The sequence below is a fragment of the Muntiacus reevesi genome, chromosome 1, assembly GCF_963930625.1.
Source record: "Muntiacus reevesi chromosome 1, mMunRee1.1, whole genome shotgun sequence".
Classification (NCBI taxonomy): Eukaryota; Metazoa; Chordata; class Mammalia; order Artiodactyla; family Cervidae; genus Muntiacus; species Muntiacus reevesi.
This window is the reverse complement of record NC_089249.1, coordinates 86,084,248-86,155,509: the sequence shown is the minus strand read 5'-3', so window position 1 is coordinate 86,155,509 and position 71,262 is coordinate 86,084,248. Positions and strand designations below refer to the sequence as shown.

At 46.2% G+C, this 71,262-nt stretch overlaps 2 protein-coding genes across 4 annotated transcripts; one reads left to right on the top strand and one right to left on the bottom strand.

The window, feature by feature from the left end:
* Nucleotides 1-11,075: 11,075 nt before the first annotated feature.
* LOC136146916 (3 beta-hydroxysteroid dehydrogenase/Delta 5-->4-isomerase) lies at nucleotides 11,076-23,128 on the top strand. The gene is made up of 4 exons (XM_065906019.1): nucleotides 11,076-11,176; nucleotides 11,313-11,534; nucleotides 17,428-17,592; nucleotides 21,094-23,128. Exons 2-4 carry the CDS (start codon nucleotides 11,390-11,392, stop codon nucleotides 21,903-21,905), a joined length of 1,122 nt encoding a protein of 373 aa, XP_065762091.1. The 5' UTR covers nucleotides 11,076-11,176; nucleotides 11,313-11,389; the 3' UTR covers nucleotides 21,906-23,128.
* A 10,059-nt stretch (nucleotides 23,129-33,187) lies between these two features.
* On the bottom strand, nucleotides 33,188-67,004 carry ZNF697 (zinc finger protein 697). Of its 3 annotated transcripts, none has more exons than XM_065905995.1 (3): nucleotides 66,859-67,004; nucleotides 40,102-40,382; nucleotides 33,188-38,255 (listed from the first exon to the last, which is right to left on the bottom strand). In XM_065905995.1, the coding sequence occupies exons 2-3, from the start codon at nucleotides 40,343-40,345 to the stop codon at nucleotides 36,847-36,849; spliced, it is 1,653 nt and encodes a 550-aa protein (XP_065762067.1). In that variant the 5' UTR covers nucleotides 40,346-40,382; nucleotides 66,859-67,004; the 3' UTR covers nucleotides 33,188-36,846. The 3 variants fall into 3 exon arrangements, with proteins under 3 accessions (XP_065762067.1, XP_065762077.1, XP_065762058.1); XM_065906005.1 differs by lacking the exon at nucleotides 66,859-67,004 and adding an exon at nucleotides 46,489-46,567; XM_065905986.1 differs by lacking the exon at nucleotides 66,859-67,004 and adding an exon at nucleotides 42,255-42,579.
* Nucleotides 67,005-71,262: the final 4,258 nt, after the last annotated feature.

Sequence of the window (71,262 nt, the reverse complement as noted above, 5' to 3'; positions counted from 1 at the left end):
TCACTCCAGGGTAGGCTCTCTGGATTCAGATTCTGACTCCACTGTCTTCAAGATGCTTAGCAAGACCCAAAACATCTTTTGCTTCTTCTACTAAATAATAATACCAATCTCTTTGGATTCTCACTGTGAAAATTAAACACTGCAGGGGACTTCTGATTCCCAATATAGGATATAGGGTGCTTGGAAGTTGCCAGTCCATCCCCAAAACAAGCAAAATGTTGAACAAACTGAAAATCAACAGCTCCTCTAGTTCCTTCAGAAAAGTGAGGTCATAGGGCACACCACTGCCCCTCAGATTGGAAGAACTAGCAGAAACAGAGAACTATAATTTGTCTGAGCAGAAATCCATGAGCAGAAGCATCCATGAAAACCAGCCCTGACATTAGAAAACCTGAACTGTAACTGATGAATAGCTGGAGGCTCAGTGTGGACAAATCTGAGAATTAAAAATTCCAGGAGGAAACAGTCAGGGGAGCCCCTGCCCCATACTTTTATTTTACCAACAGGAGCTCTACTAGGCTCTGACAGTGAATATCAGAGAAAAATCCCACAGAGCTTCCACTGGGAGGGGAAAGTAACCATTTTGAAGCATTCCAGTGAATTCTGTTCTTTTTTTTTTTAATATTTATTATTTATTTATTTGACTGCAGTGGGTTGTAGTTGCAGCATGCAGGATCTAGTTCCCTGACCAGGGATCAAACCTGGGCCCCTTTCTTTGGGAGCCTGGAGTCTTAACCACTGGACCACCAGGGAAGTCCCAATAGTAGGTTCTGTTCTTAACCAGGCCTGCCCTCAAGAGGGACTTCCCAGATGACTCAGTGGTAAAGAGCCTGCCAGTGCAGGAGCCCAGGAGATGCGGGTTGGATCCCTAGGTCAGGAAGATATCCTAGAGGAGGAAATGGCAAGACACTCCAGTATTCTTGCTGATTTAATCCCATGGACAGAGGAGCCTGGCAGACTACAGTCCATGGGGGTTGCAAAGAGTCAGACATGACTGAGTGATTGAACAGGACCATGCCCTCAAGAGAGACCACTTAACCAGACCCTCACATACTAAGATTTTATCACAACCTAACCAACTTGTCGTTGCTCAGTCTCTCAGTCATGTCTTACTCTTTGTGACCTCATGGACTGCAGCACACCAGACTTCCCTGTCCATCACCATCTCTCAGAGCTTGCTCAAACTCATGTCCATTGAGTCAGTGATGCCAAACCATCTCATCCTCTGTCATCCCCGTCTCCTCCTGCCTTCAACCTTTCCCAGCATCAGGGTCTCTTCTAATGAGTCAGCTCTTCGTATCAGGTGGCCAAATCATTGGAGCTTCAGCTTCAGCTTCAGTCCTTCCAATGAATATTCGGGATGATTTCCTTTAGGATTAACTGGTTTGACCTCCTTGCAGTCCAAGGGACTCTCAAGAGTCTTCTCCAACACCACAGCTGAAAAGCATCAATTCTTTGGTGCCCAGTCTTCTTTATAGTCCAACTCTCACACCCATACAGGATTACTGGAAAAACCATAGCTTTGACTAGGTGGACTTTTATTAGCAAAGTAATGTCTCTGCTTTTTAACATGTTATCTAGGTTTGCCATAGCTTTTCTTCCAAGGAGCAAGTGTCTTTTAATTTTGTGGCTGTGGTCACCATCTGCAGTGATTTTGGAGCCCAAGAAAATAAAGTGTGTCACTGTTTCCATTGTTTCCTCATATATTTGCCATGAAATGATGGGACCAGATGCATGATCTTAGTTTTTCGAAACCAACTTGGGAGATGGGAAATACCCAACTCCAGCCCCCTCTAGCCATCCAGTCCCACTTAAGGGGGCAAGGAGGGACCAAGAAGCACTGGTAAAGTTCACAGTCCATGATTACAGGCTCATCAAAAGACCAAGACTAACCATAGGACTAGAAAAAACACTTTTCCTAACACAGACCTTACCACCACATTACTACAGGCCTATTGACCGGAGTTCCTCTTACCCAGTACATCATGTCTGGCTTTACCCTTCAATAACAATGAACAGTTTCATTTCCATTTGTCACTAATGCCAAAAAGAATTTCTATTCAAAGGTTTCTGTAAACATTAGTAATTACATGTATGCATGGACACCAAGAACTTGCAGGGCTTCCCTGGTGGTCCAATGGATAAAGAATTTTCCTTGCAGGCAAAGGGATGCCAGTTTGATGCCTGGTTTGGGAAGGTTCCACATGCCTCGGAGCAAATAAGCCCATACACCAGAACTACCAAGCCTGTGCTCTAGAGCCTGAGAGCCGAAACTACTGAGCCCACGTGCTTACAACTACAGAAGCCCAGGTGCCCTAGAGCCTGTGTTCCACAACAAGAGAAGCCACTGCAATGAGAAGCCCGCACGGCAACGAAGACCCAGCACAGCCAAAAATAAATAAACCAATAAGAAAAAAGAAGCCTACTACTCTCTTAAACAGGTTCTGTTTAGAGACAGACCACTTTTCTCTCTAAAAGGCCAGACGGTAAAATTTTAGGCACTGCAGACCACACAGTTTGTTGCATCTACTTAAGTCTGATGTCATAGCATGAAAGCTACGAGTATCAGATATTAAGTAGAGCAGACAAACTGTTTGTTCTCTTACTCCTTCTCCTTTTGCCTATCTGGTACCCCTCCTTGTTATCATATACTTGGGGTATATTTACACTGGGTTCTGTGTTGAGCTATTGGTACTGAATTTAAAAGGGTTAATGTATTCTTTCAAGAACGTGGTACATTTGATGGGACTGTTTAAAGGAAAGTTTTCAGTAATTGAATATGTTAAATGATTGTTAACAGTCCTTCTGTCAAGTGAGTAGAAAGAGTGGCTCGGCTAGACTAGATAAGGCTACAGGTTTGGCAAATGATTAACCTTTTAAATCAATGGGCCCACAGGGAGTGAGTGAGCCTTTCCCCTGCACTCTTGACCTGCTTTCACCCCTTACACTGCCTATCATCTGCCGGCTCCAGGAGGCAAAACACATACCTTGTGACATTATTACAAACTGTCTATCTCCTGCCTCTTACAAAATCAACTGACACATCATAGAACATGGGGTATGAATCTGAACTAGCACATTCAACTTAAAGCTAGTCATCGTGGATTTCCAGGGAGTATCACACACCAGCCAGTGGCTATACTCAGACAGACTCTACCATGTGTACCTGGCATGTGGTTTAGAAGGAGTGCAATGTTTCCTTCTATTTCTAACAAGCCTGTCACCTTTTCTCTGTCTCCATATCACTACTTGAGAGGGAGTTACCGTCCTTTGTCTTACACTTCCAAACTCCTTTCCCAGTGGATTTCTCTGAGTCTTCTTAGCTCACACTAATCTGTTCTACACACAGTAGCCAAAGTGATCTTTTAAAAATGTAATTCTCATCATGCCACTGCATGACTCAAATTTCTTTTTTGACTTCACGTTGCTCTTGGGAGAAAGCCAAAATCATTATCACGACTTCCTTTCAAGATTATGCATGTCAAGGCCCAGCTCACCTTGACAACCTCATTTAATCCCACCCTCTCCCAGATGCTTGTGTTTCAGATACACACTTGTATTGTTCAGTTCCTTGAACTAACTCTCCAAATATACCACAATTTCTTTTTCTATTTACTCACTGATGGGCATTTAAATTATTTGCATATCTTGTTTATTGTATATATATAATGCTGCAATGAACATGGGGGATACATAAACCTTTTCAAGTTAGTATTTTCGTTTTCTTTGGATAAACATCCAAAAGTGGAACTGATGGATCATATGGTAGTTCTATTTTTATTTTTTCAAGGAGCCTCCATAATATTTTCTGTAGTGGGTGCAATTTACATTCCCACAAATAATACACAATGGAGGGTTCCCTGTTCTCCATATCCTTACCAACACTTGTTATTTCTTATGATATGATAGATATTAACCCAGCTATATAAATACTTCCCTTAAGCATCAATGGTCTAAATACACCAAATAAGATTTGAAAAAAGAGACTGTAAGAGTAGATCAAAAAACAAGACCCATTTTTTTTTTGTAGTCACTCTATTTACTTTTCATCTGTTCCTCAACACATTCCAATTAGAATTTCTAAATCCTTTGAAATTGCTCTTACCAAGTTACTTATGAACTCCATGTTATCAAAACCAATGGTCAATTGTTTTCTTCATTGCACTTGATGCTTCAGCAACATCCAACACAGTTGACCACATTTTCCTTCTTTACGTACTTCCCTCATGTGATTTTCCTAACGCCGTACTCTCCTAATTTTCCTCCTGCCTTACACCACTCCGGCTCAGTCACCTTAGCTGGCTCTTCCTCCTCTCTTCAACCTCTATATGTTGTTAAGTTTTTCCTGGGTTTCAGTTTTGAGGCTTTTCCTTTTATCTACAAGCTTTCTTTCCATATAGTATCTCACCTAATCCTGTGGCTTAAAAAATTATCATATGCTTTCTCTTCCCAAATTTGCCTCTCTAGAACTGTGGCACAAGGAACTTAAGTGGCCCAGGACTTTAACAACTTATCCAAGTAAAGGAATTCCCTCTTGCCAGCTATACTATGAGTAGATCCCATGGAAACAGTGGTTTCTTTCCAAAGAGACAGAAACACTTCCTATAAGCCCCACGGACTCAGGTGCTGGGCAGTTAACTTTCCCATACAACTCTTTTCCAAAATTTATTATTTTTAATTATTAGTTTTTTATTGTTAAAAAATTTATTTATTTTATTTGTCTACACCATATCTTAGCTGCGGCATGTGGGATCTTCTGTCTTCCTTGTGGCATGCAGGATCTTTAGCTGCAGCATGTGGGATCTCGTTTCCTGATCAGGGACCGAACCCAGGCCCCCTGTACTGGGAGCACAGAGTCTTAGCCACTGGACCATCAGGGAGGTCCCCTCATATAACTTATAAATAACTGGCACTCCAAATCCAGACTGCTTGGCACCAACAGGATGTATGTTCCTCTATTGATTAGCCTGCTTTCTTGTGCTAACAGGATACCAAAATAAAATAAAATAACATAGAATAAAGAAAGCTTGTGTCCCTGCACTAGAATGCAGACACATACTGTAGGCCCAGTTTCCTGAACATTTACGCATCAGTCAGTGTAGGATAGAAGGATGGGGGAATCATGCCCTCTGTTCCTTTGCTGACCTTTGCCTTTTGTGAGTGTCCCTGATGCAGCATATTTTTCAGCCCATGCTGTGTCATACTGAGGAGTTCTTCCCAAACTCCAATGCCAACTGGGGGTAACCCAGATGGGCCCAGCCTTACTTAGCATGCTCCAACCTTCCCTGAACAGGTACAAATCTCAGTCTTGAAGGAGATGGAGGACAATCCAGTTGTTCCAGCGTCATTTGTTTAAAGGCTATCGTTTTCCCCCACTGAAGTTACTTTACATCTTTTCAATTGACCATCTGAACTAGACCGTTAACTCACACCACATGCAAAAATCCCCTCAAAATCGATCATGACATAAATGTAAAGGCTAAAACCATACACTTCTTAGAAGAAAAAATAAATTAAAAATCTTCCTGACATCCTGACATTGAGTGAGACAAAAACACGAGTGGTAAAAGAAAAAAAATTGGAAAATGAGACTTAACCAAAATTAAAAATACTTATTCTTCAAAAGACATTATCAATATCATTTTTCTAGATTCCATACATATGCACTAATATACTATATTAGCTTTTCTCTTTCTGACTTACTTCACTCTGTATTACAGGCTCTACATTCACCTACCTCACTAGAACTGACTCAAATTCATTCTCTTTATGGCTGAGTAATATTCCATTGCATATATGTACCACATCTTCCTTATCCATTCCTCAGTCAATGGGCGTCTAGGTTGCTTCTGAGTCCTGGCTATTGTAAACAGTGCTGCTATGAACACTGGGGCACACGTGTCTCTTGGGATTATGGTTTTCTCAGAGTATATGCCCAGTAGTGGATTTGCTGGGTCATACGGTAGATCTATTCCTAGTTTTTTAAGGAATCTCCATACATTTCTCCATAATGGCTGTATCAGTCTACACTCCCACCAACAATGTGGAAGGGTCCCTTTTTCCCCATATTCTCTCCAGCATTTGCAGGGAAGGAAAGGAGACACAGATGTAGAGAAGAGACTTGTGGACACAGTGGGGGAGGGAGAGAGCGAGAAGAGTGGAGAAAGTAGCATCAGCATATATACACTCCCGGGTGTAAGATGGATAACTGGTGAGAAGTTTCTGTGTGGCACAGGGAGCCCAGTCTGACACTCTTTGATGACCTGGGGAAGGAGAGGGAGGCTAGCGGGGGAAGGGGTGTATGTGTCATTACGGATGATTTGCACTGTTGTATGGCAGAAAACAACACAACATTGTAAAAACAATGTTTTAAATATTAAAACAAAAGACATTATCAATAAAATGGTAAGATAAGTTAAAGACTTGGAAAGATATTTTCAAATCATGTGTCTATGAAAGAACTTGATATAGAATATAAAATACTTTACAAATCAAAACAAAAAGATAAATAACCCAATTTTAAAATGGTCAAAGAATCACATAGATTTTTCACCGAAAAGCTATAGGAATGCTCAATAAGCATATGAAAACATGCTTAGCATCATTCATTATAAGTGAAATACAAATCAAAACCAAGGTGAGATACCACTTCTTACCCACAAGCAAGGCTATGATTTTAAAAATAGATAACGTCGGACTTCCTTGGTGGTACAGTGGATAAAAGCCCGTCTGCCAATGCAGGGAACCTGGGTTCAATCCCTGGTCTAGGAAGATTCCACATCTGCTTAGCTGCAGAGCAACTAAGCGCATGTCTGCAACTAGCAAGCCCATGCTCTAGAACCCATGAGGCGCAACTTTGGAGCCCACATGCTGCAACTACTGAAGCCTGTGCGCCTAGAGCTCATGCTCTCCAACAAGAGAAGTCGCCGCAATGAGAAGCCCGTGCACCACGACGAGGAGTAGCCCCTACTCACCACCACTAGAGAAAGCCCGTGCAAAACAGTGAAGACCCGGCGCAACCAGAAGTAAGTAATTTTTTTAAAAAAATAGAGAATGTCAATTGAAGAATATGAAGAAACGATAATGTGGAAAAACCAAAATATTCACTCAGTACAGGTAGAGAGCACAGCCACTTTGGAAAACAGTTAGGCAATTTCTTAAGTTAGAGATAAATTTACCATATGACCCAACAACTTCACTCCTAGCTCTCCGCCCAAAAGAAATGAAAACATACATCCACACAAACACATGTATGTGAATGTTCCTAACAGCTTTATCCATAATAGTACAAAAAGTGGAAACATCCCAACTATCAAGTGGTGAAAGAATAAACAGAATATGGGATATCAATACAATGAAATAGTATTCGACACCTAAAAGGAATGAAATACTGATACATGCTACAATATAGATGAACCTCAAAAGTGTGTTATGGTAAGTAAAAGAAGCCAGACACAAAAGACCACGCACTGTATGACTCTATCTATAGAGTGTTCAGAAAAGGCAAATCTATAGAGTTAGAAAGTTAATTAAAAGTTGTCTATAGCTGGGGTAAAGAATTCACCTGCAATGTGAGAGACCTGGGTTCAATCCCTGGGTTGGGAGACCCCCTGGAGAAGGGAAAGGCTACCTACTCCAGTATTCTGGCCTGGAGAATTCCACGGACCATATAGTCCATGGGGTCACAAAGAGCTGGACATGACTGAGTGACTTTCACATAGCTGGGGAGTGTGAATGAGGAGTTGCTGCTAATGGGTACAGGAGATCTTTTAGTGGGGATAGAAATGTTCCAGGGCTTCCCAGGTGACACTAGAGGCAAAGAACCCACCTGCCAATGCAGGAGACTCAAGTTCCATCCCTGGGTCAGGAAGGTCCCCTGGAAGAGGGCATGACAACCCACTCCAGTGTTCTGGCCTGGGAAACCCCATGGACAGAGGAGCCTGGCAGGTTATGGTTCACAGGGTTGCTAAAAGTTGGACACAACTGAAGCAACTTAGCACACACACACACGCACATACACAAACGCAGAAATGTTCCAAAACAGGACTATGGTGATGGTTACACAGTTCATAATTTTACTTAAAATAGTTGAATTGTATATTTAAAGTTAGTTAATTTTATGACATGTAAATTTGTTTTACAGCAAAGATGTTTGAAAATAAAACAAAGGTAATGTTCTGACCCCCATCTGCCTTCCCCTTTATCTCTTGCTGTCTACATGGTTTCTTCAGTCCCACTCATCGACTCTGAACTCTTGTTCTACTGGTTCTTTGGCTGAAGGCAATTCTCAGAGAGATACTAGACAAAATCTACCAGACTCCAACATTTCCAAGAGCTGGGGGAATTAGCTCTTCAGCCCCAACCTTGGAGGGGATAGGAGGCATAAATGCCCACTTACAGCATCACTACAGCAGGCAAAGCTGTACGATGCACTTTGATGACCTCAGATAGGCTCCTTGGGTCTCAGTAAGACCAAGGACCTTTAGCTAGTGCTCATAGAACAAGATGCTGTAACCCAGCGCCTTTCCTAAGCAAGGGTGTTTGAGGCATTGGGAGTCAAGTCCCAAGTGACAAGGGGAGAATGTCTACAACACAGGAAGAGGGAGAGACCTGAAGGAGGGTGTCAAACCCACTCTTATAAAGCTTCACTCTCAACAACTGTTGGCAATTTAAAAAATTCTTTTCAAGCGCTTGTGGCATTTCACTAAGACAGATCATTTGCACTGAGCCACCACACAACTTTCAATAAATATCTGAAAATCAAAATCATATGGACTATATACTCTGACTGCTATAGTATAAAGTTAGAAATTGATAACATTATCTAGAAAATCTCTGGTTTTAGACATTTAACAACATGCTTATGAATAACTCATGCATTAAGGAAGAAATCACAGGTAAGTCAGAAAATATTTTTACCTGAATGGTAACAAAACTGTTAAGTGACTTCCCTGGTGGTCCAGTGGTTAAGACCCTGTGCTTCCACTGTAGCATGCAGGTTCAGGCTCTGGTCAGGGAACTAAGATCCCACATGCCTTCAATGTGGCCAAAAAAAAAAAAAAAACACACACTGTTGGTTGCAGGTAATATGGTGCTTAGACAGAAATTTGTAGCTTTAAATGCAAATGCCCATTGTCAAAAAGAAGAAATCAAGTATCTAATCTTTGACCGTAAGAAACTTGAAAAAATATAAATTAAACACAAAAGCAAGCAAATAATTAAAACAAGAGAAATTGATGAGAGAAAATGGATAGACAATAGAGGAATACAATAGTAACATTTTCTGTATGCAGTGTACAAAACTTGATTTTAGATGAATTCTATATTTAAATATACATCCAGAATGATAAAGACTTTAGAAGAAAAGTTAGGAGAGTATCTATCCACTAAATATCAGAGTGTAGCTGTTTCTGGGGTAGGTTGGAAGGGTGGGAATTGACTGAAAATGGACAAGAAAGAATTTTCTGCAGGGAAATAAACATTCTAGATCTTGTTTTGGGTGGTTTCTTACATAGCTGTACATAATTGCAATGGTTCATTGAACTAACATTTAAAATCTGGACTTTTAAATGCACGTAAATTACACCTCAATCTTTTGACAATATCTTGAGATGCTGATGGCAGTGGTATTTGGACATCTCTGGGGTATAGGCTTCTGAAGCATATAAGCATCATCTGTTCAAGAATCTACTGAGAGTGTTTTTGCAAACAGAATGTGGGTTGAGCGCAAACATTCATAATAAAAGCTACTATGGCCCATCGCTACAGACCCCTACTGTGGGTGGCATGCCCATCAAACTGAGAAGGCATCTTGGGAAGGAAAAATGAAGCAGGCAGCTCCACGTAATCATTGGATCAGTTTATCAGAATGTAACTTACAGAGTAGGGTTTGGTGGACAATGACCCAGAAGCATTCACACATGTACTCAGCACTGCTGAGGGGCCATGGGGACAACTCTATCCCTAACCCAGGGCATATGGGCAGGTGCTGGGAACACCTGCATACAAGACACACATTCCTAAGTTAGTATTTATGAAGGGGTAACTAGTTTCATGGGTGCCAAGAATACAAATAGTTTCACTGTTGTTTCGGACTAGCAGAGCATAGAACCCATTTGACCCTAACAGTTATTATCCAATATCTATTGCACTTCCCAGGTGACTCAGTGGTGAAGAATCTTCCTGCCAAAGCAGGAGACACAGGAAACCCAGGTTCTATCCCTGGGTCAGGAAGATCCCCTGGAGAAGGAAATGGCAACCCAGTCCAGCATCCTTGCTTGGAGAATCTCATTGACTGAGGAGCCTGTTGGGCTACAGTCCATGGGTTCACAAAGAGGCGGACACCATTTAGCGACCAAACAGCAACAACAATTAATATCTTTTAAAAAAAAAAAGAAACCCTTGATGACAGAGAAGTGATTCACTGTACAGTCCTGGGTAAGTTTAGTGAAAGGACAGGAGAAACTATAAGGGACCAAGGTGGCGATAGTTATGCTAACAGCCATACACCTACTCAAGTTGTGCAGGTCATCGAACTAGACAGTTATCACCAGAGAGCTTCCCTTCAATGGTGTTCTTCCTCCAGAAACCCAGAGCTCTGCAGGGGGAAAGAAACTAAGGTTCCAGATATATTGAGTGGGAAAAAAAATTGCCTTCCACAGAATTTAGTGATTGGAGCTTCCATCGCTGCAAATTTCTCAACTCTAAACTCTGCAAAACAGCAACATTTCAAAGAACACTCTGACAGAGGAGACAGTGGGCTGCAGTGGGTCCACCTCACCCCCACGCCCTCCAGATGTATTTGCTGCACAAGGCAACAGTGGATATTGCTGGATTTCTCCCCGTCCAGTTTAAGTTCACAGACTGTGGATCCCAGGCAGCAGACACTGACTGCCAGGAGTCCCGCTGAGGGTAGAACCAAGCATCTTTATCGTGCTGTGGCCTCGAAGCTTGCTCTCTCTTCCTATGCCTTGGAGGAATGAGAGATACAAGGCAAAGGTCACTACTTCTTGGAGAGGAAGTGAGGAGAGGTAAGCAATGATTACACCATAAGAGTTCAAGGCTGAGTGGGCTGAGTCAGAGGCAGCAGCATATAAAGCTCTCTCCAGTTCCGTCTTTGGGCGATCTGGAGATCAGAACCCCGGGTGCTTTCATCTGGCTTGCCACAATCTGACCGGTTAGAGCTTTTTCACTTTCTTTCTGCTGCTCCTGGGAGGGGGGCACAAGGGATTTTTACAAAAATGGAAAAGAAGGAACACCATGTGTCTTTATGAGCATGGAATCACTTGAACTCTCTTTTGGGCTCTCTCCAGCATCGTCCTCTCGCCCAATCTGCCCCCCCAGTGCTTTCTGGTTCCTGGTGAGCGTTTCTCAGTGCCCAGGTTTGGCCATGGAAGGATGGAGCTGCCTCGTGACCGGAGGAGGAGGATTTCTGGGCCAGAGGATCATCCGCTTATTGGTGGAGGAGAAGGATCTGCAGGAAATCCGGGTGCTAGACAAAGTCTTCAGACCAGAAGTTCGGGAGGAATTTTCTAGTAAGTAAGCTCAAGTCATGGGAGTGTAGCTCCCTTTGAAGACCTACGTGGGTGTGGGGGAGGGGGTTCTTTCTAGCAGTTTAAGGAAAGTTGTAGCCAAATCAAGGCTAATCCTGTTATCAGAAAGGAAGATCACAGATGGGGTAATACCATGGTATAATCACAGGTAGTGTCAGAAGATGGGGTAGGGTAATACATGGTGCAGTCCCAGATGGGTCAGAGGTCCCAGCCCAGGGTGAGAGGGTGGGCTGTGGACCAGACACTTAGAGTCTGTTCTTCTCATCTAGAAAATCATGTTTCTGTTTTCTCCCTTGTCCACGAGCCTTGTTACTTGTTGTGCACTGTCTGCAAAGGGCGAGCCAGTGCTGTTAACCTGGAGATGACACCACTGGGATCCAGAGCTTCTTGGTTGCCCTTGTCTTTCTGTGGCTTCACTGAGCATCTCTGTTGAAGGTGAAATAGAAGGAAGAGAGGGTGAAGTGTGCGAGTGTGTGTGTGTGTCTGTGAGTGTGTGTGTGTGTGAATGAGAGAGAGGGGGAATTAGAGAAGGAGCCAGAAAGAGCAGGGAGGAGAGAATGTACAGGCATGCAACAAGGGAGCCAGAAAGAGAACTAGAGGCAGCGTGAATGCAGACACACCTCCCGTGGATACCCTGTGCATCTCTTTGTACTATTTGCCTCTCTCCTCATCATCACAAGGACGTGACTACAGAATTCGCTAAAGCAGCTCATGGCTCTCTTTCCTGACTGCTGCCCATGATGCCAAGGCAAACGCTTGATTTATAATGTATTTTCCAACCTGCTTTGCTCCGAGATCCTCAAAATAACCTTGTGAGGATGGTAGGAGAGGATAACAAGGAATTGAGGTCAACAAAGGTAAAGCGACTTGTCGAGGTCTCTGGGATTGATGGGGAGCAGAGCTCAGATGAGCCCAGTCAATGCCCCGAGGGCCAACTCTTGACAAAGTGAGTCTTTAGTCTCTCCCATCTCCTGCCTGTGTGCCCCCAAACCAACTCCTTGTCTCCCCTCCCCAGTCCCAGTGGATTGGCCATCTATACACAGGCCCTGGCTGCCCAGGACCCCCCTCCCCAGCTCACTCTCCTGGACCCTGCCCATCACTCTGTTCTCCTTTCCCCTCCCTGACCTCTGCAAACATCCTGTTTCCTCTGCCCTCTGCTCCAACAGTGTCTTTGATTTTTTTAAAAAAATTCACAGATGATGAACACCAACCTTTTGTAATCCCTCCATCCCAGCAATATATACAGGCTGATGACATATGTCCAGAGAGAGTGATGCTCAACCTAGCAGAACAGCTCCCAAGGTGAATAAGTCAGGTGCAGGTGTGGGTGGGCAGGGGCCTCTGTCAAGATAATGACAGAGAAAACTTACGGGGTTCCTTTTGTGCCAGGCGCTGTGCCCGGCGTTTTACATGTATCAACTCATTTGCTCCTCATCACAACCCTCTCTCTGGGATGGATAACAGGGTCTTTGGTTTATTTTTCTTTTTTTTTTAATAAGAATACAGGCATATAAGAATCCAGTCGATTCGGGCGGCTATAACAAAATACTGCAGGCTGGGTATCTCATAATCTGAAATGTATTGGTCACAGTTCTGAAGTCTGTGTGTGTGTGCGTGCTTGGTTGCTCAGTCATGTCCAACTCTTTGTGTGACCCCAGGGACTGTAGCCTGCCAGGCTTCTCTGTCCCATGGGATTTTCCAGGCAAGAATACTGGAGTGGGTTGCCATTTCCTCCTCCAGGGGATCTTTCCAACCCGGGGATCGAACCTGCACTCCCTGTGTCTCCTGCATTGCAGGTGAATTATTTATCTGCTGAGTCATCTGAAATCTGGAAGTCCAAAATCAAGGCAGGGTCAAGTTCTGGTCAGAGGTATCTTCCTGGTTCATAGCTGCACCATCTTGCTGTGCCCTCTCTTGGTGGAAGGCATGAGGGATCTCTCTGCGGTCTTTTCTGTAAGAACATTAATCCTATCCATGCTCTACCTTCATGATCTAATAACCTCCCAAATGCCCCTAACTCTTAACACCATCACATTAGGATTTCAATGTGGCTCTGAGGGGACAGAAACGTGCAGACACAGCAGAGGTTAACTAACTTGTTCAAGGTCCCATCTCAGGAGACACCGGTTCAATCCCTGGGTCGGGGAGGTCCCCTGGAGGAGGTCATGGCAACCCAATCCAGTATTCTTGCCTGGAGAATCGCATGGACATTGGGGCCTGGGGGCAACAGTCCATAGGGTCGCAAAGAGTCACGCACAGTCTGGTTGCAGTATCTGGGCTCTCAACCGCCAGTCTGTCCAGTAGCTTCTCTCTGGGCCTCCCTCCAACCCCGCTCACAACAGGTAAGCTTCCATCGCATATTCATTCTATGCAAAACACTGGCCAAGCCCACAGAGGCTTGGAGGAGGAGGGAGCTGGAGGTTCCAGCTGAGGCATCTACAGCGCCCTCTGCTGGTCACTCTGCATCCCTGCAGACTAACGGGTGAGCGAGCAGTCGTTCCTTACTTGGCCTTTGAGCCAGTCTGCTGAAGTCAGCCTTGAAAGAGAGGAAGAGGAAGGGACAGGCAGGGAAGAAGTGGGGACACAATCAGAAAACTCTGCTCTCCAGCTAACTCCTCTGCCTTTCTCCCACTCTGTGGCCTTTTTGGAGTGGAAGGGGCTGGGGCGGAGCTAATCTCAAAGAGGCTTAAAGGAGAGCAGATGGTTTTATGAAGTCGTAACCTAAGAAGGAAATTCAGTCTATGAGGTCTCTACCTTCACGATCTAATAACCTCCCAAAGGCCCCTAACTCCTAACACCATCACATTAGGATTTCAACAATGGATCTGAGGGGACACAAGCATACAGACCGGATGTAGCAGAGGTTAATTAACTTGTTCAAGGTCCCACACCTGGAAAATGGCAAAACTGGATTTGAACCAGGCTGTCTGGCTGGCTCCCCGGGTGGTTCAGTGGTGATGAATCTACCTGCAACGCAGGAGGCTTTTCACTCTGGATTTCTCTCTCACTGTTCTCTGGCCAGCGGAGATGCCGGGGTCCAGCCTCGGCAGGATCCAGCGGGTACCCTCAGGCTGAACGGCGTCGGCGAGAGAGAGAGAGAGAGAGAGAGAGAGAAAGAGACAGAGAGAGAGAGAGAGAATGACCAGAGAGGGGTGTTTGCAGGGTCTGGCAGAGTCTGGCAGAGTCTGGCAGTGCTTTATTTTTTACCGTGGCTTTTATAACCTAGATTAGTACATTTCTAAGGGGAAGATAGTATAACATCACATCAGCTTGTTCGTCACGAAACCAGGGTGTTTTCTGCATACTTCTTTGTTTATGAGGGTCTTGTACATTATCTTCTGGCCTGGGGGCCTATTAACATTTTATGCAGGTCAGGTGAATATAAACCTATTTTCTCTTTCTATGGTGACCTTAACTGAAAGGTAGCAGTCTCACAGGGCAACAGTACAGAGTAGAAGTAGAGTTAACACAAAATAACTAACAGGGCAACAGTACAGAGTAGAAGTATAACTTCTACTCTGTAGAGTTAACACAAAATAACACAAAAATAAACACAAAATAACTCTACTCTGTAGAGTTAACACAAAACACTTCTACTCTGTAGAGTTAACACAAAAATTAATCCTTCTGCAGAAGTTGTCAGTTGCGTTTATCTAAGAAGTTTACCCCACACTGACTCTGCGACTTTGGTGAGGCAGCTTCTGCCTAGCACTCCTGGCTGACAATTAACAACCATTTCATTGTTACCACACTAGGGCTAAGTTCTTATTTCTCTAGATCTTTAACTATATTAACAATGGTTTCTGTAACACAACCTTAGCACATTAAAAGCAAAAACACAGCAAGCAAACGTCAACCCAATAACCACCTTTAGAATAATTTTTCTTGTGTTTTCTAATAGGACTCCTTCACCCCTCAAAAATGCTCTATGTCTGTTAGGGCTTTTATATAATCAGGTTCTTTATGCTATTTTATGATTAGGATATTATAAGCAATCATGCATATTAGTACCAAGGGCATAAATGCATTTGGCTAACAAACTACCAGCAAAGGAGTTTAAATTGAAACACTCTTTTCACCCTGGATAATCTCATAAAATACCACTACCTGGGAAACTTATTGATTAAAGTTCTAAATTGATTCTTATTTGGAAAGAGATTGGGGAAGGCCTTCTGCCTGTGACACAGAAATTAGGGAGTAGTCTATCGAGGCAGGCATCAGAAAGACAGATATCATCGTTAAGGTGAGCGCCGGGGGCAGCTTTTCGAAATCCCTGAAAACCTGATCTGCCTTGCCTGTCAGGTTTTCTCCTCGTGACCTTGTCATGGGTGGGATCTCATGAGCTGGCTTTTTCGAAACCCCTGAAAACCTGATCTACCTTGCCTGTCAGGTTTTCTCCTCATGACCTTGTCATGGGTGGGATCTCGTGTGCTGGCTCCCGGCATGGAGAGACTGGCCATTTCATCTAAATTGACTGATCCTGAATTGCTCTGCAGTCCTGCAAGTGGGTGATGGGACAGCAAGCAAGGCTTGAAGGCAGGTGGGCAGGCTGGAGCCTTCATTAGAAGTGTGACTTAAGACTATGCCTCTGAGCCTGGATGTCCTTGCCTGTAAAGTGGAAATCAGACTCCCTGTCTCATGAGATGGCTGGGAAAGGGAATTAGAAAGCTGAAAGCCATGTGTGAAATAAATAGCACAAAATAAGTGCAGGATACTTATCCAGGCTCTATATTTATTTCATGGGCAAATCTAAGGTGGGGCTTCCCTATAGTTCAGACAGTAAAGAACCTGGCTGCAATGCAGGAGACCCGGGTTCGACCCCTGGGTTGAGAAGATTCCTTGGAGAAAGGAAAGGCTACCCACTCCAGTATTCTTGCCTGAAGAATCCCATGGACAGAGGAGCCTGGCAGGCTACAGTCTGTGGGGTCGCACAGAGGAGGACACAGCCGAGAGGCAACACTAATCTGAGGAGGTGAAGTTGTGCCACCTCCAGTGGGCTTCAGAGGAGCCGGAGACCCTGATGACATCTCTGTGACCCTTGGCCAAAATGGCCAGAATGTTAGTCGCTTGGTGGCTGGCTCATTTTCAGCACTGATGTCTTCTTTTGATGATATCTAATAAGAGCTCTTGCAGTTAAATTCACCATTGGGGCCCATTCTAAATTCCTGTTAAAAAGCACCACCATCCTCTTAATCACTCAAGTGGAAAAAACTCGGGCTGCCTTTGACTCTTCCTCTCAGCCCATCTCCAGTAAGAACCAGGACCTGGAAGGTAAGGTCTGAAAGCCAAACTTTGGGCACTTCTCTTCTCAGCTCCCTCTGCTGGATCCCTGGTTCCTGTCCTCCTCATGTGAACAGTGGTGCCATGGCCCGATTAATCCCTCAATCACCTTGCTTTCTCTTAGCCACCCCTCACATTGATCCACTTTATAATACTGCAGCCGGGGTTTGCTTCCTACACCACAACTCTTGCTTACATGTCTCCTTTAATTTCAAATCCATACCTGATTCCCCATTGCATTTAATTTGAATTAAATGCAAATTCTTTCCTTAATGAATTTTATACATGCCCCATGAGTCTCTTTCACAATTTTGTGTTCCAGGCACTCTTGACTCCTCATAGCTCAAACTCTCTTTTTTATCTTTTTTGGAAGGAGATGGAATGGAAAGAGATGTTTGCTCCTTCTCAAGAAATGCTGTGCCTTCTGATTGCTATGCCCTTGTTGACTTGCTCCTTCCATGGGCTGTTCACCTCTCCTCCCTATCCCTCCTTCCCCTCAGTCTACCTGTCCTTGAAGACCTAAGTAAAATGCCACCTTTATCAGGAAACTTGCAGATTCAGAGAGCCTTCCAGTGACCTGCCTCCTTTCACACAGAGCTCCAGAGCAAGATCAAGCTGACCCTGCTGGAAGGAGACATTCTGGATGAGCAGTGCCTGAAAGGGGCCTGCCAGGGCATCTCGGCGGTCATCCACACTGTCTCTATCATCGATGTCAGGGATGCTGTCCCGCGAGAGACCATCATGAATGTCAATGTGAAAGGTACAGGGTCCTGGAGAGGAGCTGGAGGGAGATGGGCCAGTGAGGATCAGAAGCCAGGATAAGGGAGGGGGAGCCTGGTGAACACCTGCTGGGTGGACACCAAGCGTTTTTGCTCATCACCACTGACAGAGATTCCTGGTGGCTCAGAGAATAAAGAATCTGCCTGCAACTTGGGAGACCCGGGTTCAATCCCTGGGTCGGGAAGATCCCCTGGAGGAGGAAATGGCAACCAACTCCAGTATTCTTGCCTGGAGAATTCTGTGGACAGAGGAGCCTGGTGGGCTACAGTCTGTGGAGTCGCAAACAGTCAGATACGACTGAGTGACTAACATTTTCACACACTTTCTTACAATCAACAGAGATTCACAGCCATCATCCTCAGTTTTTTAGATGAGGAACTTGGGGCTGAGACGGGCTAAATAACTTGTCTAAGGCACTATGGAGAGAAGTGAAAGGTCTAGAATTTAAACCAATGCCTCTGTAAGTCCAAAGGCCACAAAAACCTTTCTGCTGGTCCAATCAAGTGTTGACTCAACTCCAACCTCAAATTCTTGTTCTCCGACAACCTCCTGCCTCCACTGTGTTGGACCAAGTGTTTCCTTGGTCATCACATTAGCCCTTCTGTGTGGCTATAAGGCAGGGGTCACAGTACGGCCAAGAACTAACTAACAGCTTTGTGATACGAGGTGCCCCCAGGTCAGGAGTGATGGGCCACAGCTCTGGGCCGGTTTCCTTCAGGCAAGACTTCCTGCAAAGGAAGAATCATAAGCGTAGTGAGAATGTTGAGAGGACTTCTGCTCACCCCCGAAAAGAATTCCTCACAAGAAAACTACCAAAGCTGGTTCACAGTGGTCCAGCAGTACAGAATTAGCCAGCTCTGGTCTTCCTGTAATATCTTCTTAACAAGACTAGTTTTACACTGTCCATAATGCCATCTCTTCAGCTCACTTGTTGTACAGTTGCTCAGTTGTGTCTGACTCTTTGCAACCCCATGGACTGCAGCAAGCCAGGTCTCCCTGTCCTTCACTATTTCCCAGAGTTTGCTCAAACTCATGTCCACTGAGTCAGTGATGCTATCCAACCATCTCATCCTCTGTCACCCCCTTCTCCTGCCCTCTATCTTTCCAGCATAAATGTCTTTTCCAATGAGTCACCTCTTTATATTAGGTCACCAGAGTATTGGAGCTTCAGTTTCAGCTCACTACCAGGTCTTTTTTTTTTTCCGTTCATTTTTTTGGTGGTACCACATGGTACATGGAATCTTAGTTCCCTGTCCAGGGATCGAACCCATGCCCTCCTGCTTTAGAAGTGGACCACCAGGGAAGTCCCACCAGGTCTATTATTGAAGAGTAGCTCAGGCGTCCAGAGTATAGCATCTTAAGATCCTTATCCCTTAAATGCTTCCTGGCTCTCTCTGAACTGTGGATTTCCAATCTACTTTAAATCTAGACACTTCGCTCAAGGGATTAGCTTAAATCCCTTATTAGCTTGCTGTGTAGTATCCTCCTCTGATCCCTGGAGGCCAGTCTCTCTAGGACCACAGCATCCCAGCCCCCAGCACATCTGCCTTCCACTTGCCCACCAGAATTAGTCTACTCAGAGACTATTTTTCTAAAACAACTCTTTGCTTTTACATCTCTGGCCTAAAATCACAGTCTCAAAAAAGACCCTTTCTAGTTTTGCCTTAGCCATACCCCTGGTTACCCCCACACTGCCAGGAGAGTGCTAACGGGTCTTGAGTTTTCAGCTTCCCTAATCCATAATTGCCTACTCTCCACAGCTCCCAACAAAAAGGGATTTGAAATCCCCGGGAAGAGTTAGAGGCCTCCATTGACTAAAACTAGTATCCCTGTATCACTCTCTGGTTTAGAAAATGCTTCACAATCATGGTCTTTTCTTCTTGTGCAATTTACGTGAGTACATGCTCAGTGGTTCAGTCGTGTCTGATTCTTTGGCCCCATGGACCACAGCCCACCAGGCTCCTCTGTCCATAGGGTTCTCCAGGCAAGAACACGGGAGTGGGTTGCCATTTCCTTCTCCAGGGGATCTTCCCGACTCAGGGATCAAATCTGTGTCTCCTGTACATCCTGCATTGGCAGGAGATTCTTTACCATTAGCTCTGAATTATCTCTGCTTTTAGATTTAAGTTTTTTTAATGAGGCTGTCTTTCCTGAAAATCAAATTGCACAAAGACATTAAAAGGCTTTTTTAAAAAAAAAAAAAAAATACCACTCCAAAATGATGTTTTTTCCAGGAAATCATTTCTTTCCTGTAGGGAAGACTCTGGGTTACCTCTAGGAGCTGAAATTCTCCCCAGGTTAAGGAATTCTACAAGATCCTCCCATAACATATATTACCAGCAGAGGGCGCACTCCTTTCTGGTTCTTCACCAGGCTCAACACATAAGGCCATTGACAGGCTCCAAAAGACTAGTATTGATAAAAGGTTTACCACCCCAACTTTTCATACCTCGGTAAAAGGAGTCATAGCCAAAATTAGGAGTGGCCATTGCAAGAAGCAAAATCAGAAACACAGTCCGGATCTCCAGCTTCTCCCCAGAACCCACCATTCATTTGCTCAGTGACAAAAAGTCCTTGTGACAATTTTTTATTGATCTTCAAAAAAAAAGATAAGAAAATACCAACAATTCAATGTATTATAAGAGTATATATTACTTGCATCTTGCCTGGACAATCCCCTGGACAGGGAGGCTGGTGAGCTACAGTCCACAGGATCACAAAGAGTTGGACACAACTGAAGCAACTTAGCATGCACGCTCGCATTACTTACATACAACTCTGTGTGTGTGTGTGTGTGTGTGTGTGTGTGTGTGTGATGTGAGTCCTTCAGCTGTCCTCCTATGGACCAGAGTTGTCCCTATTCTAGGAATATGCCCCCCTAATCTTTTAAGTTTACAACAGCTGTCTTTAGGACTTCCCTGGTGACTCAGATGGTAAAGAAGCCACCTGCAATGCAGCAAACCCAGGTTCAATCCCTAAGTCGGGACAATCCCCTGGAGAAGGAAATGGCACCCACTCCAGTATTCCTGCCTGGAGAATTCCGTAGACAGAGGAGCCTGGCAGGCTACAATCCATGGGGTTGCAGAGTCGGACATGACTGAGTAACTAACACTTTTACTTTTTCATTTCAGCCCACCTTTAATGAGGTGCTGGAGATGACAAATGATCATTTTTAAATCTCTTTACTCTGCAAAATATAAAGTGACAACTCGTTCTTTTCCAACATTAAGAGTACAAACACGTTCCATGTAAATCCCCAAAGTCCATGAAATCCAAATGCTTGCAGTCCAGAACCCAAGTCTTGTTCTCCTTTCATTTCCGCTTTTGTCCTATGGCTTTAGCATGGTTGGATCTTAGCCAGGGACAATGCACTGCTCAGATGTGATAGCCACTGCTCTTCAGGACGAGGGGCAGACACGGTGCACGGCAGGGCTGGGCCTGGGCTGTGTCCGGACACTGACGCTGTGCTTCCTTTGGGCAGGTACCCAGCTGCTGCTGGAGGCCTGTGTCCAGGCCAGCGTGCCGGTCTTTATCCACACCAGCAGCATAGAGGTGGCTGGGCCCAACTCCTACAGGGAGATCATCCAAGATGGCCACGAAGAAGAGCATCATGAATCAACGTGGTCCTCCCCATACCCATACAGCAAGAAGCTTGCCGAGAAGGCAGTGCTGGGAGCTAATGGGTGGGCTCTGAAAAACGGTGGCGCCTTGTACACTTGTGCCTTGAGGCCCACGTACATCTACGGGGAGGGGAGCCCATTCCTTTCTGCCTACATGCACAGAGCCTTGAAGAACAATGGCATCCTGACCAATCACTGCAGGTTCTCCAGAGTCAACCCAGTCTATGTTGGCAATGTGGCCTGGGCCCACATTCTGGCCTTGAGGGCCCTGCGGGACCCCAAAAAGGTCCCGAACATCCAAGGACAGTTCTACTACATCTCAGATGACACGCCTCACCAAAGCTACGATGACCTCAATTACACTTTGAGCAAAGAATGGGGCTTCTGCCTGGATTCCCGGATGAGCCTTCCTATTTCTCTGCAGTACTGGCTTGCCTTCCTGCTGGAAATAGTGAGCTTCCTGCTCAGTCCAATTTACAAATATAACCCCAGCTTCAACCGCCACCTACTGACTCTTTCAAACAGCGTGTTCACCTTCTCCTACAAGAAAGCTCAGCGAGATCTGGGATATAAGCCCCTCTACACTTGGGAGGAAGCCAAACAGAAAACCAAGGAGTGGATTGGCTTCCTGGTGAAACAGTACAAGGAGACCCTGAAAACAAAGATTCACTGACCTAGGAGTGACAATGATGGGAATGTGGACATGTGGGTATGGTTAGCAGATGTCTATCGAGCGCTCCCCTTGAGGCTTCATACAAAAAGTAACACAGACACAAGCCTGGGTCCTCCTGCCTCCCTTTTAGAAGATGCTCATCGGCCTTCCGCCTCTAGAAACTGTGTCTTTCGCTGGCCCAAGTGGAAGCTTTCTTCCTTACCCTCCTCCAGGGGACAGACAAGGTGATTTGCTGCAACTGCTGATACTAAAATCTCAGTGGCAGATTCTGAGTTATTTGGGCTTCTTTTTACTTCGAGTTTTGCCTCTTAGCTCCACTTTCTTTGTTAAATGTAAAAGCATTTCTTTTAAAAGTTCATATTCCTTCATGCAGCTCAATAAACATGATCAACGTTTTCTTGACTCATCGGGAGGAAGTTGTGGTTTACGTGAATACATTCTCTTTTGTTCGCCCCTCCATTTACAGATATCAGCCTTTTCTATTCAGAGAAGCAGCGTGGGACTGGGCTGGGCAGAGTGTTGGCAGGTGGACGATAGGGTTGACAAGGACTTACTATGTTTCAGGCACCTACTGAATGACTCACATATATCATTTATTTAACCCTCACCAGAAGTCTACGAGGTAGGGATGACTGACTATTCCCTTTTATGAATAAGGAAACATGCTCACAATCACACCGTCTAGTGAGAGACTGGGACATTTAACCCAGATAAACTTGAGAACCCTTATCTGCCACTGAAGTGTGTCTGCTGCTGGCAAATGAGCTGCTAGGGTGCAGCAGGAAAACTGGACATGGGGTACGGATTCTTGGGAGCGCCCAGATCGCTTGGGTCACCTCCTTCTTGCCCGGTTCTGGCAGGAGACACCCTAGGGCCAAGGAGAGCCCCTCACGGGATCTGGGAGGTTTCCCTACCCTTGGCAGCTGGGAGGAGAAAGAGAAACAGGGGTGCAGCCAGCTCCACGGCTAGTGCCAGCGTCCCTGAAGGTCCCTAGAACACACTTGCATGTATGTGTGTCTTGGCCACTCCGGTAACTCAGAAGCCAATAATCCAACGTTCTTTCAAATCACACAATGAAGCCACATGACGGGGTCCCAAGCAAGTAAAGGGAACAGATGTGAATGTCCCTGAAAATGTCTCTCCCACTGGTGCCAAAGTCAAGATTTAGCTCCTCCAGATTTAGCTCCTGCTCCTCCTCCGCCTCCTTCCTCCTCCCCATCTCTCCCTCACCCTGACTCCTCTCTTCCCTCCCCTCTCTCAGCCTCTGTTCCTTTCCTCCATCTCTCCCTAGCCTCTAGCCCTCTCATCCTTCTCAGTTTCCCCGAGGAAGGGAGGCCAATGGAGACATGTTTGGGGACTTAAAGGATGACACGCTCATTAACTGATTGGAGGACAAGCAGTCAAAAGAGACACTGTCAGACCAACAAGGACCGTGTGACCCGCAGGAGAGGAGGTGGCCCGGAGGGTCAGGGGCGGGGAGGTGGGGCTGTCTCGTCTAGACCAGGGTGTCGCCTGTCATTGTGAGCCCCGGCCACAACAAGAGTCACGCCCAGCACCAAGGTGGCCTCTCTCTTACCCAGGGGATTTGCAGATGATGAATTCAGTTGAATTTGATGACCGCAAGATCGTTTAAGTATTCACTCTTAAGGAGAAAAGGGAAAAAGCACTCTGGCTGGGAGAAACGGGTTTCTATCACCTTAAAAACCCCAAAGGGGGAAAAAAATAAATAAATAAACAAAGGACAGAGGATCAGCCCTGGGAGATCAGTAAATGGTCCCGGGGTGAGACAAAGTGAGAGATGGAACACCCGCTTCCTGCCTTCCTCCAGGACGCAAAACACAAGCGGCAGCCTCCGTCCAGCCGGGTAAGATGTGCAAACCCTCATATGTTTATGCCGATGAGGAAGGAAGGAAAGGAGGTGGTGGAGGCTGAGACAAAAGTTCCCTCCGGCCGTTTTCAGTCTCCTGAAATCCCACAAACATAAACCCGCCAGAGCTGCCCTCCCAGGGGAGGGAGGTGGCCTTGTCACCAAAGGGCAAGCGGGGTTGGTGTGAGAGAAGAAAGAGGAGAGCGGATCTGGCCGGCTGTTGGTCTCCACTGAACAAGCTAAAGAGACCTGGGAGTGCTTTGACCAGCGAAGCCGCGTCCTGACAGACTCGGCTCCCTGACACCCGCCCTGGCGGTCCGCGCTCGCGCACAGGAGCGCTCGGTGCACTACGGGCAAGCACCGCACGGGGGCAGCAGAGACCCGAGGGAAGAGGGAAGCCGCCCCGCCGCCCCGCTCCGCCCGCACACCTGGGTGATCGCGTGGGGTACGGCTGAACGAGTGGACGCAAGCCAGCCACGTGCTCAGCCACCAGTTACTGCTCTGGATGCTGGGTCTGCAGAGCGGAGCTGAACAGAAGTTATTGGGAAAAGCCTCAAGGACGAGCTGGGACCGCAGCTAGGTCTCGGAGGAGAGAGCTGGGACTTAGGCAGGAACTGAGTGAGGTGGTCCAGGCAGCGGGAAGCAGCTGAGCAGCGGCCGGGGCAGGCGGGGGCGGCGCTGGGAGAGGGGAGGGGGCGGAGGGAGGGGAGAGAGGACCCAGGTCCGCCGGGCGAAAAGGGTTTGCCCCGGGGAGATTGGGTAGTTTAGACTGCCCCCCCAAGTTTGAGGAGGCAAGCCTCAGAGGGCCGAGGTGGAGCTGGCAGGAGGGTGACTGGCCTGGGGAAGGAGGGGCAGAAAAGCGACAAAGGACCTGAAGCGGCCGGGGGAAGGCAGACCAGACAGCTGTGGTGGAAACTGCAGGACAACTACAATATCCCCAGTTACTTCATTAACAAACAGATGAGGACAACGACAAAACCCACCCTCACAATTTCTCCTCTCTCACAAGAAATCCCAAATACCCCCCAAAGCGTCAAAATCCGAGAGATCTGGGATTGAGACCTATCTTCTCCCTGAAGGCCTCAATGCTTATAGGCAGCCTGGCCCACCCCAGAATGGATGGAGCAATTTAAGTCTGGATCACACTTCACGTGTACTCTAGGTTTTTTAATGCAGAAATTTCAGTGTGTTTAATGACAAGTTGCTAACCTGGATCTTGCTGGAGTGTACTGTAATATATGATACATACTCTTATTACCTTGTTAAAATCCAAAAGAAATCTGAATTCAAAAATATATCTAGCCCTGAGGGTTTGGGGTAAAAGAATGGGAACCTCAACCAGCAAAATTATGAACCAAGTATGGTTCTAACACATTTTAGATGAGTGTGTGTGCGTTCAGTCATTCAGTCCTGACTCTGCAGACCCATGGACTGTAGCCCGCCAGGCTCTGCAGCCCGTCTGTGGGATTTCCCAGGCAACAATACTGGAGTGGGTTGCCACTTCCTCCTCCAGGGGATCTTCCCGACCCAGGGATCAAACTTGCACCTCTTGTGTCTCCTGCATTGGCAGGCAGGTCATGTACCACTAGCACCACCTGGGCCTGCTAAGTCGCTTCAGTCATGTTGAACTCTTTGTGAACCTATGAGCCATAGCACATCCGGCTTCTCTGTCCATAGGATTCTCTAGGCAAAAATACTGAGGTGGGTTGCCATTCCCTCCTCCAGTGACTCTTCCCAACTCAGGGATCGAACCTGCATCTCTTTCATCTCCTGCATTGTCAGGCAGGTTCTTTACCCCAGTGCCACCTGGGAAGTCCCATATATATAATAATACTCAGTCAACATCCAAAAGTAGGTACGCTTATTATCCTAGCCTAATATATGAGGAAATGGAGACAGAGAGGTCAATAACTTGCTCCAGGTCTTTCAGCAAGTTATGGTTCAGTTCCAGTAATAAAAAGCTTTTGACTTCAACGCTCTTACATAAAGATGGCAAACTCACATGCCTGCAGGAGCCAGGTACCATGTGTAAGTGAGGCAGGCAAGAGCTAAGAGGCCTCAGGGAGTGGTGGGGAGTGTGGTGTGCAGGGGAGCACATACTTCATCTCAAGGGGGTAGCAGTCACAGACCCCCCCTCCCATGACTCAAGTGGGAATATACCCCAAATCACCAGATCTTCTGACTCTTCAAGGAAAGCAAAGCTTCCTAATTTTTTATGTGAAATCTTTTGATTTCTAAATACTGTCAACTAATTCTAAATTTTAAAAACAGTGTGAAGACCAGTTCTGGGAATGGGACCAGTGTGGGTTTGTGCTCAAATTTTATGTGTAATAGCTTATTTCTTTAAAAATGGGCAGTGAGGTGTTGAAGGCAATCTGTTCATTTTTGGCGCTAGGTCTCGAGTATACATAACATTATCTTCTGTACTTTTCTGTATGTTTGATATATGTTATAATTTTTAAAACATTAATTTTGATTTTAAAAAAGTTCAAAATAACAAAACACATCTGTGGGCTGGACTGACACCTAAGGCTTCTGGTTTTGCATCTCTGCTTTCAGTCTAGTGGAAGCAATAAAATAGGAGGCATGGTCAGTTCCGTGCACAGTAAAATGTACCAAGTGCCCTTAGAAAGGTAAAATGCTTTTGGAGGGTCCTCTCTGGGTAGGGTACTCCACAGAGCCCTTGCACTGGGCCTTGATGTTGACAGTTGGGTAGGACTTCAACAGGCAGAAATGTGGGGGGATGTATGCCAGCCAGAGGCGATAGAGACGGGAAAGATACAGAGGTGAGAGATGGGAGTCATTTTCAGGCAGTGAAGAGACCCGTGTGGAAAGACCAGATGCGGGAAAGAATGGAGGACACACCTGGAAAAACTTGGTGGGTTCCCTTGGTCACCTGTAGGAGACTGCCTTCCTTCCCCTTCCAGAGACCATCTGACGTTTAACTACATGTCACATGCCTCACCTTCTCTGGCAAATTAGACTCTTTAAGAACAAGGAGCATGTCTCCATACCTGCCCCCTCTCCCCACGCCCCTGAACAACAAATATCAGTAGTCAGACTGTGGAATGTGGAGATTATTCAATATGCAGTGGGAAACCCCTGAAGATTCTTGTTCAGCTGTCCCTGGACGATTACTTTGGCAGCAATGTGTAGGATGGATTGGAAAAGATTAAAAGGCTACTTCAAGAATGTAGGCAAGAAATAAAGGCTTGATTTATGTAGTGTTAACAAAGGGAACACACAGGGCAGCTGAGGCCAGCCTGAGGCAGGACAGACACTACTTTGGGCAAGGCCTGAGTGAGCACCCCATGTACCCACTTTCTGAAGCCAGAGACCTCAGTGGCCTTCCCTTACTCTCCCTCCAGCCTATCATTCAGTCTTATCGGCTTCACCTCCCAGACACCTCCCGAAGCTGTTGCCTGCCTCCCCGGTAACCCAGCCTGGGTCAGGCCTCCCTGCCTCAGAGTCATTATCCGTGAAATTCATTCTCGGTAGTTTTGCCAGAGTTATCCATCCTACATAAAAACTGTCCATGTCACTCTCTTCTGTGAAACCATCCAGTGAAGGAGCCTCAGGACTCCTTGGATAGTCCTGAGTGTCTTAGGACAACATAGAAAGCTTCTCAACAGACTGGTGGTTGCCAAGATGGGAGGAGGAAGGGGAGGATAACTGGTTAGCAGATGTAAGCCTTTATATATAGAAAGGATAAACAACACGGTCCTATTGTAGAGCACAAAGAACTATATTCAATATCCTGTTGCAACCAAACAGGGTTCTTGGCCGGTCCCAATCAATAGCAATTGACTGGAGGCCAGATGAGAAATTCAGGCAAGGCTTTATTGGGGTCCCTGCTGCGGCAAAGGGGAACGAGGACGAACAACACGTTCCCTTGCTTGCTTATCCCCCTGCTGAGGGGGCAAGCTTGTTCCTTCTATGGGGTGAGGGTAGGGGTGTGTCCAGGGGTCGGGTTTAAGAGGTGGCTTAGGTGTTTTGCCCACCCTTTTGGTGGTATTGCGTGCAGGGGGCATGTTGCTCACCCCCAACTTTTCCTCCAGTTTCTTCAAAAAGTGGCAGTTTTTTCATTTCTTTGTATCTTTTGGATCCAGTATTTACCCCAACCAAGTTGGGGTAAACCAAAACCACAGTTATTTTTAGTCCCTAGTCCTGTATAGTTCCTTTGTATTTTATTTCTTGAGGAGAGGTGTGTCCAAGTGCATGTGCAACAAAGTATCCCAGGTCCCAGGCCTGTCTCACTATTATGAACCATAATGGAAGAATTTTTAAAAATGACTGTGTGTGTATAGATATACACATATTAACACAATGTTGTGTTAATTGCTGCTGTATAGAAGTGGTTCAGTTATGCACACACACATATATACATTTTCATGTAGGTGTATATATATATACGCAAATGTACATATGTATGTAGTAGTGGTAAGTCGCTCAATTGTGTTCAGCTGTTTGCAACCTCATGGACCGTAGCCCACCAGGCTCCTCTGTCCATGGGATTTTCTAGGCAAGAATACTGGAGTGGGTTGCCATTTCCTCCTTCATGGATATATGTATGTATGTATATTTATATGTATACATATAAATACATACACAGATAGATATATATATATGTGTGTGTGTGTGTGCATAACTGAATCACTTCTCTATAGCAGTAATTAACACAGCATTCTAAATCAACTACACTTCAATTTTAAAAGAAAAGATCTTAAGAGCTAACTCTTGCCTACCTCTCCAGACTAAATTCCCACCAATCTCTGCCCTGTCTCCAGATTCTCCAACTTTATGCTGCAATAACAGGCCCAAATTGGGAGCTGCTGGCATGTATCATCTTTTACATATTCCTGTACCAATGCATGGTGCTCCTTCTGCTTTGAGCTCGCCCACCTCTCCTGCCACATCCTTCTCAACTCCTTATTTAACATTCAGTGCTTCCCATTTTATCACCTCTGCACCATGTGGGTATCTAATTGCTATTCATATATTCTGCTTCCCTCACTACACGTTTATATTCTTGAGGGTGAGAACTCACCATTTCATCTCTGTGTCCCCTATGCCTGGCCCTCTATCTGTCACAAAATGGTCACACGATGGACAGATGACAGGTGGGTGAATAGACAGACAGACAAACACACACGAACAACTGAATTGCTGAGGTGGGGAGTGAAGGGAGGCAGAAGAAATGACAATTCTAGAATGAATTCAGCAATAATATCAGGGTATTAATGAACCTGAAGAAGTTGGACCTTCATTATGAGAATCAGGAAAAAGAGAAGAAACCACACTTCCTCTTAGGGGGTTAGGGGTAGAAATATGAACAGTGAGTGAGTGATGAGTAAGTGAAGAGAATATGAGAGCAAAGAGGTTTTTGTGAAGGCAAAACTTAGCTGCTAAGATTTTAAGGGTTTTAGAAATTAGATACACAACCTGAAACGACCTCATGCCCAGGAGTTTTGTACTACAGAAATAAGGGGATCCTACTTTTACTGAAAAGCTGAACTCATAAGAAAATCTCCCACTCCCTTAAGTGATTTGGGATGTGTGTGCTCAGTCACATCTCTATTCAACCCCAAGGACGCTGTCTCCTGCCTCCTCTGTCTATAGGATTTCCCAGGCAAGAATACTGCAGTGGGCTGCCATGCCCTCTGCCACGGGATCTTCCTGACCCGGGGATCAAACCTGCGTGTCTCCTGCATTGCAGGTGGATTCTTTACCACAGAGCCACGGGGGAAGCCCAAGTGACTCAGGGTAAGGACAGCTCAATCCCTCAAGCTACAGCAAGTGCTTCTGGAAGCATCAAGGGAGGGGACTTCCCTGGTGGCCCAAGTGGTTAAGAATCCACCTGCCAAGGCAGGAAACATGGGTTCAGTCCCTGGTTTGGAAAGATCCCACATGCCAAGGGACAACTAAACCGGTGCACCATGGCTACTAAAGCCCAGGTCCCTAGAGCCGGTGCTCCACAAGAGAAACCACCACAATGAGAAGCCCTCGAACTCCAACTAGAGAAAGGCCGCATGTAGCAACAAAGACCTAGTGCAGCCATAAATAATTTTAAAAAGCATCGGGGGCATCTGGGAGAAGTTCACGGGGGAGTCCTTTTCCTTTGTCATGGCCCAAGATCCCAGAGATCTTGAGCAGGGAGGGGACCTGGTATTTCAAGGCGTGAAAGAGGTTCATTATGACAGAATGGAGCCTCTGTTGGGATGGAATCCAAGAAAAAGTGGATTGACCACTCTGTTCCCAAGGGCAGGGGGCCCTGATAAGTGATAAGGTAAGTTGCTCAGTCGTGTCTGACTCTGCGATTCCATGAACTATATAGCCTACCAGGCTCCTCTGTCCATGGAATTTTCCAGGCAAGAGTACTGGAGTGGGTTGCCATTTCCTTTTCCAGGGGATCTTCCCAACCCAGGGACCAAACCCAGGTCTCCTGCATTGCAGGCAGACGCTTTACCGTCTGAGCCACAAGGGAAGCCCAGGGGGCCGAGGTCAGTCGCAAACTCTGGTACAGTCACCAGTCTGTCCTAGAGAACTGAAGCTCCTCATATGCAGTCTTTCCATCATAAACTGAAGAAACTGCACCAGAAAGTCAGCCCTTCTTCCAAAATAGATGCTGGAGACAGAGGGTGGGCATGAGGTGGGCTACTGGCCCTCCTGGCACAGACCCTGGCCATTAAGGTAGGGAGAGCGTACTCACGGCTGGGGATCTAGAATCCTCCCCCCACCACCTGAAGTGCAAAGTCCCTGGCAGTTATGAACAGGGCATCTTCACCGGCATGTGGATTGAGAGGTGACCCGTGCTTGACTTCATGCTCTGCCGGGAGGGCCCCCCTTTGATTTGCAGAGCCCTTAAAATTACACAGCCAGCCCTGATTAGGAACATGTCTTTCAGCAGTGGGCAAAACAGCTCTTGCTTAATCATAGGTATACAGGGAACGCTGTCTCCTGCAGGGGAAATCAAAGGAGCACCTTCTGCAGATAAATGTCTGCTCTGAATGCTTCCATTGACTCCCTAGTCTCCAGCAACTTGGGGGGCCTGGAACCTTTCAGTTCTTTCAGTCAGGATGAAACCCCTCCAAATACATGCGTGGGAATGCCAACCTGATCAATGCACACACACTGATAACTTTTTTTCAAACTTCTTAAGCATAGGACAGCTTGGTACTTGGGACCCTTTGCCACCCACCTCTTTGGTTTCCAAAGCTGAGCATCTTGGTCACTGTGATGAGGTGGGTCACCTCATCATAGACGGATACAGAGGGCTGTGAACAGTGTGACTTGGATCCCATCAGGACAGCTGGAAATTGAAAACTAATGGAATGTGTCCGGGGCTAACAGAAGTGACCTTGAAACAAAGGCAGGCGGCAGTGAACTGCAGACACTTGAGCTCTGGCCGGGAAAGACAAGAGCAGGACACTCATCTGCTCAAGCTGGGACCTCCTCCTCTTTCCCTCCGGCAGCAAAATTTAGGAAACAATTTGACTGCCAAGTGCAGCTGAGAAAAAGAGAAATGTGTGGAATTTTGCTTTGTTAAGTGAGCTGAGACAAGGGATGAAGGTCAGAAAGAAGGGAAGGCAGGCTTTCTGCAGTTGGCAAATACAGAGAAGGGCCGGTGGCAGCCAGCGATGCCCCTGGGGCATTATCTGAGGAACAGCAGACAGGCATTTTTCCTGACTCTTACTTATTATCTTTAACTATTTGGGGAAGGCATGTGTGAAACAGAGGCCTACCAAGAGTAGACAGGCAGCAGTGCCTGCTCTGTCTGACAATACCCTTTGCATCTGAACGGTCCCCTCTGTACCCCAAGGCAGACAAAAGGGTTTGCGGCTTAGGAATCTTACCTAACCATAATCCCCAAGGAAGAAAGGAGGTGCTTAATTCATCCTATAGACCTCTCAATCCTGGCTGAGTTTCCATGAAATACCCATTAAAATCACCTGGGAAGTCTTAATAAAATCATGATGTACTTGGACATCACCCCAGACCAGTTAACCAGTGCCTTGAACAGTTTTGTTTGTTTGGGATAGGGTTGTTTTTAAAACTCCAGATCCAACCTGTCAATCCTAAAGGAAATCAACCCTGAATATTCATTGGAAGGACTGATGCTGAAGCTGAAGCTCCAATACTTTGGCCACCTGATGGGAAGAGCCGACTCACTAGCAAAGACTCTGATGCTGGGAAAGATTGAAGGTGGGAGAAGGGGGTGACAGAGGATGAGATGGTTGGGTGGCATCAATGAATGTAAGTTTGAGTAAACTCTAGGAGATACTGAAGGGCAGGGAAGCCTGACATGCTGTAGTCCATGGGGTCACAAGGAGTCAAACATGACTTAGCAACTAACAAGGTAATCCTACTGTGCAGTTAATGTTATATTAAGAAAATCTGTCTGAAATGAATCAAACCTGGAGAATTCCAAGTTGATTAGATATACTTTCTCTAACTGGAACATGGATCGAGGCTGCCCTAACTGAAGTCCAGGTTGAGCATCCCCTCACCATGCATCACCTAAGACCAGGTTTACTGCTGTGTTCCCATAAGGCACTGAACGGGTACTTCAAATGCCTGGTTTAACATAGCTTCCCGGGGACTAGGAATTAAACTGGTGGTTGCTTCGAGCCAGAATAGTCAGGCTCAGGGAGAAATGCTGCGATCACAAACTGACTGCCTCCTTACAGGACTAGAACCCAGCAGTCGCTGGCCCTGCTCAGCAGCGCAAGGGCTGTGGATATTCACTTGAGGAGGTAGTTGCGATCACGAAAAGAAATTAAGCTGCCTTTCATGTTCTTTTCTATTACTTGAGAACCCCTTCTTTTCAAACTACTGTGCCATTGTTTTCAGGGGCAGAGACTAGCTAGAAAATACTTTGAGCAAGTTTAGTCTAGCTGATAAGTTGCATTCCATATTATCTGGACTCATTAAGCTATATTTTTGAAAACTGGGTGAAAGAAAATACTTTGTTGTGTGATTCAAGAATACATTCTTTACAGATCAGAAATGGGACCTGAAACTGCTTCCCTCCTGTCACTGTAGTCCTGCCTACTGCCAAAATTCCTCACAGATTGCTTCTTACAAGGAATGAAGACAGATCTTTGGAAATTGCTACAACAGTATAACATTAACACATTCCCAACAGCCCAAAGCCACATTAGTGCAGAAATGTTGCTCTGAACTATTGGTTAGAACGGGCAGACTACTTAAGACATCAGCCAATTCCAGAATGATCTAGGATCCACCTAGACATTCTAAATCAGGAGTGAGCAAACCTTTTCTGTAAAGGTTGAGGTGGTAAATATCTTGGGATCGTGGGTCACATAGCCTCTGTCACAACTACTCAGCCTTGCCATTTAGTGCACAAGCAGCCATAGACACGATGTAAAGAAGGCTAAGTAGAATTGCATCCCAATAATTTTTTTAAAAAATATTTATTTGTCATTGTTGGGTCTTAGTTTCAGCACTCAGGATCTTTTGCTGCAGTTGTTTGTTTTTGTTTTTTTTTTTTTTCCTACTTGGGCTCTCCAGTTGTGGTGGGATCTTAGTTCCCTGACCGGGGATCACACCGAGTCCTCTGCATTGAAAGGTGGATTCTTAACCACAGGACCACCAGGGAAGTCTCCCAACAAAATTTTATTCACACAAAGGGAAGGGCTGGATTTGGCTTCTTGCTGACCCTTGTTCTACCAGAGCATAACTTCCATAGATTGAACTGAGTTCTATTTAATGGGTGACAAGTGCTATTTAATGGGTAAAGAAGAAAGACTGACATGGTAAAAGACTGATCTGGATTTAATGACAAATATTCCATATTGGTTGCTGAACACCAGAATGCTGTCCAAGGAACCATCATTTAAATAAAACAACCTGAAAATAAGGCAATTCTCACATACACAAGCACACACTCACACAAAACCTGTTACTTTTAGGATCATTAAATTATTCACTATTATAACAAACAGTTGTAAAATAACATTACAGTGAAGGAAAATGTGCACAAACTTCAGAAACACAGTTCCGATTGTCTATGAACACAGGTTCTTAATTTGTACTTTTTCACATATGTATAGCCTCAGGATCTTAAAGAGGCCACATGGCTCAAGGGGTTAACTTATCTTCTCCTTCCAACTCAGAGCTCAATATTTAATCAAGCCATGTAACCTATTTAAACCTGCTCTCTGTTCTCAGAAAAGTGCAGCCTGCACTTGACCCAGCTCCCCAGGAAACAAATGATACATTTGCCTCCACCATCATGAATGAGTTGGTAGGAGTCTTCAGATGAACATTTTTAAGGGTGAACCACAGTTACCAGGGTTTGCTTTAGAAATACTAATTTTCTAGGACTAAATATAAGAAACAACTTCCTGAATGCGTTTAACCTCACTTAATGCAGCTGTGTTCCCTGAAGAATTGTAAGGAAAATGGAATCACATCTTAGATGCACCATGAGTAGGGAGTTGGTAGCTGGACTGTTTTCCTTTGCTAAAGGATGCACTCATAGAAGGGATGCTGAAGTAGTAGCTGGCTTTCTTATCTATGGTAACTGAAAGAACAGAGGTCAGTGACATCCAAAGATTTCTGCTGCCAGCAAATTCTGAACATTAGTTTCAGCCTCCTCTTCCCATTGAACCCATGCTCGAGAGCTGCTGCAGATGAAACGGCAATAGTATGAAAATGTCAGCAAAAGACCAAGTGACCCAGAATGTGGGTCATAAACCCATGAATAACCAAAAGTCGGATGAGATTTCATAGGCACAGACTTGAAAGAACTTAAAAACAGCTGGAAGAGGTAGATGTGCATTTAAAAAAAAAAAAAAAAAGGAATAAGATTACCTACAAATTGGCTCTATTATTTTCATGTGAGTCTTATACACTTAGTATTCAGACTTCAAGAGTCAGAATAATGGACCCTTGCTTTGCTCAGATTACTCTCAACCAAAATAAAAAGGAATTAGTATCTTTCAAAACTATCTATAGTTTAAAAATCTATTTGCATTTGTGAATAACAATAAACCAATTTAGAGAGCAAGATCAACAGGCATTATACAAACCCAGATTTCTCAGGATTTTTTTTTTAAGTGTTATAATGGCAAAAACATGCTTTCCTACAGTCCCCAAAGAATTCTTTGCTAAAATGCAACTGACCAAGTATAACCTACCAGCATCCATAGAAAGTTTGCTAAAAGACAAAAACGATCTTGTGGATTTTTTTTTCCTTGTCAAGTGTGTCCAACAGTTTGTGAAGATGCTTTCATGAAAAGTAGAGGGTAACAATCACTAATAAAGAAAACAAAACCGCTTTCCACAACTCTACCTTCTAAAGGCTAACCTAAGGGAGGGATTTTCAGCATAGGTAACTGAAGTCTATACAAGAGTCATCTATAGCCCCGACTAGAAATGGAACATATCTAGGACACTCTAATTACATGACAAAGACCAGCTTTGTCAACAAGGACATCTTTGGCCCTTCTAGACTAGCCTTAAGTTTTTCCGTCAAGCATAAGAATTTTCAGTGTCCTTATTATATAAATCACAACAGGTGAGTCTTCCTAGCAGCTGAACTAGAGAGCACAATAGGTCAGACCCGCCTATCCACACTGCTGTCTGCCTCTCTTCAGAGCCGCCTGTCGCACTCCTGTCCCCTGGCCTTCCCTAAGACAGGGGTCATAATACTGTCCTACCTCACAAAGATGTGAGAAACAACTAACAATCATTCAAAAGCATGAAGCACTTTACAAATACAAAAGTGCTATTTTGGCATTTACAGAACCACCAGACCACATTCACTGCTTGTGCTATTTGGCAATTTTGCATCCATACCTATCCCTGCTTGTGCCCTCCTTGTGTGAAGTCTTGAGTTTTCTGCTGTGCCTCCCTGTGTAGGAAAGAGAAATTTCTGCTCAGACCAGAGCCCGTAACCATATGGGTGGAGGTGGGAGTTGGGATAGCTCCCCAGTCACTGCAGAGGGGAGAGGTACACAGATACCAATGAGACACAGGAGCCTTGCGCCCCAGCACGGGAACATCTTGCTTTCCTGGATTTCTCCCAGAAGGCCAGCAAAACTCTGAGCAAACTGACTTTTGCAGCAGGTCACTAGGGCCACCGTTGATGGCCCGAGTTTCACTTGAAACAAGCATCAAGCTGACCTGGGAAAGGAAAAGAAACACATGGCTGGGATTGTTTCATTTCCCAGCACTTAAAGACCACAGGAGACCTGAAAGAACACTGGACCTGGATCACACCTGCCACCAGGGGCGGGGGTATTCATCCACATAGCCCGCCCTAACCCAGCATGAAGCTAGATTACTTTAAAGTAGCAAAGAACCAGGGGCAGTACCAAGCGCTCCCTGATCTGAAAACCAGTTACAAATGAATTTCTAAACCTCAGAGATTCTGCCCTGGAAATGAGGGTGTGTAGCTGAAAATTCTGCCCAGTTTCCCCTGGACGTCTCAAAATAGCAGCTAGCTGTGGCTCAGAGAAAGGAAGGGAAGAGTACATAAAATATCCACTCCTGTAGGACTGACAAAGTTCCTCTACTTTTTGTGGGACTGCAGCTGATATGGGGAGAACAGGGCAAACAGTGGCTTAATACCTGGTGAAGCCAGGATAGAATTACTCATACCTGCCTTTGATTTTATCCCTAACTTTCCATCCACACCCACTGCCTGCTTCCCGGAGGCCATCACGGCCCAACCTACTGTGTTGCCTGCCATCCTGTAGCCGCCCCCACCCCATATCTCCTCTGCCTATAAGTCCTCAAAATGCCTGCTCCTCCACACTCTTGACTCCCTACAGCGTGCATTTGATGAAATTACCACGCTCAAGCACATCTCCCAAACATTTCACCGTTAGGGAGGAGACAGGCAAAATACAGCACCTCCCAAAGAACAACTCTTATTCAACCCACCCCTTCGGGACTCCTAACACCTAAAAGGCTCCCTAGTTGTTCTCAGATTGTGCATCCCGCCCCCCTTCCCCGTCTCTCTATAGGGTCTGTCCCCAGGACACCTAGTCCCCACGTGATCGCCCACCCCCGCCCCACCCCGGGCAGCCTCCGTTGGGCCCAGCCCTAACACAGGTGCAGCTTCTGATGCTGCGCCAGGTGCGTCTTGTAGCGGAAGCCCTTGCCACAGCCCGCGCACTTGTGCGGCTTGTTGCCCGTGTGGATGCGGCGGTGGCGGATCAGGTGCGAGCTCTGGATGAAGCTCTTGCCGCACTCGATGCACGTGTAGGGCTTCTCGCCCGTGTGCGTGCGCTGGTGCTGCGTGAGCGTGGAGAAGTCGCTGAAGCGCTTCTCGCACTGGCCGCAGCGGAAGGGCTTCTCGCCCGTGTGCACGCGCAGGTGGTTCACCAGGTGCGAGTTGCGCCCGAAGCCTTTGCCGCACTCGCGGCACACGTAGGGCCGCTCGCCCGAGTGCGTGCGCTTGTGCGTGAAGAGGTGCGAGCTGACGCTGAAGGTCTCCCCGCACTCGGAGCACATGTAGGGCTTCTCGCCAGTGTGCACGCGCTGGTGCTTCACCAGGTCCGAGCGCCAGCTGAAGCGCTTGCCGCACTCGCCGCAGCCGTGGGGCTTCTCGCCCGTGTGGATGCGCTGGTGGTTGGCCAGGTGCGAGCGTCGCACGAAGCCCTTGCCGCACTCCCCGCAGGCGAAGGGCCGCAGCGCCGCCGGCCCCGCGCCGCTGGCCGCCGCGTGCGCGCGCCGGTGGCTCAGCAGGTGCGAGCTGAGGCTGAAGGCCTCGCCGCACTCGGGGCACGGGTAGGGCTTCTCGCCCGTGTGCAGCCGCCGGTGCTTGAGCAGGTCGGCGCGCCAGCTGAAGCTCTTGCCGCAGTCGGCGCACAGGTTGGGCCGCTCGCCGGTGTGTAGCCGCAGGTGGTTGGTCAGGTAGGTGTTGCGGCTGAAGCCTTTGCCGCACTCCCCGCAGCGGAAGGGCTTCTCGCGCGGGGGTCGGGCTAGCGCCGGCCCTGCCGCGAAGCCCCCGCCCACACCCATCATCCCCACCACCGCTTCGCACTCGCCCGCGAAGCCGAAGGGCTCCAGGCTGGCGGCCGCGGCGGCCTCGGCCAGGCGGTGGATGCGCTGGTGCTGCAGGAAGGCGGCGCCGGGGCTGAAGCTCTCCCCGCAGTCGGGGCAGATGGTGGGCGCGTCCATGATGCTGGCCATCAGGCTGTCGAGCTCGCCGAGGTCCATGGACATGGGGTGGTGGAGGCGGCGGAAGCGGCGGTGGGCTGGCTTGTCGCCCCGGTGCCGACTCCCCAGGGAGAGATGCCGCCTCCAGGGAAGCACGGCGGGGGGCGGCTGCTCCTCTTCCTCCTCTAGCCGGTTCTCCCCTGCGCTCTCCTCTTCCTCCTCTTCCTGGGGGCTCCGGGAAATGCTGTCCGACTCAGACAGCCCTGGGAACATGGTCATCTCAGCTACGCCAGATTGGTCATCCTCTTCCTCACGGCCTACAACCCCATCTTCCTCGCTCAGCAGCCCCTCTGCAACAGAAAAGGCGGCCATGGGGGTGACTACGCTTGGCGCTCAAGTGGTAAACCCAGAGGAAGCCTGTCTCAGTAAGAGTGTGGGCCACAGGGTAATCTCCCCCGGGACCTCTTAACATGTCTCTCCAAGGTCCCTGCCCACTCAACCCCCAATTCTAGCCTCCTTCCCACCTGGAGACTCAGGGATGGCCTAAAGTGAGAGCGCTCATCTGACCCTTGCCCCTCCAGTTCTTCAAGCAGCTGTCTCTGGGCCTAGGTCCCACCACTGGACCTGGGGCTCTGCTCAGCGTGGCCCCCTGAAGCCCTGGCAGTGCGCTTGAGATGGTCAGCTCTGGGCCAGGCGGGACTTTCTGTGATCTCAGAAGAGATCTGCTCTACTCTATGAGCCACCAATCCTTTTCAAGGCCCTAGCCTCAAAAGACAAGACCACTTTGGCCAACCACAAGAAGAGACCACCTGGCCTAACTCACTGGTCTGTCTTTTAGTATGGTTGGTCAGTCTGCAACAGCTTAAGGTGGAACAACAAACCAAACACATCTCAACTTAAGGGCTTTACTTGTGTGTGTGTTGGGGGGGGGGGGGAGATGGGTGGGAAGTAGGGAAAAGGGGAGGTGGATGCAGGATCTGGACCTAGCTGGTGAGTCCAGCCTGGGGGCTGACCCAGAACACACATCTATCTGCCTCTGGCTGCTTATCCCCAGGCATGTGAAAGACCATTCTGTGCACTGCAGGGGAGGGCACAGGAGGTCTGGGAGGTGTCCTGGGGAAGAACTGTAACCTCAGGATCCTGATCATAAGGTATTTCAGCTCATTTCAGTTCCCAGGGCATGAGCAGGATCAAGCAACAAAAGCCCAAGGATGGAACCAAGGAAGTGGATGGAGGCCCAGTATTCTCTTTCCAGATGAAGAACAGCAAAGATTTAGGAGAGCCCTTGGGCACTTTGGGTATTAGCCATGTGAGCCCAGGCAAGTCTCTTACCATTGAGTTTATTTATCTGCAAGCAGGGACCATGACTGTAACTGTAAACATCTGGATCTGTGCTGAGCAACTCATATAACTCCAGCAACCCCAGGACGATAGGACCCAGTATTACCTGCGTTCCTTCTCGTGCTGTTAACAAGTATCATTTTATAGCAATATTTTGTATTAAAAAGTGCACGCCAGTGAGTTACCCTCTTCACCCTTGTTTACCAGCTACAGCTCCTCCCCAGATCAGACTAAAGAAGAGATGTTCCTCAAACTTAAGACAGTGTGTGTGCCATCACTCAGTCATGCCCGACTCTTTGTGACCCCATGTAAAAGACTTTAGTCCACCAGGTTCCTCTGTCCATGCGATTTCCCAGGCAAGAGTACTGGAGTGGGTTGCCATTTTCCTACTCCAGGGCCATCTTCCCGACCCAGGGATCTAACCTGTGTCTGTTTGCATTTCCCACACAGGCAGGCAGATTCTTTACCACTGCACTACCTGGAAAGATGCTGTAAGGCCGTACAGAATCTGCTTAATGGTCTCCGATGGAGGAGCCTGGCAGGCTGCAGTCCATGGGGTCACTAAAAGTTGGACACGACAGAGCGACTTGACTTTCACTTTTCACTTTCATGCATTGGAGAAGGAAATGGCAACCCACTCCAATGTTCTTGCCTGGAGAATCCCAGGGACGGGGGAGCCTGGTGGGCTGCCGTCTATGGGGTCGCACAGAGTCGGACACGACTGAAGCGACTTAGCAGCAGCAGCAGCTAGAAAGCTGCCTCCTAAGAATGCTGCCCCTGATTATCACTCTGAAGGAGCTAGAAAACAATGTGAATGGGGCAGCTTCCACGGAAATTCCCCAGCTCTTTGCTCACCTGTGCAGACGTTAGACATCAGTTCCCTCTCCTCTGAGCGTCCTCTCAGAGCTTCATCCTGTGGGTTGGAGCCCATCTCCCGCTCCAGGTCGCCTTCTCTCTTGTCTGCATCCTGTGGGTTAGAGCCCATTCCTCTCTCGTCTGGGTCCCCTTCCCTGTCTTCACAGTTCTCAAAATCAGAGCCCATGCCCTTGTCTTGCGAGTCCTGGGCTTCACACACACCCTGTTTGTCTTCTTGTTCCATCCAGGAAGAACAGGATGAGGGAGGTGACCAGGGATACCTGCTCCAGACAAAACAAACACAGATCAAGATCACGTGGGTCTGGCCTCATCCCCTCACCAGGTCTGGCTTTGATTGCCATGAAACTTGATGGCACAGTCCAATAAAATGTATAGAGTTCCAAGCCCTAGATGGCAGATCCTAGAGGCTCCATTTCATGATTTAAAGTAAATAGAATCAACTGAAAAGGAGGCTGGTCTGGATGGCAGAGCAGCAGTGGTAACTCATGGGGCCACATGCCAAATGTTACCAGATTACAGTCGATCCGCTTCCATCTGTGAAATGGATAGGTTTCCCTGGCGGTTCAGATGGTTAAGAATCTGCCTGCAATTCAGGAGACCCGAATTCAATCTCTGGGTTGGGGAGATACCCTGACCAGAGAAGGGGATGGCTATCCACACGCCAGTATTCTTGCTTAGAGAATTCCATGAACAAAGGAGCCTGGCGGGCTACAGTCCATGGAGTCACAGAGAGTCAGATCGGACTGAGTGACTAACACTTTCATGAAGTGGATTATTCTATTAGCATGGCTCTATAGCTTTAACAGTGGGGTAACAGTGGTATTCCCATTTTACAGATGAGAAAACTTGAAGCTCAAAAAGAGGAACCCACAAGCCTAAGGCCAGCTTGTAAGCAGTGCTATTCTGGGTACCATACCCTGCCATCTTTGTTTTATGAGTTTCTGGTGATACTTATTTGATTTCTTTACTTTACTGATATAAAATTTTTCTTGCTGGCGTTAATAATAGTCACTCAGCGTTCTCCATGGGCTCTTCCTGACCCAGGGATCAAACCCAGGTCTCCTGCACTGCAGGCAGATTCTTTGCCGTCTCAGCCAGATTGGCAGAAACAGGGGATTAAACTAACCATGCTGCGTCAAAGTTCTATGAGTTCTTTACTCTTGTTAAAGCTTGCCCTTCTCTAAACATACACCATTTTTATTTGTCAATTATACCTCAGTAAAACTGGGTGTGTGGCGGGACGGGCATCTTGACCTCCTGAAACCCACAACAGTCTTTGTGAGGATTTTAGCTAACTGGGAGGGGGTCTGGAAGGAACCAGAGGAAAAGTACAGTCAAGACACAAGAATAACAAGCATCAGTATGCTGACTTCTCGTCTAAGACTGCGTCACTACCAGCAGCAGCACCTGGCTCTGCAGTGAAGACCTGCTGCTTCCTGTGAGTAGTCAGCCAAGAAGTTCAAGCTTTAGTAGGTCTCTTGGGGACAGGTGGAGGGGACGCAGGGACCCTCTGTATCAGAAGCCATCTCTAGAACCTGATTACATATTTTGCCTTATTTATGCACCTTAATTGTAGATCGACCTTAATTGTAGATCGACCTTAATAGGAACATCCCTTGGCACAATCAGCAAAACTAAAACAGAAAGGTATGGTACCCAGAATGGTACTGTTTACAAGTTGGCCTTAGGCTTGTGCAGTCCCCTTTTGGAGCTTCAGGTTTCTCATCTGTAAAATAGGAATACCACTGTTACCCCATCATTAAAGCTATAGAGCCATTTTAATAAAATAATCCATTTCATGAAAGTGTTAGTCACTCAGCCGTGTTTGACTCTCTGTGACCCAATGGGACTGTAGACTGCCAGGCTCCTATGTTCGTAGAATTCTCCAGGCAAGAATACTGGAGTGGGTAGCCATTCCCTTCTCCAGGGGATCTTCCTGACCCAGGGATCAAATTCAGGTTCCCTGAATTACAGGCAGATCCTTTACTGTCTGAGCCACCAGGGAAACCCATTTACTTCATGGATGGAAGCGGATCGAACTGTAGTCCAGTGAGAGTCGGCATGTGGCCTCGTGAGTTGACACCGTTCCTCTGCCACCCAGACAAGCCTCCTTTTCAATTAATTCTCTTTACTTTAAAGCATGAGGTGGATCTTCTAGGATCTGCCATCTACAGAGCCCCTCTACATAACAGGCCATCATGTGAGCTGTAGAGAGAAGATGACATCAGATTCCTAAACCTTTTGTAGATGTCAGGTTTATATATCAAATGTATAGGGCGCCCTGCCAAGTCTGAGCACTTGAGCCAAAAATAATTGACCCCTGCCATCTATCACTCTTACAGCTTAGCTCAAGGCAGCAAAACAGTTTATAGGTCAAAGATCTTGGACTGACTTTGAAGTGTCCAGCTCTTTCTCTGCCTCCAAACAGGACTTGCAAGAATATGGCTGAGCAGTGGGACTTCCCTGGTGGCCCAGTGGTTATGACTTTGCGTTCCAATGTGGGGTGGGGGGGGTGGGTTCAATCCCTGGTCAGGGAACTAGGATCCTACCTGCCTCACAGGCAAAAAACCAAAACATAAAGCAGAAGCAATATTGTGACAAATTCAAGAAAAGTGTTTAAAAATGGTCCACATCAAAAAAATGTTTGGAAAAAAATTATGGTTGAATAAGATGCCCCTACTTCAGCTTTTCCTGTCTGCTTTCGCTGAGAGGGCTTCCCAGAGGCAGCCCGGGCTCTGCAACCAGACTCTTGGGCATGGAAAGCAGGAGTTATGGGCAGCTGCCATTCCAGTGGGGCCAGACTTCCCCCAGAGCCCAAGGCAAGTCAGTAAACCTCTTATTGTTTCAGTGTTCTCATCAGTGCAAGGAGGATAATGCTACTTAACCTTTCTCTCAGGGAGAGTGTCAGCAGGAAACATTAAAAAAGCACTTTGGAAAATACTTGAACTTGATATTCTGAGTAGTCCAGATGTGGAATTCTTCTAAGTCCTGATGCCATTTCAACAGACCTCAGAGACACTGCAGCCCCTCCTTAATTTTGATGGGCTCATGGCCCTAAAGAACACATTATATCTATCCTCAGAGTTGATGATGTGTGTGCTATGTGTGTGCCAAGTCGCTTCAGTCTGTCCGACTCTTTGTGACTCTATGAACTGTAGCCCATTAGGTTCCTCTGTCCCTGGGAATCTCCAGGAAAAAATTCTGGAGTGGGTTGCCATGCCCTCCTCCGGGGGATCTTCCTGACCCAGGGATGGAATCCACGTCTCTTATGTCTCCTGCATTGGCAGATGGGTTCTTTACCACCAGCGCCATCTAGAGTTGATGATATACTCCCTCAATTACAGGGAAAAATCAAGCCTTTCTCTTAAATATTGCAGGAAAGTGGCTGGGACTGCGGATGGTCACTCAGCAGTATCCTGAAACACAGCAGAGTCCCTTTAGAATGTGTTAAGTGGTTACAACACCAGGTCCCAAATGCAGGATTAGGCCATAGGAGAAAATCCCTTAAAAACCATAAACCGTTTAAGAGGTCTATCCCTCAAGGGACTCTTGACCCTAAATCACTTCTACCCATCACTCTCTTGTCTCCTGGAGCTCAATCTCTATAATAGACAGCTATACCCCTTGAGTCAACATGTGTAATACACCCTGAAGATGGGGGATGGAGAGGTTAAGAGGAAGGTTTGTGACCTACTGATTTGCTAGTGACTAAAAGCAAAAGCAGCACAGAGGTGGGGGGAACTTAAAGGGAACCTAATCAATGATTTCTGCCAACCTAAGACCAGCGAGAAGAATTTTATATCCATAAAGCAAAGGAATCAAATAAGAATGAGCATCACCAGAAACTCATAAAACTAAAATGGCAGGGTATGGTACCCAGAATGGTACAGAAATGACTGCTGCTCTCCACCATGAAGGGCAGGGTTTAAGGGTCTACCTTGGGAAGCAGGAAATCTTAGTGTTTTTACCTCTAAGCCTTTTAAGAAGGACAGAGCACCTTCTGAGAGAACACACCAGACAGCAAAACTGGAACAGTGGACTTTCTGATTGTGATTTCTTGGGAACCAAGAGACAGTTCATACCAGAGACACTAAATAAATAAACATTCTTTTTTTTTTTTTTTTAGATTTAAGTGGGGAGATAGGAGGAGAGGCAGGGTGTGAGTTCCCCATTTAGGGCCGGTGTATGAAATTCATAATGCTGCCCTATTCAGAGTTAAGGAGGCTCTGAGCTCCCAAAGGGAGGATGTCCAGATCCTTATTCACACCAGGGGAGGGAGGATTAGCTTATGTTCTGAGAAGAGTGGGAAGCTTCTGTCACCTCGAGAGATACATTCATGGTACAACATCTACTCCAATTTGTTTAAAAATGCATTTTGTTAGTGCAAAACCAGAATATGGATTCAGCTCCATCCATCATATCACAGGGTTCTAGGCAGCTATCAAGTAACAGAGAAGGCTATTTAGAGGTAAGGAAAGGCAGTCACAATGTATTATTAGATGAAAACTAGCTGGTTTTAAAATAATCCCGTTTATTAGGATATGCACACTAGCATACATATCGTTATACACGTTTACACAGGTTCTGAGAGGAAAATCAGAAGATTACTTATTAAAATGTTAAACCATCTCTGGTCATTTCTAGGGACTTAACATCATTTAATCTTAACAACAACCTAATGAAGCAGGGTATGCATTTCATCTTGAGAGAGGAGGAAAATGAAAAAAATGAATATGTTAGTCACTCAGTCGTGTCCAACTCTGCGACCCTGTAGACTGTTGCCCACCAGGCTCCTCTGTCCAAGGGGTTCTCCAGGCAAGAATACTGGAGTGGTTGCCATGCCCTCCTCCAGGGGATCTTCCTGAACCAAGGATCAAACCTACGTCTCTTACACCTCCTGCACTGGTAGGCAGGTTCTTTACCACTAGCGTCATCTGGTTCTAATCACTGAACTAGCAGGGTGAGCCTTGGTTTTGGCCACCACAGACACTGTGCTATGTGACTCTAAGTATCTGCCCCTCTTAACTTCTCTTCGATGAGGAGACTGGGTTTGAATGTGCCTGAATCCTCTTCTCGAAGTCATGTGACAAGGAAGGAGTGTGAATCCAGGGAGGCACCACTGTCAGTTTCCTTAGACATTTCCAGCCCCAGCTTGTTTACCTGACTCCCACCGCAAGCTGTTAGCTCCCTCAACACCCGCCAGCGCCACCACAGAAACCTTCTCCAGGGTCCGATCACTTCAGAGTGGGATCAGCCAACTTTGCCAAGACTGCTCAGATCCTCGTTTTCAGAAGTTGCAATATGTTCATCTTCCTTTCTTCTCAACCCACACCCTCCCCACATCTCAAAATAGAGTAATTTTTCTAACTCTGCAAAGTCACTAGGCTCAAGTGCCTGGCCAGACAAACTCAACCCCATCTGAAAGATCAGTCTGAAGATACTGCTACAGAGTGGAAGTAAATGTGATCAAGTATGGTGGAGGGAGGGTGGGAGGGAGAGAATGAAGTGGAAGGAGGGGAAGTGAAGCCAGCTGCTGGGCCAGCATTCGAATTTAACCTGCCCGAGTTTATTGGCACCTTCTCCCAGTAGACCCTGTCTGGGCCTCTAGAAAGGCAAAAGCCATTCCTTTCCAATAGAAGAAGCCTCACCACTTTATGGATTCATCCTCCCTTCCTGCCAAGAGGTGGAAGCCGACCAGCACACATCTCTCCCCCACCTTCTTACTTATGAGCCATTGACTCTCCTTTTCTGGGGCCTTGTGCACGGATCCTTGTGCACGGCCTTGGTGAGTCCCACCACCTGCTGGTGGGGATGGGAGTGGCAGAGGGCGGTGCTCCCAGCTACCCCGTGGCCAGAGGGCTTCCATTGGGACCACCAATGGAGCTGACCGTGCACTTGAGGGCATCCCTCTCATCTGAGTAATTCTGTGGGGTGCGTACCGAGGGTCACCCAGTTTTCCATGTGACAAGAACTTGGGCTCGCTAGCTGAGCTCCAGGTGACAGGGCTCCGAGGTATTGTCAGGCCTCTCCAGTCTCCTTGCCATTGTATTCCTCCTCCCAGGGAAGAGGACAGACGCCCCTCACCCCAGCAGCGGGTCCGCCTGCAGCTCCCCACCCCACCTAACCCCCCCTCCCCAACCCCCAGACAGGGCAGGCGGGACCAAGCTGGGGGAGCCGCCGCCTGAGCACAGACCTCTCCCGGCCCGTTCTCAGGCAGGATGGGGAGTCATGTGCCAAGGCCATTGCAAGGCCACGGCCGGGAGCCAGGCCGGCGGGGCTGTCATGTCAGGGGAAGGAAGCGGCCAAGAGGCCCGCCAGGAGCAGCTCCTTTCCTGTCCCCTCTGCTGTGGTGGGTCCCTTCCTTACCTCGGAGCGGCTCAGTCTCCCGCCTCCCCCACAGCCCGGGTGCCTCCTGCCTTCACTTCCCACGCCCCCTGCGCCCCAAGCTCTCCCCTGGGAGAGTTTCCAGTGCAGAGTCCAGCAGGGACGCCCGGCTGGGTAAAATGCTGGAAAAACAATTTAAGTCTGTGGCTCCCAAGGCTGAACTCATGACTGTAACTGGGGTCTAACCGGGAATTCCAGGGGGTTAATCATTTGTCAGCCTTCAAGCATCAACTGGGTAAACAGTCAACCAGGGGGTTATGGCCATGGGAGTCCTGCCTCCTCCTGAGCGAGCCTGTGGTCAGAAAGGATGCAAAGGGCAAAGAACTCCACCACCCCCCCCACCACCCCCCCACCCGTACAGGGAGGAGATGCCTCCAGTGAACCCCAGGAATGGGTCCACATCCCAAGGGGCAGCTGACTTCCCAGGCACACACCCAGACTGTCCAGTACCACATGCCAACCTCCCAAGTGGCAGACTGCTGCGGTGAGGTGCATGGTAATTCCAGACAGAGCCAAAAGATTACTGCAGCTAAGTACTGACCACTCTCCAGACAGGAGAAGCTAAAATAATATGGTTTCCTCCTTGTGGTTACTGGGTTGTTGTTTTTTTTTAACCTGGAGAGGGAAGCCCAAGTAGAAAAAAAGAAAGGCTCAAAACCAAGGCAACAGAGAAATCCATTTACAACCCTGTTGGCCAGAGCTAGTCTGAGATTCTTTCCAATCTTTATGGTCAAGAATAGCACATATGTCCTTGGGGTCAGGCATTTCCTGTCTGTTGGTTGGGCCAGAGCCCCTCAGTTTGGCCGAAGGGCCTCAGCTTGTCACAGCTGCCAAGCCTGCACCACCATCCCACGCCTTCTGCACAAAATAAAAATTACTGCAATGCAGAGACAGATCCTAAGCGCCTTCAAAGTTAGACCATCCACCCTAAGATGGGAAGGCACAGAAGCTAAAGGGTTTCACGCATGTGTTTACCATCCATATTTTACATTTAACTGAAATAGAATATTCTACCTGATGCGCAGAAAATCCTTCTGTTCAAGATTTTTTTCCTCTGTTCTGCCTGGCATCATCTACCACCACTACCTGTGTTACAGCCTCAGCAGTTTCTTCTTATCTAGCACCGGGCCAGTCCTCAGAAGAATTCAGATAACTCCTCAGGGGGCTTCCCAAGTAGCACCAGTGGTGAAGAATCTGCCTGCCATTGTAAGAGGACCCAGGAGACACAGGTTCGATTCCTGGATCAGGAAGATCCCTTGGAAAGGGAAATGGCTAACTCACTCCAGTATTCTTGCCTGGGAAATCCCATGGACAGAGGAGCCTGATGGGCTGCAGTCCATGAGGTCGCAGAGTCAGACATAACTGAGCGCACACACACACACACACAACTCCTCAGCAGCTGGCTCAAATGTTCAGTGTTCATACTTCATGGAGTCATACACTCGGGAATCCCTCTGCTGAAACTCCTTCCACAGACAGGAAGCAGAGGCTCAGAGAGGGAAAGTGACCAGATCAGAGACTGAAAGACGGTTTGCTAGAAAAGTTACGGCCAGCATCTCACTTTTCTAATGGCTTTTCCAGTGATCTCTCCATCTCTTTAATATAAAACATCACTTCGAGAACAGCCAGATACATTTGGGGCATATACTTGCCTTTTTTCCCCCACACTATTTGTCAGAACCAGTTTGACAGAACCAATAGGATGTGTATAGAGAAAGAGAGTTACTATAAGGAATTGGCTTGTGTGCTTATGGAGACTGGCAAGCCCCAAACTCTGCAGGGTGGGCCAGCAGACGAGACTTGGAAGAACTGATGCTGCAGTTCCAGTCTGACGGCTGTTTACTGGAGAGCCCCTCCTTGCTCAGGGAAATCAGATTTTTCCTCTATTTAACTGACTGGATGAGCCCCACCCACATTATGGTGGTCAGTCTGCGTTCCTCAAAGTTTGTTGCTGCTATAGTTGTTTGGTCACCAAGTCACGTCTGACTCTTTTGTGAGCCCATGGACTATAGCCCACCAGGTTCCTCTATCCACAGGATTATCCCAGGCAAGGATACTGGAGTGGATTGCCATTTTCTTCTCCAGGGGATCGTCTCAACCCAGGGATCAAACCCATGTCTCCTGTATTGCAGGCCAACTTTCTACCACTGAGACACCAGGGAAGCCCAGTTATGTGACTTCTCAAAGTTTACCAACTTAAAGGTTAACCTCATCCAAACACTGCCACAGAAACACCCAGAATAATGTTTGACCAAATATCTGTGTACCTACTGGCCCAGTCAAGTCAATGCATAAAATTAACCATCACACCGTGGCTAAAAATACAGGCTGCAATAATCCCGTCCTATGTGGACATTTACTCATGAAAACATCTTATTTTTCATAAAAACTATTATTATATACAGAGAGTGGAATGGAGTCTCAGGGTATATGCACTGTAGAAGGCAAGGCGGGGGTGGGGGGGGGGAAGAATCAAAATCAATCTTAATTAAAGATCTACAGACACATGTGTGTATATAGGCATCGCTTCCCCATAGCAGAAAGAGAAGTTTAATAATCTGTTTCACTGAAGGACAAAAGAGAACACGACTTAGAATGCACAGCGGTGAGGTTGGGGAATATGGGAGTTGTTAACAAACAGCTTTGTTCTGGGAGAGTTGAGGCTGGAATTCCTTGTTAAGGTTATTTGATGGGGTCAGGTGACCTCAGGAAGTCTTTTCCAACCCAATTTATTCTGTGATCATATTCCACTGGAACGAACAGCCATCAAGAGAATGTTCTTCACAGTGAATAGGGAGAGAAGAATGTTGGGACCAAAAGGTTTGAGGCACACAGTCAACCACCTGAGTTTCCCACGGCAAATTCAACAGGAAAAACAGCCCTTCCAATTATCTGCCTAAAATAACCATTTGGAGTCACTGATGAAGAATGGCTGGCATGTTTCAGCCCAGTTCATTTCAGCAGTGGCTGACACCTCTCCATATAACCTACCAAGGTGTCTTCCAATGAAGAGAAAGCAAGAATAAAAATGGTAGTGATGTCACCTAATCCTTCAGTGTTTCTGCCTAATAAAATTTTAAACTCCGAAGCTAGTTTGTTTTCAGCATAAAATGAAACATTTACATACACCTAACTACACCTTTTAAAAATTCACTTACTTGTGTTACTCTTATTTCCTCAAAAATAGCAATATCGGCAAAACCAAGATCATAGAAAAATTTAAGACACAATCCAGTTTCTTCAAAAGTGGTAACAACAACAAAAAAATGGTGACAAAAATAGCAAAATACAAAAGGAGAAAAACATACAAGTTAAAACACTTGAAATGTATCACCCAACCTCAATGTATAGACCTTATTTGTATCCCAAATAAACAAACTCATACTCTGGTTTCTCTTCAGATCGTATAAATCTTTCGCCTTTTACCAAATAAACAAACTAAAAAACAAAGTATAAAACAATTGTGAACTTGTGAATGAGGGTTAGTTATTTAATATTGAAGAATTACTCTTGTGTTTTTAAGAAATATGTAAGAAAATATTTACAGGTGAAATGCTATGTCTGGAATTTGCTTTATTTGAAGTGATATGTCTGGAATTCCAGGACAGAGGGGAGTATATACAGATGAAATAAGACTGGCATACACTGATCTCTGTTGAAGCTAGGTGGTGGTATTTTATTCTGACTTGATCTGATTTTATTTCTGCATTCACTAGAAAACATACTAATAAAGTTTAAAAACAGAAAGCATAAATCATTTTTTTCTGAAATTTAAGGTCGCTTATATTCATTTAGTGCTTCCCAGGTGACAGTAGTGGTAAAGAACCTGCCTGCCACTGCAGGAGACACAAGAGATGCAGGTTCGATCCCTGAGTCAGGAATATGCCCTGGAGGAAGGCACGGCAACCCACTCCAGTATTCTTGCCTGGAGAATCCCACGGACAGAGGAGCCTGGGGTCAGCCACGACTAAAGGGACAGCACACACGCATCTATCTATTCACATTCTGAGCAGACCATAATAAAATATCAGTAACTTCCACAAAAGGGTTAGTCTGTGTTTTACAAAGTGTGCCAAATCAGGAGTAATTACAATACTTAATACTGAATAGAGCTCATGGGTATTGAGAAGAGAGTTAGCAGGGGAAAAGATAAAAGAAATTTAAGTTTCATGCTTTGCAATCTTTTTTTTTTTTCCCCTCTTTATGAAATAGAGGAACAGCTGTTATATACAAAATAGAATCAGAAAGCTGTTTCTGCTTTCATCTACTTGCATTTTTCCTAAGAACTCAAAAGGAGTTCTGAACACCACAGCCAGTGCTTGTTTATTTCCACCATTAGTTCAGCCACTCTACACTCAAGAGAGAAGAGGAGGGAAATCCCTGGCAGTCCAGTGGTTAGGACTCTGCAGTCTTACTGCCAAGGTCCTGAGTTCTATCCCCAGTCGGGGAACTAAAATCCCACAAACCAAGTAGCGAGGCCAAAAATGGGGGTGCAATGGTGGTGCATGGGAATAGAGAAAATAAACCTGGCTGGGAGCCCTGGCTGTGACAGCTCTGGTAGAGGAATGCTTTATCCCCAGTAAAGTCAAGCCCACAAACCAATGCAAGTGTCCAACAGATGAAGTACATCAATAACGGGTTATCTCCAGAATGCTCTCCTAAGGCAGGTGTTTCCAACTTCTGGGATCTAATACCTGATGATCTGAGGTGGAGTAGATGTAATAATAATAGAAATAAAATGCATAATAAATGTAATACGCTTGAATCACCCTGAAACCATCCTCTCCCCCTCCCCATCCCCCACAAACCCACACTGCCTGGATGCCAAAAAGCTTGGGGACCACTGTTCTAAGGGGATAAAAAAAATGTGTGTGGATGAAAAGGAAGCTAATACACTAGTGATTATGAAAATGTTACCTCCATGAGATGCACCCTGGCAGGAACAGAATTACTTTATTAGCCCAAACTGAGGACGTTTAAGTTCGTGTCCTTCTCAGGGAAACACTAAGGATGCCATCCAAATATACTCGAGATACCACATTACAAAGAGAACACCTAGAAGAGATCATGTTCCCACTTCATGTTGGAAACTAAAGGCTTGCATAGTTTCCACCTTAACCAAGAGTACACGGTAAGTCTGTGGTGCATGGAAGCAATGACAGGACACAACTTTCATCCAAGCAGTGGAAAGGAGGTCAGAGAGTCCAGGGCCCCCCTTATAGCTTGAACATCACAGTTCCCAAGTTAATCATCAGTCTCAGGCTGTTTGGGTTTCTTATGTCCTTTTACCTCCAGCTCCTGGCATTTCCTGGAGAGAGCAGTAGTCCTAAACAAGCTTGTAAACAGAATAAGGGTATTTTTCTTAGGCCTGGGTTCTTAGCCTGAGGGCCCTGAGAGTCCATGAACTCTGGATACCTTACAAGAATGTGTCTGCAGAACCTTTCTTCTGATGAGAAAGCCAATAGTGTTCCCTCAGGCTCTGAAAGGATACCGGACACAAAGGCAAAGCAAAATTCCTGATATAAACCTCTACTAAGAGGATTCATGATGCATTCCTATCATTTCGGAAAACATCCAAAGCAGTTTTGGGTAAGGGGAATACCAGCAGTTTCACTACTATATGCCACAAGATCTTCTGGTGGGGAGGTGGAGGAGAGATGATAGTGACAGTAAATCAGGCATTAGCACCAACAAAAATGTCAGTAAGTTTCAAAAAGGATGGAGCAGAATGAGGGACATGGCAAATGCAACATGCTTGACCCAATTTGCTGGTTTAGTCTGTGTGTGGTTAGTCACTCAGTCGTGTCCGACTCTTTGCGACCCCATGGACTGTAGCCCGCTAGGCTCCACTGTCCGTGGGAATCTCCAGGCAAGAATACTGGAATGGGTTGCCATGCCCTCCTCCAGGGGATCTTCCCAACCCAGAGATCGAACCCAGGTCTCCCACATTGAGGGTGGATTCTTTACCAGCTGAGCTACCAGGGAAACCCTGGTTTAGTCTAGCATCCTATATGACAGATGAGTCAGGCAACAGGGACCCTGAAAGGGTAAGTGAATTACCCATGAATGCACCATTTGAGCACAGACAGGAGCCTAAATCCCTGGCATCTCAACTTGTGTTCTAATCCCCTTTCTACTCAACCTAGCATAGCCTATGGTGCTTGGCTGAAATACTCAGGCTGGCGACTTGGCATCAGTAGTTCATCTGCTTTTCATGTCCTGATTGCTTGTGTTAGGTGGCAGGTGCACTGAGAGGATGTTAAATTGCTCTTCCAGCCTCTAACACACTGCCTCTCTGGGATGTGGCTAATTTATACAAGTTTGACCCTGGGTTTATGGCTCCCATCAGCAGCTTATTTGGGCAGTGAGTCAGAGCACATTAATCAAGCCATAACCTACCCAGGACACAAAACACTTTGTTCGTTAATCCTTCTCTTCTCAAAAGAAAACGAATTAAAATCTGACCAGAGTCACCAACTCATTCCTAACAAATCATCAGAGTGTTCACGAAGTCATCCTGCCTGCAAATACACAGTAATATGGAAATAGCCATGTGAAGAAGGGAGTTCTGGGATAAACTCAAACTCCTCAGTACAAAGAGCCCGGGTCACACAAAAGGGCCATTAAGGAAGGGTACCACCCACCCATATTCATCCAACATGGCCCATGCCTACAAATCCAGTTTCTCAGACTCACCCTCTTTTCTACCATTACCTTTTTGCTTGTTTTAATAGCTCTGCATTCTCTGTGGGGAAGGTGGTGCTGAAAGGGGCCAGGTGGAAGGAGCAAGCCAAACAGAAGCTAAGGGAAGAGATTCCATCCACAGAGGAGAGATCGCACGTCTTTTTGTTGAACATTTCTTTAAAGGATTCACCATTTTACAGATAAGGAAAATGAGGACCAGAGAAGATAAATGCTTTTTCTGAATTCACAAACACAGGGAGTTGGTGGCAGAATTGGGACTACCACTCAGGTTACCCGATTCCTTTTAAGTACCAGTTCCCCTACACCAGACTCTCCCAACCAACTCTGTCATATTCATGGATTTAGTGCTCTGGCTTTGCTGACAGCATTCATTGACACCTCCTTCTTTCTTCCTATTTTTCTTGTTCTCTTCTGGACTCTTGCTTCCCCCGCCCCTCTCAAATTGATTTTAAACAGTTTTCCTCTAAAAAACGTAAGAGATATCCTTCAAACTTTTAAATTCATGTGATCCTCAGAAAAGATCTCCGAATTAACAGATTTTGGATTACCTACCATCTTTCTTAGAGAAAAAAGACATCTTGTTGCCCAGAAAAAAGCAGTTGCTCTGAATTAACATTGACTCAATGGGAGTGTTAAACACTGGGACATGGTAAACACTGAATACTTCTATGTCTTTGGTACAGCATTTGAAAAAGAAGTCATCATAAAAGACAGAGAGACAGCTAGAGAGAAGAGAACACCTATGGAGCATCAACCTGAACAACTGGTACTGACTATGTCATTTTCAAAGAATTTTAGGGAGTTCCCTGGTGGCCTTGTGGCTAGGATCCAGCACTTTCACTGCAGAGGCCAGAGGTCAATTCCTGGTCTGGAAGCCATCCCACGTGCCATATAGTGTGGCCAAAAGGCAAAAAAATTAAAATTTTAAAAGAGAATCTTAATAGAGTATTTCCATCATGCAATTAAAAAATATTTTTAAAAGACTTAAAAATTCAAACTATGAAACACTTTCATGGAAAGGAGAGACTTTTTCTTTTGCAGAGACTTTCCTTCCTTTTCATTTTTTCAATGCCTAAAGCCAGTTATCAAACAATATTACATTTCCTTCTGCAGAGCCAACAGGTCTTACAAGCTACTGGGAAAAGCAGAGCTGGTGTCAGTGAGCCGTCATCAGTTCTAACCTCATCACCACACACATCAGTTTCCTAGTGAACCATGGGCTTCCCAGGTGTGTACCATCTCAGTAGATCATAGTCATTTCTAACAGTGAGTCTGGCTCACGTCAGTATCAGCTATAATTTTCCATCTTCCAATCCAATATTCAGTCTCCTCTATGATCTCACCATCAACACTGGAACGTGCTGGACATACATAATCGAGATGCAATAAATGCCTACAGAAATCTTGTTGAGATGCTGTCCTTGAAATTCTCTCATTCCTTAGCATCCACTGTTCTAGGCTTCACCACTTCCCTCAGCATCCTGCTTCTCTTCTTATCTCCCAACAGTTCGACCTCCTATGGTGCTGTTTACATTTTTTTCTCCCTCTTCTCTCAGTCACATTGCCCCTTCCCCTAGTTTTCAGTAAATACCTCCTCTGTCCAGAGACCCCACGAATACAAAACTCTCCCCCCAACCCCTGACCTGTACTCTGGGTCCATATTTCGAATGGTGCATCAAGCATCACAGATGAGGATCTTCAATGTCCCTTCCGTACTGAAGTGCTGCTCTGTATGTTACATGGGACTCGGGACATGCGGCGGGGAGGGATGGGCAGGAAGGGAAGCACAGGTAATGGCATCAGCAGATCTGGCTGCAAACAGAAGTCTGTCACTTACACACTCTATGCTCCTAGGATGGCTATTCACCAAATTGAGTCTTACCTTTCTCATCTATACAATGAGAGCAACAAGTTACCTTGAAAGATTGTTGAAAACTCAAAGGGAATTTCCATTTGGAAAGGATCTGGCCCTAGTCATATTGAAAAACGTTAGTTCTCCTTCCAAATCTCTGTTACAAATCAGCTGCCCATTTCTGTTAAAAGCCTCTTTGTTCTTACTCAGGTTTAAAACCCTGGAGTCAATTTTGGCCCCTCCCCTCACCCCTTTCAATCCAATCAGCTGCCAAGTCCTTTTCAGTTCTCTCCTCTATTTTCCCTTATTACTGTAGTAGACGCTTCCTGATGCATCTTAAAACATAGTTGCCACTCCATTTACCATTCGCCATTCTCCTGCTCAGAAACCTCTAACTGACTTTGTCATTCTGTCCAGAGAAGCAGAGAAGTGCAAACTCCAAGCCCTCGACAATGTAACAGATAGCTCTAACCTCTCCCTGACTTCTGCCAGCTAACCTCAACCAAAAAGGCATGATTCAAGCCTCCCAAAAGGCACCTTGTGTTTCTCCCCTCTCACTGTGCTTTTCTCTCTGAGAAACAAGTCTCTCGTTTTCTAGTGGGAAGCAATACCAGCAGTGGTTAAAAGCTCAGCTGGTGCTCTGGGATGACCTAGAGTGCTGGGAAGGGGTTATGGGGAGGGAGGTCCAAGGGAGAAGAGATATATGTACACATAGAGCTGATTCACTTCATTGTACAGCAGAAACCAACGCAGCACTGTAAAGCAATTATCCTCCAATAAAGAGATGAAAGCTGAGTCTGGAGCTGAACACCTGTGTGAATCCAGTCTCTAGCTCAATCTCTTTGAGCCTGGGCTTTTTCATCTACAAAATGAGAGAAACAGCTGGGTCTACCTTATCAGATTAGTGTTAAATGCTTGAGGAGAGCATTATTATCTCACTTTGTATATGATTCTTTAGGGTACTCTTCCTTATTTCATTCTGCCTAACTCTTGAGAGTCCCTTGGACAGCAAGGATATCAAACCAGTCAATCCTAAAGGAAATCAGTCCTGAATATTCATTGGAAGGACTGATGCTGAAGCTGATGCGAAGAAATGACTCATCAGAAAAGACTCTGATGCTGGGAAAGATTGAAGGTAGGAGGAGAAGGGGATGACAGAGAATGAGATGGTTGGATGGCATCATGAGTTTATGCAAGTTCCGGGAGTTGGTAATGGACAGGGAAGCCTGGCATGCTGCAGTCCATAGTCGCAAAGAGTTGGACATGACTGAGTGACTGAACTGAAGTGAATGTTAGTTTTAAAAATATAATCATAGTTATAAGTTGTAACTTATCATTTGCCCTCTCTCCCTCCCTCCTAGCTCCCAACTGTAAGTCCTGGTGGGAACATATTGCTTTATGAAATTTCATGATTCCCCACAAAATGAGCCTTCAAATAGTTCTTCAATACAAAAATTTATTGTATTGAGGTATAGTTGATTTACAATATTGTATTAATTCCTGTTGTATAGCATAGTGACTCACTTTATATATATATGTAAGGCTTCCCATATATAGTGGGAATAGTGGTAAAGTAGTAAAGAATAGTGGTAAAGAATCTGCCTGCCAATGCAGGAGAGACATAAGAAATCCAGGTTTGATTCCTGGGTTGGGAAGATTCCTGGAGGAGATTCACTCTAGTATTCTTGCTTAGAGAATCCCATGGACAGAGGAGCCTGGGGGGCTATAGTCCACAGGGTTGCAAAGAATCAGACTTGAATGAAGTGAATTAGCATGCATGCATATATATGCATGCATGCACACACACACACACATATATATACATAAAATACACATGTATATATATGTCTATGTGTATATATATATACACATATATTATTTTTCAAATTCTTTTCCATTATGGTTTACTACAGGATATTGTATATAGTTCTCTGTGCTATACAGTAGGATCTTTTTGTTTGTTCATTCTATATATATTAGAATATATCTATATTCATTCTGTATATGTTATATTACATCTGTCATTCCCAAACTGTCAAATAGTTCTTTAAATGGATAAAGTTAGGGCTAATTGTTTCCTTCCTCAGTCTCAAAATGAAGGACTAATAGGACCAGGAAATCTAGCAATCTGGCCAAGATCATGTCAGGCAGAGAGCCCTGAAAATGAGCTAGCTCTCCTAACTAGATCCAATAACCTGTCAACACCAGGAGTCAAGCATGCTTAATTATCCTGCTACACAGGTAGATATGAAAGTGGTGATTAGCTTCAAAAGTTAGAACCTTCTCAAAAGAGAATCCCGAGTCCCATGGCCAAATGACAGCAGCCCTTGTTGGCATCAAATAGTCTTGTGCGTGTCCTGCCTCCCCTCCATAGCTTTAGCACGCAACTTGGTGGTGCAAAGAAGAGGTGGCCCAGAGCTGTGTCTGGATCCACGGTGGAAATGCTCCTGGGCTCTCCTAGTCGGACGGGACAACAGCTTCTCTCACATCCCTGCAGGAAAGACAGGACTAGAACCAACAGCAATTAAATGAGGATGAACAAAGATCAACATTCAACTTTTACAAAGTAGTCAGGAGACTAAATAAAAAGTTGCTTGGGAGGAGAGGGCAACAGGAAGCACAATCAAATACAGGAGAAATCTGTATTCAATATTTATTATTAGAGTGTCTACTCAGACCAAAGTTTATTCTCCAGCAGTTTTCATGGGCTTTGGGATTCTGTTTTGTTTGCTGGCTCTGACAGGAAGGATCTGCACATCTTGATTTCTCTTCTCACTTAGTCATCAGCCTACAGAAACCCTTTCCTAAGGGTCCATAGTTAAGCTATGAGACAAACATAGGCTCTTAAAGAAGTTTTTTAAATGGCTATGTGCCACTTAGGAAGTAGGTGACCAGAAATATTCACTAAGCCACTAATTCAATTAACAAACACAAGTACCTATGAGGGAATGGGGAAACAGAAATAAAAGAGTTCCTATAGTAACTGCCCCCAAGCTAATTAAAGGCTGTGGCCACGGCCTGGTTAAATTTAATTGGCATTTACCTTATTTTTTTTAAAAAACAGTAGGAGACTTCCCTGGTGGTCCAGTGGTTAAGAATTCACTCCCCAATGCAGGAGACACAGATTGAATCCCTGGTCCGATTTCCCATGCCTCAAGGCAACTAAGCTGATGGGCCACAACGACTGCGCCTGTGGTCTAGAGCCTGGGAGCCACAAGTACCGAAGCCCACGCACCTGAAGCCTGAGCGCCACAAGAGAGAAGCCACCGCAATGAGAAGCCTGGTCACCTCAGCTGGAGAGCAGCCCCTCCTAGCTGCAACTGAGAAAGCCCATATGCAGCAAAGAAGACTTGGCACAGCCAAAAATAAAGAAATAATTTTTTTTAAGTAGGGGAGCATTTCTTCAAGATTATTTCACACTATCTGTCTTCATTTCTGGGGTAAACCTGTTTTATATTAAGATAGATCTGGTACACTTTTCAAAAAGAAAAAGATAAGAGAAGTTCATACATATGAAAATATATCAAGAGAATGAGAACCTAAGCTGGGAGAAAATATTTGCACAACACGTATCTGATAAAGGACTGTTATCCAAAATATACAGAGAATTCTTAAAACAGTAAGAAAATGAGTAACTTAATTTTAAAATAGGCAGGGATTTCCCTGGAGGTCCAGTGGTTAAAACGCCACACTTCCAATGCAAGGTGCACAGGTTCATGTGTCACTATGGAACTGTAAATTAATGATATACCACTACATACCTATTAGAATAACAGTGGTATCTCATTGTTTGCTTTTAAACTGTGGTGCTTTTGGACTGTGCTTTGGAAGTGATGCTTTTGAACTGTGATGTTGGAGAAGATTCTTGAGAGTCCCTTGGATTACAAGATCAAACCAGTCCATCCTAAAGGAAATCAACCCTGAATATCATTGGAAGGACTGATGCTGAAGATGAAGCTCTAATACTTTGGCCACCTGATGCGAAGAAATGACTCATTGGAAAAGAGCTTGATGCTGGGAAAGATTGAAGGCAGGAGAAGAAGGGGGTGACAGAGGACAAGATGGTTGGATGGCATCACTGACTCAATGGACTTGAGTTTGAGCAAGCTCCGGGAGATGGTGAGATACAGGGAGACCTGGCCTGCTGCGGCCCATGAGGTTGTAAAGAGTCAGACATGACTGAGCGACTGAACACCTATTAGAATAGCAAAACAGCCAAAACATTGACAACACTGCATACTGGTGAGGATGTATAAGAACAGGAACTCTTGTTCACTGCTGACAAAAAAGGCAAAATGACACAATCACTCTGAAAGAGAAATTTGTCAGTTTCTTAGAAAACTAAGCATGTTTTTGTTCAGTCACCCAGTCCTGTCTGACTCTTTGTGACCCCATGGACTGCAGAAGGACAGGCCTCTCTGTCCCTCACCATCTCCCAAAGTTTGCTCAAGTTCATGTCCATTGCATCGGTGAAATCCAGCAATTGTATGCCTGGCTATTTATGCAAATAAGTTGAAAACTTACGTCTCCACGAATGGAAGTTTCTGGGAGCTTTATTCATAATTGCCAAAACTTAGAAGCAACCGAGATGTCCATAGTTAGTGAATGGATAAGCTGTGGTACCTTCAAACGATATTATTCAGAGTTAAAAAGAAATGAGCTATCAAATCATGAAAAGACACAGAGAGCATATGGGAACTCTCTGTACTTTCTGCTCAATATAGTTGCGAGGGCTCTCCTGGTGACTCAGTGTTAACGAATCCGGCTGCCGACGCAGGACCGCCTGTTCAATCTCTGGTCCGGGAAGACCCCACATGCCACAGAGCAATTAAGCTGGTGTGCACAATTGAGCCTGAGCTCTAGGACCCAGGAACTGCGACTACGGAGGCCACGCCCCCTAGAGCCCGCGCTCCGCAATACGAGGAGACGCGGCAGTAAGTCCAGGCACCGCAACGAAGAGCAGCCCCCCACTCACAACTAGAGAAGACCCACGCAGCAACGGAGACCCAGCACAGCCAAAAATAAATAAATAAAATTTTAAAAAATTCTGCTGTGCGCCTAAAAGTGCTCTAAAAAATAAGGTGTAAGGGGCTTCCCTGGTGGTCCAGTGACTAAGAATCCCCCTTGTAATACAGGGGACACAGCTTCAGTCCGTGGTCGGCGGGCTAAGATCCCACAAGCCATGGAGCAACTAAGCCTGGGTGCTACAACTACTGCAGCTCAAGCGCTCTGGATCCCACAAGACACACTAGAGAAACAACTTGCACCACAAGGAAAAACTCCCACCTGACACATCAAAGATTCTGCTTTGCTGTAGCTAAGAGCCAATGCAGCCAAATAAATAAATATTTTTAAAATAATTTAAAAGATGAAAAAAAAATCTATTTTTTAAAAAATTTATACGTCCTTATAAAAGGTCCTTTCCCCATCTAATATCACACATAAGCTACACCCTTTGCCATATCTCATTATAAAACATTGGCAGTGCCATCATATTAGGAAAGCATCAAAGTGAAATGTTTTAAAGTATAATACATCCATTCATTGAGCAATTATTTTTTTAAACATGTACCATGTGCTACCTATTACACTAAGTTCTGCCTTGTGGAGATTATATTCATTTGAAATAATTTCTAAAACCCACTGCTTTCAAAACTACTTACTGCTACCAGAAATCATTGTCAATACCTGCATGAGGGATTTTCTTTCTTTTTGTCCCTAAGAGATTCTATGAAATTCATCAAGGTTCTTAACGCCTGGGAAGAAAAGCTGAATAACTGGAAAGGTGTTCTTCCCAGGTGCCCTGTTTAAGCATGATCAAGTGTCAGAGATGAGCTAACCTCCTGAATAGGCAGGACACTGAGACCGAAGTGATACGTTTCTTATTAATAAAACCCAGGAAGAATGGTTCTTGTTTTGTAAGTCTGGGTAAGATGCTGACGAAGTTCTCAGGAGAAAATATATCTCAAATGCCTCTCTGAATGAATGTAGGCTCTTTTCCCCTTTACACACATTTTAGCAAATTAGAGCTGTGTGCACATGACCCAGACTTGACCCTTTGCAGGCAGGGGAAACTAAAGAATTGCAGGTGGTGCTCCACACATCCGACTGGAACACTGTTGCCAGCCTCTGGATGTATTGTGCGTGACTTGCTGAACAAGTGCAAGGACCCCAAGAACTGTGTACATGCAAAATTGCTTCAGCTGTGCCCGACTCCTTGTGACCCTGTGGACTGTAGCCGGCCAGACTCCTCTGTCCATGGGATTCTCCAGCCAAGACTACTGGAGTGGGTTGCCGTGCCCTCCTCCAGGGGGTCCCTGATTCAGGGACTGAACCCAAGTCTCTGGTCTCCTGCATTAGCAGGTGAGTTCTTTACCACCAGTGCCACCTGGGAAGCCCAAGAACTGTCCTATCCTCGTGTAAAAATGACTGATGTGCTTTTAAGAACCCACACACACTGTATTTCTACCAAGGCATCCACAGCACTGTGGGGCCTTGAGGTCAGGGAAAAGAAGGCTCAGTCAGCCTCAGGAGATGGCAAAGCCATCTTGTGGCAAAGCCTCTTCACCCACAGAGGAGCAGCGGCTGATCTTTTTAACATCCCCATTAATACAAGATGCAATAAAACCCAATTCCATATCCCATACAAATCATGCTACTCTGTTCTCAGAGGTAAAAACAGAAGGAACTATCTTCCTTCCTCATTCCAGCCTTCCCCCCCCTCCCCCCCCATCTGCAGCAGCAGGGAAACCTCTCCAGTTTTCTCTGATGTGCACCATAAAGGCCTCTCCTAGGAGATATGGCAGAAGGTGCGCATGACAGCAAGGAGGAAGGTACTGAAGCTGTGAGCCCACCCATGCTGTGAAGTGAAAGTCGCTCAGTCAGGTTTGACTCTTTGCGACCTCATGGACTGCAGTCCATGGAATTCTCCAGGCCAGAATATCGGAGTGGGTAGCCATTCCCTTCTCCAGGGGATCTTCCCAACCCAGGGGCCAAACCCAGGTCTCCCACATTGTGGGCAGATTCTTTACCAGCTGAGCCACTAGGGAAGCCTATCTACCCAACATCAATAAAACACCATCATCGTTTGGCACTGATCAAGCTCATACAGCTGAGCAATACCCAAATCTGCTCACTTATTTCCAGAGGGTGCTTAATTTTTCGGGCAGTCTGGTGAAAAGGATGAAAATTATAATAACTAAGAAAATTACCCTCTGACCTCTCTCTTACAAACTGGCAACCTGAAAATAATGTTTCATGCCTACACTTTTGCATTTTGAATCATTACCAATTCATTACCAACTCACAATTCCTGAAAGTCCACCATATGCCGGGCTGTGTTCTGGACTAGCAGTCCCTGCCTTGCAGAGAATATGCAAATGTTCCAGCATTTGCTGAACAAGTGCAAATGGCGCTCACTCAAGTCTACATTCTTCGAGAAGACACTGAGCCTCAGGCATTTCAGGCAATGCCAAAGGTGAGAGGAAAGCCAGAATGAGGCCAGGAGTGGTCAAGAAAGGCTACAGAAGGGGTAAAGGGTAAGACTTGGCCTGGAGGGAAGACAGAAAGAATTCAGATAATAGGCTGGGAGAAAGGGGGAAAGAATTCCAGGGAAACAGTTCTATGCCCAAAGGTCTTACGTAGGATTCAGAACCTGGTCTTTCCAAATGAAGGCCATGGGATTATAAGGGCATAAAAATAATGAATGTATGAAAAACCCAGGCCTCTCATAGGAGATCCATTAGGATGCATTTAGAAGTCCAACAATATTCCAGGAAGAAAATCTGTAAAGTGAAGAACCTCAGAGGAAGAACATAGATCCAGCAGTTTTCTCCCACGGAAAACAAAGACACACCTGTTTTGTAAACAGACCTAAATTCCAGTCTATCTCCAGCACCTGGGACTCTAAGCAAGATCCCTAATTTCTCTCTGAGACCCAATTTCCTCCTTTTTAAAACAGAGATGATTGCAATATGTAAATCATCAGATTAAGACAGATTAAGACAAAGACTAGAAATTCTCTAGTTTAATAGCTGATACATAGATGTCCGATATACAGTAACTCCTTCATCAAGTTAAAAAAAAAAAAAAAAAAAGCCATAAAAAACAGGTGGCTCGGTGGTAAAGAATCTGTCTGCCAAGCAGGAGATGTGGGTTCAATCCCTGGGTCAGAAAGATCCCTTAGAAAAATAAATGCCCACTCCAGGATTCTTGCCTGGGAAATCCCATGGACAGAGGAGCCTGGCAGACTGTATTCCTTGGGGTCGCAAAGAGTAAGACATGACTTAGCAACTAAACAACAATAGTTGATACATAAATGTTCAATACACAGTAACTCTTGCCATCACATTTTTAAAAAGTACAAAAAGCTTTCCAGTTAGAGATAAATGAGCAACTACAAAACTGCAATGTCTTTAAGGAATGTTTGAAAGTCTGATTTGTCTTGAACTTCTATAAGCCACATTTTAATCCTGCTTTAATAGACTGCTTGAGCTATAAAAGTCGAAGCGACATGATGGGAATCATTGACTTAGTTGCAAATAGCAGGATGATCTTTGTAGGGCTACTGTCTAGAAAGCACAATGAACTTTCACAACTGAGAAGAAAATATCACCTCCAAGAACATGGCAAAAGTCATTGGTTATCCCCTTGGGATTAATCCATTTTATATCCTGCCTACAAAGTTTAAAAATTTAGGCTAGCAAAGACCCTATTCAACAACTTTTAATGAGTGTCTTTGTACTAGACACTGTGACAGATCCATTTAGGGTCTCCTAAGATAGGAACAAAACGAAAAAGTCTAGATGCTTTAGAGTCACATCTGCAGTGAATCCTCACAAGTCTGTACAAAGGCTTCATCCTCCTTTTCACAGAAAGAGATAAATTAAGACATATGTATTCTTTCAGTTCTTTCACTCATTCCTTCATTTAGTCATGTTTTTCAAATAGCATCCTCTGTGCACTTGTTAGGTTTAAAGTATAGGGTACAGAGCCATTGCCCTCAGGGATTTACTTTTTGAAGGGGAGAAGGAGAACATCTAACTATCACAAGGCAGGCCAGAGATAGGTATCCTTCAGAGGATGCAGAGTACAATGGGGATACGCTGGATTCTGACTGGGAGGTCTAGGGAGAATTCTGCAAGACTTCTGCGCCAGCTGGGCTAGAATTTGGAGACGATAATCAGGGCAGGGCAGGGATGCCCAAAAGGCATGGCGTTCCAAGTTGATGGAGACATACAGGTGGAAGAATGCTGCATCTCAGACTAGGGAGCTGTTTGCTGCAAGAATGAATATGTACTATGAGGTGGCCCAGATCCAGTGGAGAACAGAGGTAGGTAAGCACTGAATTGTTGAGGGTTTTGAATGCCTAACTCTGCAGTTACCTTTCTGATTACATTAACACTACATACTATGTACTAAGAAACCTGTTAGGAAAGGGGCGGGGCGGGAGGGAAGGGGTTGCTGCGCAGAATGAAGGAAAAGGAAAGAAAAAAAGAAGTCGGAGCACAGATCAAAGGAAAAGCCCAAATGGCATTAACAGAGGATCAGGCTCCAGACCTCTTAATGACATTGCAGGGGTTTTTTTTTCTCCTCACTCTACATGAACAGGCAAGATCTTTCTTGCTTTAAGTTATCATCTTTAACCAGCTTTTACTCTTTCTCCTTGCCTTAACTAGACATGAGAAACTGGGCAAATTTGTAGCTTCAGAGGAAATCCAAAGAGCTTTGAGGGGAAGGAGAGGAAATGTGATGCAACCCCATCATCCTTAGTCATCCAACCTTCGGCGAGGTCACCGTCCCAGGCCAATTCAGTTCCATCACCAGTGCTTCTCAACCTGATTTCTTTCCATTCATTCCCTTAATCTCAGTCATTTTTGAAGGCCATCTATATTCTTCTTTCTGTAAAAAGTAGCCTGACTTCCCATTTATGACCTTTGTTCACTATGGTGTCATCATATTCTTCTTGGGGCCCAGCTAAACTTTGAATATCAAATTTCCCCCAACGATAACCTCCACGTCCAACACGCACACACACAGCCAATATGCTCCAATTGGAAATCTTCTGAATTCACAGGGCATGTTCTCTTTATTTCTCCATCCTCATGTCCTCAGCCTCAACAGCTGGGTTTTTCCCCACTCCATTCTTAAGTCACTCCAGATGCCTCATCTCTTCTAGAGAAGCCAGTGGAAAAGATTTTGTTTTTCCCCACAAGCTATTTATATAGGAGACAGGGCTTTGTGCCTACCACATCATCACAAGCCTTGGATACTCCTGCCTCACCACCCAAATGCCATCTTTCAAGATTCATTTGGCTCTTAAAACATATGCCACATTAAATAATATCCCTACGTTGGCTTAAGAGAAGAAGGCTTCCCTGGTAGCTGACAGGTAAAGCCACCGGAAATGCAGGAGACCCCGGCTCAATTCCTGGGTCGGGAAGATCTGCTGGAGAAGGGATGGGCTACCCACTCCAGTATTCTTGGGCTTTCCTGGTGGCTCAGAGAGTAAAATACTTGTAGAGCAGTAAACTACACAAAAGTAGGGGGCGAGGGTGGGGGCAGAAAGGAGAAACGGGCAGCTTAGGAGAGGGAGTTCATCTACACAGCAGTTAACACCTGGGCTGTGTTTAAAGTTGCCCACTCATCCATCACAGTAGCCATTATCCAACCGCCTTCACCACACCCCGAGTCCCAGGAGAGGAGGATAACGCCATCGGGGATGCAGAGCATTCAAGTCAACCTACAGGTAAAGGACAACTAGGCCAGCTATCAGAGCAAAGATGAACACCACCAGATTGAATCCAGCTCACGTAGGAAAGGGTGGGTGATTCATTATTTGGGGTAAGGCCGGGGCGGTTAGGAAAAAGGAAAATCGGAAAGTCCCAGAGGAAGTGGCCATCTGATACTGGAAACGCAGCCATCAGGTACACGCAGCTGACTCCCGGTTGCGCTGACTCTCCCCCTCAACCTCTTACTCGTCCTCTCCTCCCATCACGCTTCACGCGGTGCCTCCACTGACAGTCCTTCGTCTCGGCATTCCCCCTGGGTGACGGTACCAGTCTGGCCACACCGACGACATGGGCGTTTCGGGGCGCGAAGCCTACCGGAGCTAAACGGCGGCGACCACTCCCGGGACGGCGGGCTGCTGCCGCCCCATCTACCCCCTCATCCCCATTGTGCCATTTGTCCAGTCTGATGGCAGTCCAAGCCGCTGCTCCGAGTCAGGCTAGAATGCAGCCGAGAGGAAAACGGAGCACACGTTTCACAAGGACCCGAGATGGCCCGCTGGCCCTCCTCGGAGTCTCCCATCCCCACTGTCCACAGCCCCAAGTGGGACTGGGGGCGCGGGGAGACAGGGCGAGGGGGGTGCAGTCGGTCCTCGTCCGCAGCCGCACACAAAGCCCTTCACCTTCTCCTTGCCTCCCAAGCTCCTCCCTGGGCTTCGTTTTTTTTCCGAGGGTCTCGGATGCCCCCTTCGGTGGTCGGCGGGACGGTCTGACTGCCTCTCCAAACGCTGCCTCCTCCCTCGCTACTCAGCCTCATTCTCCCCGCCCCTCGCCACAGACCCCGAAAGGAGCCTGGTCCCGGCTTGGAGGGGCCGTAAGTACACCCCCACCCCGCGCCCACAGCCCCGGGGCCCCTGCACCCCGGGGGAACAGACAACGGTACAAGTTCGCCCAGCGGCACGGCCACCCGCTCCGGGGCGCACGCCCCATCCCCGCAGCAGTCCGGTCGGGTCCCGATCAGCCCCATCCCCGGACGGCGTGGGAGCCCAGCCGCAGCCACGCTCCTACCTGCGCGGCGGCGGGCGCGGCAAGGGGCGAGGGCACCGCGCGCCCGGGCCCAAGCCCCGCGCCGCGGCGCGACTGCCCTTGTGCTGCTGCGGCGGCGGCGGCGGCGGCGGCTGCAGCGGCCGCGGGCTGGCTGGCAGACTGGCTGGTTGCCCGGCTGACTCCTCACTGGGGCTTCCTGTAGGGCTGGACAAAGGACATTTCCTGGGAGGAGCGGGGGAATGTTCCCAGCATGCCTCGATTTGTAGTTCCCGGGGACTTCCTGCCACCGCGGCGGCGGGCGCCCGGGAGGCAGCCCCAGCCAGACTAGGACCCCGGGCCTGGAGGAGAGGCGCTACCGCCTTCCCCGGAGCGCTCCCGGGAAGGGAGCGGCGGGCGGGTGGGACCCTGGGCTCCGCCCTGCGGCTAGCGCCTGGCCCGCGGCTCGGGTGGGCGCCGGGCGCCCTAGTCCCTACTGAATAGAGTCCTGCCGCTGATCTGTCGCTGTGTGCAGGGGGACTGCGATGGGAGAGGCCTTTTTTTTTTTTTTTTCTAGAAATGAAGAAGTTGGGGATGAGTTCGCTTTAGGTCAGCTCGGTTTTTTTAAATAGATTTCTTTTTTCTTTTTTAAGTCACCGGAATGCTGCTGGGGGCGAATGAACGAAGTTGACTGCTCACCAGGAATTTAGATTCCTTAAGATCTTGGCGCTTCATCCTTAAAACCAGAAGAGCTGATTGTTCCCAGATCCTGACCCAGTGGCATTCCTCCCTGCGATGTTGGTCTTGTCCCAGGCATCTTTTCAAGAAAAGTAGTTCAACTAAGAGATTGAAAGCAAACTACATGAATTAACTATAAGACACGTAAAAACCCATGTGCTCTTGAATGAGGAACTTGCTGGACTCTCTGCCTATCTTTTCCTTTCACCTTTTAGGATTCAGTTTCCTGGGTTCTACAAAACGGACATGGTGGCCACTGTAGAGCCTGTGAAGGGATTAGGGAAGGAGGAGGTTGGCTACAACAGAGGAACTCTGCCTTCAGACTATCAGGAGTCTGTAACATCCTCCACAAATTCCTGTGTAGTTCCCCCGACCCTCATGGGAAGGAAGGGCCACTGAGAGACTATATGACTAACCTCAGGCATGGAACGGGCTGGATTAATTTAAGGTGTAGAATTGACAAGAAGCACGAAGGTATGCTTGCTTCCCTTCCAGGAGTTCCTGTTGCATGACCCTGTGTCATTGTCCACCTAAATGAACAGTGCTGTGATCCTCGAATTTTCCATTCCCTACAAATTACTACTTCTTAATGGTTTGCAGTCTGGTAACATTCCAGTGAAAGCGTGCCCCTCTTCCAAAAGATTAATTGGTGATGATGGTTTGGCAAATCTGTCGATTTTTTCTAGGGTTCAGCTTGGGGAAAAAAATTATATACTCGCTTGTAGCATTTAACATTATCTACCAGGCCTTGGTTGAGGCTGTTTTCTGCCATGCTTCTAATATGGTACCCTCTCCTCCTTCTACATCTCTAACTTCAGCTCATGATACCTGAAACTTCACTATATCCCATATCAAACCTGCTCCTCATTTTATTTTGCCAACCCATGTTAATTCATTACTTTAACAAAGATCAGTTTAACTCTTACTAGTCACTAGAGTAGACAAATGATAACATTCAACAGTAAAATATCTACTGAGTAACTTAACTACAAGCTATATCTCACCCTCTGGCTTCCCAGGTGGGCAGTGTTAAAGAATACGTGTGCCAATGCAGAAGACGCAGATTTGGTCCCTGGATCGATCGGGAAGATCCCCTGGAGTTGGAAATGACATCCAACTCCAGTACTCTTGCCTGGAATATTCCATGGACAGAGGAGCCTGGTGGGCTGCAGTCCATAGCGTCAAAAAGGGTTGGACACAACTGATCCACTGAGCATGCATGCACTGGCATCTTACCCTCAGGAAGCTCACTCTAATTAACACCACACAAACAATTACCACAGTATTTAACAAAGATGTCTGTGTTCCCAAAAAGTGGTGCTCTTTCCATAAACTCTTTTGTTCCAATGAGTACAGGAGTAGGACAGGAGTGGCCAGAAGAGGGAATGGGAGATAAGAAAATGCCGATAGTACATCGGGATGCTTAGTGTGTGAAATTTGGTTGTGTAGGGGGTAGGGGTAGCTGGGAAGGAAGTAGGATCTAAGGAGGATTCTCTGTTTGTAGGAGTTTTATTTGGTTTTTAAGATGAGAGATCCTTGGGGATGTTTAAATGCTTATGGGAAAGGACTAGGAGACAGAGGGTGAAGACAGAAAACAGAGAAAGGGTAAGGGATTAGGCATTCAACAAATACTTGTTGAATTAACTAATTCCTGTTACGGATCATTGCTGAAGATATTGAGGTTGCAATTAATAAACTGCACATTCCCAGCAAAAATATGCAGAGTCTGAGACCAGACAGAAATGACATTCCTTTCTCCCTCGTCATTGGCCCTCCCCCACACTCCTGGTCCTCAGGGGAAGGCAATACATAATCGGATAAAGCGGAGAAGAAGGGTTTCCCAGCTGTTAGAGGATGGATGTCAAGTTCTCCAGTTCGATGACAAGTTCCAAAAGCACTCAGAAACTTCAGAAAAGTCTAAGATTTTAAGACTGTGGGTTTGGGTATTATTTCATTAGTAAAGTAAGCAAATATTTTACCCTTGCTTTTTTTTTCTTTCTGACTTTACTTTGACATAGACTAGATAACTGTTCTCATCATCACCTCAAAATGGGAAACTGCACCTACATTTTTTAAGCTTTCAAGTATAAGGTGGACCACTATTGTTTTTCTTACCCTTGAGAACATCCATCTCCCTTTTTTGATAACAGCAACTTTGGGAAAATAATTCCCTTCCCAACCTTTAGTCATTGTGGTTTAGAGAGTGGCAGATCATGATGGATACAAGATCAACACGTGCCAATGAATCTATTCTGTTGCAGTGGAAGGGATAAACTAAGTAAGGGAAGAAGCAGAGCTGAGAAAAGATGTGTGGGGTTGGGGGTGGGGAATACTATCACAAGCAAAACCTTATGCTATTGTTGATTATGCCTGAAGCCAAAATACTCCTAGACTTTTTAGTTACGTGAACCAAAACATTCTCTTTGGGCTTATGTTATTTTGAGTTAAGTCCTGTCTCTTATGGCCAAGAGAGTTCTATAGAGCTAGCTGGTCATGGGGTATTGTGATGCAGATTCTTAAATGTGCAATTGGCTAAGTTGAGAAAGGGTAGCCCCTCTGTACCAGGCTGGAGAATTGGAAGTACTTGTGATATGGTAATAAAAAAACTGAGTGAAAAGTCTCAGACCCCAGCATTGCAAGGGAGGAGTTTTAGAGGTCTTGATTGATATATGTCAGGGTTTTCAAAGATTTGGACTCCCTATAATTTTTGTAAATGTTCTAAAGAAACAGATATGCTGATATTGAACCTGGGCTTATGTAGAAGCAATGAGAAAGAAATTACAGTCTGGCTAAAAGATGCTTTTTCTGCCTCTAGCCAGGAAACTTAAATGATCCAGAATCAGATGTATTGAACCATGCCAGGTTGGGCAAATGAAATTCTCTGCTCCTTCCAGAGTGACAGCAAAGGCTTGAAGGTTAAAAAGCGAAAACAAAACCCTGATAATGGAAAGACTGTTTGCAGAGTCTATATCAGACTCCTCCTACTGTGCCATTCCTGTCTGAGAAAGGGAAGAAATAACCCCATTTTAAGTAGGGTGACCATATAATTTATCATACAAATGGAACAATTTTGAGTGTGAATAGGGGTGCTATTAATAATTACACTGGAGTGACAGCTCTAAAACAGGTCACCCTAATTAAAGGAGCTATACACTAGAACACAGCCTCGCTTCAAGAGGCCAATCTTTAGTCTTCTTCACCCCCAGTTCATGGCTTCAAATTCACCCTAGGCAGAGGTCAAGATGGCAGTCATTAGGCTGAAGACTGAAAGGTGAATCAGCTCTAAAATCTTTCCTTAAAGACTGAGCCGCCCAGGTCAATGTTTAGAGTGCAGCAGAACTCCACACCTCTGAACTTCATTAGCAGGTGGGAGCTTAAAGTAGTGTAGTCCCAAAGTGGGGAACTCGCCTCAATTCCCACTGCAGTTGTGGTCACATAGGAAAACAGTCAATAAGAATCTTTCTTGAGCGTTAAAGTGAAAATAGCTAAACTGAACAAAGAGCTGTAGATTTGTCTGTAAGAGGCTGTCACCCTTCCCCCACCCCTGTCTCTTCATCCTCAGGTCCAGGACTGGGTCTGTAACCCAGGCCTGCCAGTCAGCATCTCCCACATCCCAGAGCAGCAGTGGGGTCAGACAAGGGCATGTGAGCCTGAAGCTAAGGTTCAAGAAGCCCTCATTCCCTGTTGGAATTGCTAATTGAAAAGACGACA

Excerpts from the sequence above, each read along its gene's own strand:
- ZNF697 (XM_065905986.1), bottom strand. The coding sequence starts at position 42,322 with ATGATGGCCTGTTATGTAGAGGGGCTCTGTAGATGGCAGATCCTAGAA. Across the intron at positions 40,383-42,254 it reads GATCCACCTCATGCTTTAAA|GTATCCCTGGTCACCTCCCT; the intron begins GTAAAGAGAATT and ends TGTCTGGAGCAG. Across the intron at positions 38,256-40,101 it reads GATGTCTAACGTCTGCACAG|AGGGGCTGCTGAGCGAGGAA; the intron begins GTGAGCAAAGAG and ends TTTCTGTTGCAG.
- LOC136146916 (XM_065906019.1), top strand. The coding sequence starts at position 11,390 with ATGGAAGGATGGAGCTGCCTCGTGACCGGAGGAGGAGGATTTCTGGGC. Across the intron at positions 11,535-17,427 it reads AGTTCGGGAGGAATTTTCTA|AGCTCCAGAGCAAGATCAAG; the intron begins GTAAGTAAGCTC and ends CCTTTCACACAG. Across the intron at positions 17,593-21,093 it reads CATGAATGTCAATGTGAAAG|GTACCCAGCTGCTGCTGGAG; the intron begins GTACAGGGTCCT and ends TCCTTTGGGCAG.